At 29.4% G+C, this 52284-nt stretch overlaps 8 protein-coding genes across 8 annotated transcripts; 5 read left to right on the top strand and 3 right to left on the bottom strand.

Annotated features, from left to right (window-relative positions):
• Positions 1–2520: 2520 nt before the first annotated feature.
• Positions 2521–4374, top strand: LOC113385137 (equilibrative nucleoside transporter 1-like). Its single transcript, XM_026622948.1, has 7 exons — positions 2521–2613; positions 2698–2843; positions 2907–3052; positions 3292–3729; positions 3834–3919; positions 3994–4193; positions 4263–4374. Exons 1-7 carry the CDS (start codon positions 2569–2571, stop codon positions 4372–4374), a joined length of 1173 nt encoding a protein of 390 aa, XP_026478733.1. The 5' UTR covers positions 2521–2568.
• A 1701-nt stretch (positions 4375–6075) lies between these two features.
• LOC113385275 (kelch domain-containing protein 3-like) lies at positions 6076–10655 on the top strand. Its single transcript, XM_026623117.1, has 4 exons — positions 6076–7014; positions 8110–8305; positions 9828–10004; positions 10565–10655. The coding sequence occupies exons 1-4, from the start codon at positions 6297–6299 to the stop codon at positions 10626–10628; spliced, it is 1155 nt and encodes a 384-aa protein (XP_026478902.1). The 5' UTR covers positions 6076–6296; the 3' UTR covers positions 10629–10655.
• Positions 10656–10701: 46 nt separating this feature from the next.
• On the bottom strand, positions 10702–11726 carry LOC113385917 (tubulin-specific chaperone C-like). Its single transcript, XM_026623739.1, has one exon. It carries the CDS (start codon positions 11701–11703, stop codon positions 10702–10704), a length of 1002 nt encoding a protein of 333 aa, XP_026479524.1. The 5' UTR covers positions 11704–11726.
• On the bottom strand, positions 11708–12390 carry LOC113384658. Its single transcript, XM_026622408.1, has 2 exons — positions 12195–12390; positions 11708–12132 (listed from the first exon to the last, which is right to left on the bottom strand). The coding sequence occupies exon 2, from the start codon at positions 11977–11979 to the stop codon at positions 11737–11739; it is 243 nt and encodes an 80-aa protein (XP_026478193.1). The 5' UTR covers positions 11980–12132; positions 12195–12390; the 3' UTR covers positions 11708–11736.
• A 1287-nt stretch (positions 12391–13677) lies between these two features.
• LOC113385916 (cilia- and flagella-associated protein 44-like) lies at positions 13678–32112 on the top strand. The gene is made up of 38 exons (XM_026623738.1): positions 13678–13702; positions 14253–14324; positions 14454–14643; positions 14955–15117; positions 15509–15654; positions 15716–15834; positions 15906–16081; positions 16260–16410; positions 16472–16659; positions 16823–17068; positions 17577–17702; positions 17770–17964; positions 18075–18348; positions 19689–19905; positions 20150–20311; positions 20625–20733; positions 21103–21269; positions 21630–21848; positions 22143–22250; positions 22973–23159; positions 23416–23604; positions 23902–24099; positions 24221–24389; positions 24574–24682; positions 24866–25031; positions 25113–25365; positions 25513–25681; positions 26602–26740; positions 26814–27010; positions 27272–27497; positions 27773–28003; positions 28757–28905; positions 29793–29967; positions 30108–30209; positions 30270–30439; positions 30511–30703; positions 31499–31690; positions 31921–32112. The coding sequence occupies exons 1-38, from the start codon at positions 13678–13680 to the stop codon at positions 32110–32112; spliced, it is 6459 nt and encodes a 2152-aa protein (XP_026479523.1).
• A 2391-nt stretch (positions 32113–34503) lies between these two features.
• LOC113384730 (TATA-box-binding protein-like) lies at positions 34504–36350 on the top strand. The gene is made up of 4 exons (XM_026622493.1): positions 34504–34776; positions 35222–35361; positions 35452–35695; positions 35915–36350. Exons 1-4 carry the CDS (start codon positions 34504–34506, stop codon positions 36188–36190), a joined length of 933 nt encoding a protein of 310 aa, XP_026478278.1. The 3' UTR covers positions 36191–36350.
• A 711-nt stretch (positions 36351–37061) lies between these two features.
• LOC113385298 (eukaryotic translation initiation factor 3 subunit K-like) lies at positions 37062–38268 on the bottom strand. The gene is made up of 4 exons (XM_026623141.1): positions 38213–38268; positions 37920–38139; positions 37329–37548; positions 37062–37254 (listed from the first exon to the last, which is right to left on the bottom strand). Exons 1-4 carry the CDS (start codon positions 38263–38265, stop codon positions 37097–37099), a joined length of 651 nt encoding a protein of 216 aa, XP_026478926.1. The 5' UTR covers positions 38266–38268; the 3' UTR covers positions 37062–37096.
• An 8152-nt stretch (positions 38269–46420) lies between these two features.
• Positions 46421–48284, top strand: LOC113385915 (histidine-rich glycoprotein-like). Its single transcript, XM_026623737.1, has 3 exons — positions 46421–46484; positions 47238–47471; positions 47761–48284. Exons 2-3 carry the CDS (start codon positions 47246–47248, stop codon positions 48282–48284), a joined length of 750 nt encoding a protein of 249 aa, XP_026479522.1. The 5' UTR covers positions 46421–46484; positions 47238–47245.
• The last annotated feature ends 4000 nt before the right edge of the window (positions 48285–52284 follow it).

The raw sequence follows: 52284 nt of genomic DNA, 5'->3' as shown, positions 1-52284 counted from the left end.
AACCATTTTGAATAAGAATAAAACTGAAAGTCATTCACAGAATTTATTAAAATATTGTTCGACTGACGAAAGACAAACACATACTTTTTCCAATTTTGCTTTCAAAAGATTCAGAATGGCTTAAAATGTTGTGACGATAAAATTCGGATTTTCTGGCAACATCATTAACTCCTTCAAGAAATTAATAATTGCTATACATAACAAAATTTAAATAAAAATTCATAATATGTGTATATACAAAATAAAAAAGTACATCATAATTTTTTCCCCTTTGCAATAAAATTCTTGTCATTTTTATATCTATTATGTCTCAATTATTCAAGTAGTAGTAAAATTTTCCATTGTCGTAATGGAAATTAAAGAAGAAAACATAAAACTTGGCATTGAATTTAGAACAATGACCAAGACAAAATTATCATATTGTATTTTCGATTTCGGTATTTACGGAATTTGTTTTGATTTCGATGTAGATTACACCATCACACCATAAATACAATGTAGTTCAAAACTTTTACTTTCTAAATATAGTAAAATTTGAGCTCGGTTGATTTAAAAATATTAACTCAAAAGATACAAGTTTTTCTCGAACATATTCATAAATGAAGATAATCATTCTTAACAAATTATGATTTTGAGAAAAATATACCCGCATTGAAATAATGAAATCACATAATAATTCTAAAACGATGATGATCGTGGGGTAGTGACGTGATATACAAATAACATGAGTAATATAGGTTTATTTGACTTTATGAATATTCTTATTGTATGCATCAATTTATTAGTGCTATAGTATAATATTTATAATATTATTATCAGATATACTGCTATCAAAACTGTGTTTGTGCTTATGAAAACTATACTGATGATATTTTTTGACTAAGAGTCATATATAATAAAATATGTATATATTTGATATTTTCATATATATATATATATATATATATATATATATATATATATAATAAAAATCCGGTAAACACTTGAAATGACCTCTGTTCTAGATACTGTAATTATAATTTATTAAAATAATTTGTATAACGTAGAAGTAAAGGGTAAGAGTTTTGGCTTAAACTAGAGTGCAATATAGAAAACAATTGATGATAAATTTTTTGAGAATAATTAATTATTATTAAATAATAATTTATTATTGAATTACATGTCTATAACATGTGAAATACAAACTCCTTCAGAGAAGTGCAAAAGCTGTCTCGAAAATCATCCAAACTTGCTTGTCAGATAACTATGATTGTTACAGCTCTATGTGAACTAGGTTAAAAGAAATTTATTTTAGATTAATCTCTATCAATCCCAAAATCTCATATAATAATTAGAGGATTTTTATTTTCAAAGCCATAATTAATCCTGCAATTACACTGGTGCTTTTAGAGGTGTAAAAACTAATGTATAATAAACAAAATACGTTTTTATGCATTTTTTGCTTGTATATTTCTATTATATTATGTAGATATATGAATAAATATGTTTATATATGTATAAAATTAATCTAAATAATAATATATTCATTCCAATTTTTCAACTTCCCGAAAGAGAATTTTATGTTTTCTCGACGTTTCAAGCCATTCTGAATCGAATGAGAACAAATTTGGAAAAAGTATGTGCAAGGGTATGTGTGTGTGCGTGTATGTGAACAGATATTTTGCCGCAAATCGACGTTTTTTCAAAAACGTCTGGACCTATTTCATAAATTTAAAAGCCATTCGATGTATCTCGATAAGGACTATTGTTTGTCAGTTTTGTGCGACGATCTGTCAAACCGTTTCTTTGTAATTTGGACAAAAGTGTTAAACTTTTCGTCCGCGTTTAAGCTCATACCAGCGAATTCAAAAAAATCGAAATACCAAAAAAAATTAATAACAGTTCGAAAGATATTAGTTGGGAATGATACTGATTAGTTTTAGGTGAAATTCTATCGAGCCGTTTTCTTGCAATTAACTGTTGAAAAAAAAATTAAGACGAACTTTTTTGGCGATATATATCATGGTCTTATAGAACTTACTGAAATATTACGGCCATACGTAATATTTCAATTCTTAATTTTAAAAATTCATCGAATATAAATTAATTTATATTTTATGATTAATTTGATTACACCAACACCAACTAGTTTATTTATTTATTTGAATCAATGATTCATAGGCGGAAATCATCGACCGCAGTTTGTCCATCACTGAAGCGCGTAATGATAACACAAAGATAGAGATCAACAGATGGTGTTTGGCAGTGTTTACGAGCCCAGCCTAGCTGTCAAATTGACAGTCCTTTTGCTACCTAGAAGATGCAAGATGTATCTTAAGCATTTTTAAATTATTTATTATTATTTTTTTCTAATTTATAGTAATGGAAAGTGAAATAAATAGACGACCTTTATTAGAAGATAGTGATAGTGATTTTAACGAAAACGACAATGACATAGAACATGAACAAAATGAGGACCATATTATAGTCCAACCCCATAATAATAGAAAGACATTCTTAAAACTATTTTAAAAAATTTTACCCCCTGATAAATACAATGTATCGTATTTTATATTTTATTTACTTGGTATGACAACTTTATTACCATGGTGCTTTTATGTTACAGCAAATGAGGCTAGTATTAGATCATAATTATACCTATAACATACTTAATACATTATACTAATATTAAAAATATTTTATGGATTTTTATTATAGTATTGGATGTACAAATTTAGAGATGTATCACAAAATAATACTTTTAACCGGACAGCATTACAAGTGGGATTTACAGCATATTTGACTGTAGCTTCCTCCATTCCGAATACTGTATTTTTAGTAATAAATGCCATGGTTTGCCATAGGTAAAATATAATAAACATTTATCTGTACTATAATATAAAAATAATTATTACTTTTATTTCCAGAATATCATTACATTTACGAATGCATGGATCTTTAATAATTATGACAACATTATTTATTATTACGACTGCGTTAGTAAAAATTAACACTGATAGTTGGCAAGAGAATTTCTTTATTTTGACTATGCTGAGCGTAGTTTTTATGAATTGTAAGTTAAAATAAATTAAAAGTTTTTATAAACAAAAATAATTATGTAAACTCTTGAAAATAACTGATTAATTAAATAAACTAATGCATATAATAATATATGCGTACAATATGCATGGGTTGTTCATGTTCAAACAAATTAATTTAAAAAATGTGCTTTAAAATATTTTAGATGCTGCCATGATGCTTTAGTTATGTAATTTTAATAATTCAAAAAAATTCTACAATTTCATTTTTCAGGTGCCAGTGCTATAATGTCCGGTGGCCTTTTTGGCATAAGCGGCAGATTTCCAGCGCAATACATATCAGCTGTTGTGAGCGGGCAAGCACTAGGAGGAGTATTTGCAGCAGTGTGTGAAATTGTTTCATTATCATTAGGAGTTAATGCAACTCTTAGTGCACTTATTTATTTTATCATAGGAGTATTTGTACTAGCTCTCTCAAGTGTAGCTTATACGACTTTGACAAGAACAGCATTTTTCAAATACCATTTACTATGTGAGGACCAAGTTGAAGAAGACATTCCAAAACCACCCATTTCTATAAATAACATTATGAAAAGGATCTGGCCATATGCTTTTGCTGAAAGTTTTATTTTTGTTGCAACATTATCTGTTTATCCTGGAGTGACTGTCTTGGTAGATTCTGAATACAAAGGAAATGGTCAACCTTGGAATGGTAGCACAAATTTCAATGTTATATATTTTATATATATATATATATATATATATATATATATATATATGGTGAAGTTAATAACTTTATAAATTACATTATTGCAGATATATACTTTGTGCCTGTGGTTTGCTATTTTATATTTAGCACTGGGGATTATGTGGGAAGAATTATTGCTGGATATTTTTTATGGGTATAGCGATGACCTTTATAATACAGATATATATATTTTAAACATAAATAAAATCTATGTATTTACATTTTTAGCCGAAAAATAAGCCATACATTGTAGCAGGTTTAAGTCTCATTAGAGTAATTTTTGTACCAATTTTAATGATGTGTAATGCTCATCCTCGGCATTATTTACCCATACTTATAGAAGAAGATTATATTTATATATTAATAATAACAATTTTTGCTTTAAGCAATGGATACATTGCTAATATTGCTTTGATATATGCACCAAAGTAAGTGGAAATCTACCAGGTTCAAAATAATATCATACAAAATTTAAAATAATTATATTTCAATTTCAGATGTGTTGAACCACATGAGAAAGAAACAGCGTCATCAATTATGGCAGCTTTTCTAGGTATAGGACTTGCAATTGGCTCAAGTCTTAGTCTTATCATGGTTAATCTATTATAAAATTAATGTTAGAAAAAATAACATTTCTAATTATGAGTAAAAATTTTATTAGTTTTAGTATATGTTCAAAAATATGTGATATTATAATGATATTAAACTATTTTATTTAAATGTATGATTGTTTTATATTTTACTTCACCACTGCGACAGTACGACGCGTAACTAACTGAATTTTATATCTTATCTTATAATATTTATAATATTTTCCGTTATATTATTTATTTAAAAAAATTCAAATCTTAGATCGATAAGTAATAAATAATAATATGAAAATACAAAATGACGAATTCACACTTTGCAAAATAAATAGTGATTCATTTTCACCTACGAAAAATGCTTTTCTTTTGAAATTCTATAATAGCAAATGCAAAAAAAAGACCTTCAATAACCGTGGTAAATATAGTTACATCTATTTTTATAAAATGTTCAAACAATAGGCAATTTTTTTAGAGCGAGATGCATAAGTATATGATCTAAATTTAATTTTTTATGAAGGAATATTGTAACTCGCAATTTTACTAAAATTAATTAACGCAATATTTTAAACAATATTAAAAAAAAAATAGAATTATGCATTGATTCCCACATAGAAGCGGTGAATGTAACAATAACTCACGGGTCAAATGTTAATTACAAAGAAACGGTCAATCTTTACCAAAAAGTAAACAACTATTTTTAATTAAACTGTTAATTAGGATAAAACAAAATCACATGCAATTAATTACCACGAGTCATTGCCAAGCTTTATCAAAAATGCCGATTTTCAAAATTCAAAAGTCGCTTGGCTTATCGGCGAAACGAACAAATTTTCGTTAATATTTTTAAAAAACGATACAAAATGAACTGAAAATTAGGGAATCAAATCAAATTTGAAAACTTTACTCCTTCGGGTAGTTGAAACAAATATAAGTACTTAATAGATAAAATTTTATAGCTTTTCTGTGAGATAACTAAAACTGCATATGTATTTTTTTTTATTAATGTATGTATAAAAAATTTTAATGCCAATTTTTTAGAAAAGTTCGATAACATTGAAAATGTACAGTCATTAAGTTCCAGTAGAATTTCAATAAGATTGAAACTGAAAGTAATAAAATATGTGAATGCAAATATGCGAGTTGAACTATATTTTAATTAGCGAATATAGTATTTGTAATATCCCATTTCATTCAATTAATTCAAAATACCCAAAAACGATAATTTTTATCAATTCCATCCAATATTTTTAGAGTTTTTGAACTTTTGAAAATTCTGAAAAATATATTTTTAAATTTTTTAAATTTTTTGGAATATTATTTGTATATTTTGAATAATGCGATAAACTACTAAAAAATGTTTTATTTGTTGTATTTATAGATAACTTAATTAATAAAATAATTATAGAGAAATGAAATTTTTAAGTATATGCAAAACATATGTACTTAATTTATAAATTTCATATCGGAATTCTAAAATCTATTCAAATTCTAGTATGTTATGAAAAAGTCAACATTTCATTACTCGATGCGCAAAATAACAGACTTTAAATAGATATTGAAGCAAATTAAATAAACAAATATGATAATTCTCCGATCAGCCTATAAATTGTAAACAACAGTCGACTTGCGAGTCAGAATTTAACCTTCAGTGGGTAGATGGCGACTGAGAAAATATGTCGTAATAAGATCGCTGTGGCCTAATTTTTTATTTGGTTCCAAATGTCAGAATTAACAAAATTTCAATGCCGTGTGTCGTAATGGTAATGGTAATGGTTCTTCTCAGAAACTTTATCCACTTGCGAGCGTAGTTGCGCTCGCATCAAATCAGTAATAAACGAATTACCTTAGGTGTAACTTGTGATAAAAATGTTTGTTTTGTGCAATAAAAGTTGGTGTTGTTATTTAACTAAATGTGAATTATTGAATAAGTTTTAAGATTTGACAATGTATTGGACAGTTCACTTAGACGGGGGACCCCGGCGCGTGAATCACGCCGCTGTTTCGGTCGGGGAGCTCATTTATTCCTTCGGTGGTTATTGCATAGGATCTAGTTTTCAAGAGACTGAATTAATGGATGTTCATATTTTAAATTCAAACAATTATAGGTGGACTTTATTAACCCACGATAGTGAATTAAAATCTAACAACATACCTTTTCAAAGATACGGTCACACTGCAGTGGCTCATGGCCAAAATATTTACGTTTGGGGAGGTAGAAATAACATGCAAGCATGCAATATTTTATATTGCTTCGATACCACGAACAATCAATGGTCAGCGCCCCAAGTCAGAGGAATCGTCCCAGGAGCAAGGGATGGACATTCAGCGTGTGTTATAAATAATAAAATGTACATATTTGGTGGTTTTGTAGAACATATCCAAAAATTTTGTCAAGATGTTTACTATTTAGATTTGACCATAATGAAATGGAATTATGTGTGCACTACAGGGGAACCGCCTTCATATAGAGATTTTCATACGTCAACTCCTATAGGTAGAAGAATGTATATATTTGGAGGACGAGGAGACAGGAATAGCCCTTACCATTCTTCACAAGAATTGTATTGCAATGAAATGAAATATTTGGATACTGACAATGCTACCTGGTATGAATCACCAGTTGCGGGTGAAGTACCCATAGGAAGAAGAAGTCATTCTGCTTGTTAGTCTGGACTTATTTCATTGAGTACTTGCATAATTTGCTATAACTAAATCAGTGTCAATTTTGTAGAAAAATAATTACTGTTATAGAATGCATTCCTCGTCATATTTATAATTTAAGGGGGTATTCTAGTGTAGAAATTCAAAAAAATCGATTTTTTTTTAATTTCATATTTTCAAAGTTTAACTATCTAAGAATATGGGTACGAGAAGGTTTTTGAAAATTTGAATTATTTTCGGAGATATAGGCATTTTACTGACTCGGTCTCCATACTGGTTTGGCTTCACACAAAACTTTAAATGCGTTTTTCTCAGAACTTACTTTTTCAGTACTCTTGTCACGATTTCTGGAGTTCTACTCGACCAATTTATTTGAAATTTTTAGAGAGTCTTGCTTATAGATCTATCTACAGTCTGAACTAGAATCATCCCGAAATTCCAATTTTTACTATTTTTAAAAAATTCGAGAAACTCAAAAAAACAGTAAAAAAAGCCTTTTTTTTTCAAACAGTCGCCAATTTGTGAAAAAAAAAATTTTCACTCATCGCTAGTTTAGCCGATTGCGACATCATTGTAGATTAATAATCTTTTTATTTTTTGCATTTCCGATGGCTAGGAGGGCTGAAATCATGTCAAGACTGAGGTGCCATTTTTTTGAGACCACCCACTTCATCAGCTGCCAGTTTTTACAATTTTCAACTTTTTTATTTTTCAATTTTTGTTTTGTACTTTAATAATATAAATAAACAAGTGGTAAAAAATGGATAGTAAAAACATTCATTGCTTTCTTTTACGACACTTTAAAAATGACCTAAAATTCATCGCTCTACACTAGAATACCCCCTTAAATAATTGCATCTGATAGAATTCTTTATTTAATACTAAAACTCACGTTTGTATAAATTCCACAATAATTCTATGAAGTTGAACTTTACAAAACAACAGTATTGATTTGCTCATTTGACTGATTATTAGATTAAACCCAGATTTTAAAACAAATCTTTTCTGTAATTTTGAAAAATCTAACAAAATATATGCAAGTTCTCAATTTTGAAAGTGTGTCCAATGATTACCATAATAATTGATCTCTTTTTAGTTGTTTACAATAATATGATATATATCTTTGGTGGATATAATGCTCTAGAAGATGAACATTTTAATGACATATATTGTTTTTGCCCTAACACTAATGTATGGAATTCTGTAAAAACTTTTGGGCGATCTCCATGCCAAAGAAGGAGGCAGGCTTGCGTTTTAGTAGGAAACAAATTATATTTATTTGGAGGAACAAGGTGTGATATTTTTTAAAGAAATATTTAAATTTTATATATTCAGATTTATAAAAAAGAATACATTATTGCGAATAGTGAAAAATATGCTCGCAGCAAATGAACTAGTAGTAAATGTTGTGGTTAAAGAAAGAAAATATGAAACACATTGCAGCAATGTTATTTTTTCATAGCATTGGTTTTATTAATTGTATTGATTTTAAAATTCCCGATAAAGCAAAGCTCACATGGCTGTTTTTCAAACTTGTTTATATATTAAAGTATTTTACAGCCTTGATTGTGTTTCATAAAAAATAAAAATATAAGTAAAAAAATATATAACATCATTATAAAAAAAAAAATAAAAACTAAATAAAAATCTAATAGTAATATGATCGGATCTTATATTAATGATTACATGAATTCATAAGGTTTCTCAATATAAAATATTGGATTAATTTTGATAAAATATGAATTGTCAATGAAAACAATATGAATTACATTAAATAATTAATAAATGATAAGTAAAATTATTTTTTAACTAGCAAACGTTGATAATGTTAAGTTTATAATGGATAATGCTTGTTCTAAACAAAATAACGATAATTGCAATACAGCATACACTAAATTAGTGAGAAGTAATTTAGTGAACTTTAGTATGTAAACAAAGATGTGCTCAATATTTTTTCATTATTTAATCTTAAACATATTAAAGAATTCAATATATAGTTATTAAAGAAATAGTTATTTTTGCTAGAGATAGACTAGTTCAAAGCGTATTTATGAGAAAGATCACTTTTCAGTATTTTTTTGTATATATATATATACGAGGTGTGTTCAAAAAGTACCCGGAATTACTAATAATTAAATTTCGCGGGTCTGGAGTGTCTGATTGTCAAAATTTTTTTTTTATTGTGTTGGTATACATGCCCCTAAAGTATGATGAAATTTTCAGCTATATTCACTGTTTACTTTGTCTGTGGTAGTCGCTAAGGTTCGACGTGTTTTTCTGAGCTCGGCGATTTTTACAATGGAAGAATTGAAAAGTCAAAGAATTTGTATTAAATTTTGCGTAAAAAATGAAATAAAGTGTTGCAAAGTGCAAAAATTCACCAGATATGGCTCCGTGTGACTTTTTCCTATTCCCAAAGTTGAAGAGACCCATGAAAGGACGGCGGTTTTCCTCGATTGAAGAAAATCGCTGAGAGTGCTCAAGAACATATCAAAAAGTGAATATCAAGGGTGCTTCGAAAATTGGAAAAAACGCTGGCATAAGTGTATTATATCTGGGGGGGACTACTTTGAAGGGGACCACATTAATGTAGACGAATAAATAAATATTTTTTTGAAAAAAACGAAAATTCCGGGTACTTTTTGAACAGACCTCGTATATATGTATGGTGTCGGAACCGTGTGGGCTAGGTATATGATATTGTCTAAAAAAAAAAAGCTCACGCAGGGTGTCTAAAAATAAAAAAAAATGAGCCCACCTATATTATTGAAATATGTATATTTGAAATTGAAATTGATTATTATATTGTTATAGTCCAAAGACGACGGCAAGGTTTCATACACAAAGACATTTGGATGATATTGACAGCCATGCATTGATTAATCATGGTGATTTACATGTACTAGATTTTATGCCTTCTTTACAAACATTGTGCATAAATATTGTGATCGAACATAGGCTAGACCAAAGACATTTACCGCCAATGGTTCAGTAAGTTATAAACTCATTTTACCAACCTTGTAAATTATGTATCAAGAATATAAAATCAAAAATATACCATAGATTGATCTTAAAAAAGGAATTTTCTACACTCTAAATTCATTGTTGATAAGGAAGATTCTCATTGGATATAGATTGGAATATCCAATTAGAATCATTCACAGCTGATGAAAATTAATGTATTGACATCAGATTTTACCAATCTTGTAAATTATTTATCAAGAGTATATTATCAAAAATATAATATAGATTGATCTTAAAAAGAAATTTTCCATACTCTAAATTCATTGTTGATAAATATGATTCTCATTGGATATTGATTAGAATATCGAATTAGAATCATTCACAGCTGCTAAAAATTAATGTATTGACATCAGCAGCAGCATTAAGTAATGATTTTAATAGTAACCTTTCATGATGGTATTTGAATTAATACTTTTTTGGTATACATTCTTTTACTATATATATATATTAGATTTCTTATACATGAAGTTCTTTATGTAATTTTATTTCGAAAAAACAATTTAAAGAACTATTTTTTTCTTTTTCAGATGGGATATTAAAGCTATGACAACACAAAATAGTATAAGCCGACCTAAACATAGTGCTGGATAAATAAGAAACATAGGTTAAGAACAAAGAATTTATTTTGCATTAAAATTATAATATCTTGTAATAAAAAAAGCTATTATAAAACATTCCATTGTTTAATTCTTGCATTTTCTTCCATTATGGACCAATTTGGAGAGGGCTCATTGGAGAGCCAATTAAAATCCCCTACATCACTCCAATTATTTACATCTCTTTGTAAAGCAGCACATTGAAAGTCAGAATCAATTCCAGCATAAATGTAATTATATGGAGCAAATCTTATATTGGTACTATCTTCTAAAATTGCCCTGCTTGTAACATGCAAATATACGTCTACGTTTTTAGAAGAATGTAGTCTCAATTGCTGGCAAGCAATGACTAACTTACTATTAATGCATTTATCAGCAAATATTGATGTAGTTACAGGACCACAAATCACAGTGCTGTCTTGAATGTTTGACATGTGAAGAGTATTAGGATAGCCAGTAATTATTACAGTGCATTTATATATGCTACTTAACGTAATATCCTTTTTATTAACCTGTTCAGCATAAAGATATAAAATTTCATTCTCCTTTAAATGAAATCCACATTGTGATAAATTCCAATCATTACACTTATTGAGACATAAATCTGTCATATCTTTACTTTTTGTATCCAAGTCCTTCCCAATAATTTTATCATTTAATAAGAGCTTTTTATTTTTGAACCCAAATTTCCGCTTTGGAATATACTTGATTTCTTGATCACATAAAACATTCTGTAGAGATGAAATAATTTCTTGACAATTACGAATTTTGAATTCTGTTAAAAATAGTGTGGAATCGGTTACATATTGTTGTACTTCTTGCAAAAGCTTCCTAATGACATTAAAATGAACAGGTAACTCATTTATAGGCTTAGAGGAAGTTTCCTCTAGCAATTGATTTATTTCTTGCTTTTTTTGTGAAAACACATTACAGAAATAATCCAATCCCTCACTTTTCACAAATTCCTCTTCTCGTTGCTTATGTGTCTCTTCCATGTGTTTCTGACGTAATTGTTCTCGCTTTGACAGGCGCGAGTGCATAATTTCTCTGTTCTTTTCTATGATATTCATGTTTAAGCTACAAAATACTACAAATTTAAAAATTTAATTCCCTGGTGTGAATCTTCCTCTTGCTTTCCTGTACAATGGCTCATCAGTTTCTGCAGCTGTTTGCAATGCTTCCAAAAAAGCAGCACGTTTATTTTTCCGTTCCTCTAATTCTTTTGGATGACCTTTAGGAACATGTGGTGCTAAATATGAATCATCTGGAGTACAAAGGACAAACAAAGAGTAACCTAAACCACCACAACCAACCAACCACAAAACAGACTTTAAAATTCTAGCCATATGGGCTAAAATTTGTTTATTTGATGTTTTGTTCCCGGGACCAAAATTCCAAATCTAGTTGACGGGCACTGTTTTCTTTAGAGAAGTATTCACCTAATGAATAATATTTATCAAGTACCCACGGATGATTTTGATGTAAGTAAAATCTGAAATCTAGAGAATACTATTATCAGAAATGGTCGATCAAATTCTAGAATATTCGAAGTATGCCGTACCTCTGTTTGAATTCACACGATGATAGAATAAATAGGAGAGACCAAATGCTGCAACTTCGAAAAATGTGATAGCAATAACACCTTTTTTAATCAAGCGCACCGCATTTCTCTTCGGAGATTTATGCAACATCACGTAATTTACACCGAAAAATTAATATAAAATATCATACCGTAAATTTTGGCCGTGTCGGAACTGGGATTTTACTTAATGAGTCAAAGTGTCAAAGATATGTCATTATGATCGAAATCACGAATACCAACTCGATAATGACATATAACATATGATACCAACCTTAACAAAGCGGAACTTCTACTGATAATTGTTTAACTTGTATATAACAATTATTAAAATATATTTTTCAATTCCTTTCTGCTATTTGATGTTTCGACCATGTACTTGATGTACAAGTTGCTTATTGTTATTCTCCTGTTTACACGTCATGTTTTTCTAAAACAACTTCAGCTCTAGTAAAATGATTATCAAATATAGCTATTCGTTACTTAGTGGTATTTTGCCCGAAGAAACATGTGAATAAAGGACTTTATCAATCAGAATTTAAATAAAATTTATTTAAATAAAATTTTTAACTGCTTTCGTTAGTTAGATTTCCAGTTGATATCTTAAAAAAAACTTTTGATCATAATTATGTTAATTAAATTCATTTATTTAACACATTCATTTTACTTCGTAAATGAAAATTATTTATTTATTTATTTAAGTATTTTATTTAAGTATGGACGTTAAAGATGTAACCGATGTACATATATAACTATACAGCGTATGTGGAAATTATTCTTAACTTTGAATTTTTATAGTTAAACATTTTTTTGTATGCCCATATATCTAGTTTGTTCATATAGACCACTACAACAATAATTATGAAAAATGGCTCAGCTGATCTTCACCAAAAACTAATCAGCACAATTCCCAGCTGATATCTTTCCACTGGTTTTTAAATTGTTAAAATCGATTTAGGATTTGTTTAAACTTTCGGAATTTTTACTCTTCATGTTTTTGTCAGAAAATTAGCGATTAGTGAATCGGATTTTCTGACAAAAACATGAACTTTCCTTTCGGGAATCTAAATGTATTCTTTTAATTGATATGAATAAATAGTTAATTACCTATTATAAACATTTAGGTTTTTGGACTTATTAATTAGTTATATGACAATAATGAAACAATATTTTACTATTCCTTCATAATTATATTCACGGTATAGAAACGTATTAGAATTTCAAGCTTCAACCTGAGAAATATATAGATCGATGTAACTTATTTTTATCAAATTTCATAATTTTAAGAAGAATTTATAAATGTTATAGAAATATTTATAAAAATTCTTAAAAAATCTACATATATGCGTTCAAAATATGCATATAATTTTGCAATCAATATTGTCACTATGGTGATAAAAAACTGTTTACTTGTTTTCATTATAAGCATATGAAAAGTATTTAAGTAAATTTATAATTTAGAAAAATGTCAGATACTAATCCGAAAAAAGGTATATAAAATGTTTACTATAATTTTATAAAAAACTAATTAAAATTTCTAATTACTTCATGCACAGGTGAAGATTCATTAAATTTTCAAGTTCACAGTTCCGACGTAACTTGATTAAAACCAATATATTATTGGCGCATGAAAATGCCCGGTTTTTATAAATTTTTTTGCTAATTATGTTTACAGGTATCAGTTCGCTTTATTATTTTGTTATTCAATAATTATTTTTCATGTCGTTGATGATGAACTAGTTAGTTTCAAAAGACTAATTCATCCAGAAACCATGAAGACGGGTGGAATTAAATACGAAATGGTTTTATTATATTAAGATGAATGCTTCACTACAATCAATCAATGATAATCAGAAATATTTCAAGCGCATCTAGATCGAATTTAGTTTTAAATTATTTTATAGCGCCTAACACACAAAAGGGTTAAAAATCAATAACTGATTAAGTTTTGATGTCTTATAATAATGCATGCTCATGATATCTTAAGATATCATTATCAAATAATTAATTATGATGTTTACGTTGTGTATTTTTTATAAGCAGAAGATGGAACTGATGATGAAGGTGAAGATCTTCCTTTGGATAATGATAATTACACTTCAACTATTGAAGGTAAACATAGATTAATAATACGCAGAATTGAAAATGCTGCATAATTTATTTTTAATTTTAAAATTATTGAAAGTTGCATAAGCAGATTTTTTTGTAATTTAATAAAACTATATCTAAGATTTGTTCTAGCTGAAGAGAGATCTGAATCGACTTCTTACAGAGGAACAATTGATGATAGCGGAAATGAAAATGTAGAAGAGGAAGGTATTGAAGATGAGTCCATGATAGAAGAAGAATACATTATAGATCAAGAAAAATATATTTCCCATCCATCGTTAAGTCCAAATGGAACGCTTCCACTAGAAATATTGGAATTCCAGTATCCTTTTCACAAGAAACCACGGCCATATTTAGCGTTTCAATAGGGCATTTCCTTCACTATTATTGACATGATACGATCATGTTGAGTGTATAGTTTATTGTTTAATTTTCATTTAAGTTTGCACCTATTTAATTTGAAATTCTCTTACGTCACATATTTTTCTACATTCTACTTCTAAATGAATACAGTTAACCTTATGTAAAAGTATCGATTCTGAAAAAGGCGTTTTTAAATTTGATTAAGGTAATAATTTATATAGAAGTTCTTCATATCTCTGAGCCATACTTGTTTCCTTAACTAGTATTTAGAAATTCGTTTGGTTATGACTCTGGTCGGTATTTCAATTTATGCGTAATAGAAGAAGATATATTACTCTTCGCAAATGGAAATTATTTGAATATTTACTATACAAAAACTAAAACGACAGACTATATAAGAAGTCCTTTAGGATGTGGTTTTGGGCATATTGTGGTAAGTTGAAACAGGCGCGTATTTATTATTTAATTACATGACTTAATTTTTTTAAATTTGCACGATAAATATATAGAATATGATATGAAATGGAGTTGTTGCATTTCAAACTTATAATTTTTATTTAATTATTATAATATTTGGCAAATGTTGATAAAAAATTGTTTAAGTACTTTTACCGCGCAAAATATTTATATAAACCACTGACTAAATAAATAAATAAATTATATATATATATATATATATATATATATATAATATTTATATATATATATATATATATCTACCAGGTATGAAATGCAACTACGGATTTAAGAAATTTAATTCATATAACAATAAGTTTTGAAGTCTGATGATAAACTGCGTCATTTAGAAACATTTTTACTTTAAGAAAAATCCTAATCCTGATTATCATCATGTGGCTATCGGCATAAATGGACGGGATCCGCCGATACTGATTTATGATTGGCCAACAATGGAAATAATTCACGTTCTTAAAGAAGGGACAAAAAATTCGTTCTCCCACCTCAATTATAGGTAACAAGCAAACTTTACGAAAATAAATATATGGGACGCAAATTATAATTTTCAATTTTAGCCCCGATGGAATGCTTTTATGCTCCCAGGGAGGTGATCCTGATTACAACATCACAGTTTGGAATTGGCCCAAAAGCAGCATCCTGCTACGCACCAAATGCTTTATCAATGATGTAATAGGTAGATACAGTAAAAGAGCTTTTCACATTTTTATATTTTAGAGCAAAATGTTAAACTTTCTGTAATTATAGGATTGATGTTTTCGCCATATTGCGAGGGGCAACTGACTACTTGCGGTTTGGGTCACATAAAATTCTGGAAAATGGCACGCACATTTACAGGTTTGAAGTTGCAGGGAGAAATTGGAAGATTTGGTAAAACTGAAATATCTGATATCATAGGCATTTATCCTATGCCTGATGAAAAGGTATAATTCTGTTATATATGTATATTACTTAAGAGAACATACATAGAAACATTGAAAGAATATTACTATATATTAAAATTATATAGTAATAGCAATATTTTAGGATATAGTCAATATCGTTTAAATTTATTTTTTTTGATTTTTAAGAAAAAATATTATAAGTACTTATTTTTAATAGGTTCTATCGGGATGTGATTGGGGCAATATCCTAGTATGGGACGAGACTCTTATTAAATTTGAAGTTTGCAGAAAAAATAGAGAACGTTGCCATAATGGACCCATAACTCAATTTGAATATAATGTGGAAAGCAATGAAATTATGACAATAAGTATATTTTTCATAAAATATTATATCTGTTAATGATTGTTTTGCAATTAGATTATTTTCAGGTCTAGATGGATGGGTTCGGATATGGTATTGGGAAACAGTTGAATTAGCTGATCCTCCTGAAAACGATCGTTTTGTAGAAATTGATCCGATATATGAATTTGATATTGGCAGTGAATATCGATCCGTGTCTATTATGTCAATGCTGAAACAAAGTCCCGATCCTACTGATACTTTTTGGTATGCACAGGTAATTTAAAAATAATAATCACAATTCATACACTAAAAAAGAATTAAAATAATAATAACAATTCATGAACTAAGAATGGGCATATTTCTAGTAATAATTTTTTGGTGGAAAGGTGACTATTAATTCATCCACAATAAGTATTTCAATCAAATCTTATTATTAGGACGCGCATGGTGGTATATGGTTAGCAAATCTTACAACAGAAGTTATTCCTGCTCCAGATGCAGTCCAGGTGTTGAAAAGCCATTGTGGACCTGTTGTGAATATAGCAACTGCACCCGCCAGTAATTACATAGCAAGTTTAAGCTCTCGAGGCAGAATTCAAATACACAATTATATTTCGAAGAGATTAATATTAGAACATCAATTCATTGCCGCTGCTGGCGACTTCACTTGGTTACCCATAGAGGCAAGCTATACATTCAGATATTCAATTTTACTATTTGTTCATGTTATTTAATGAAGTTTTGAATGCTTAAGTTTCAATTTTTGTAAATAATTTGAATTTGAATTGGTTATTATAAATAGAACAAATATTCATAGAAATGAAAACAATCAAGTAATAAATTCTTGCTAAATGATTTTAAATAAAAATCAGTAAATCTATGCATGTCAAATGTTCAAATGTAGTTACTAAACTTTTAATTTTCGCCACATTACTTAAATAACTTTCTCAATGATAAAAATTTTAATTGTGTCATAATTCGGAAATATATATAACAAGAGTGATAATTGATCGATCGATCGATTTTAAGTCTTGTATAGATATGATCAAACTGCTAATGTTATTCTGATGGATTAATTTTAGTGCTTCGCAGGACATATAGCAGTGTGGTATCCATTAAAACAAGTTTAATTTAATTGAATATTTACGCATTAGCTCTTCATTACATTCAATAATAAATTTTATCCAACAGACAGATCCAACAAGTTCTCTATTAGCAGTAGGCCTAGCGGATGGTGTACTTAGGCTTGCTTATATATCGATAGTGCGCGAAAGTGACAAATCTTTCGGAAACGATGGCAGCTTGATTTTAATACAGGTGCGAAACACATAGTCTTGCTGAGTTGACAATATTAGTTTACACTAATATAATTATATTATTTTAGGCAATAAAACCCCATTCAATGCCAATAACGAAAGTTTCATGCAATCCTCGAGGTACAATACTTGTGACAGGATCTGAAGACTGCACGGTTTTCTTGTTTCAATTTGTTAATGATGAACAATTAGTTAAATTGGAACCGATTGGATTCATTCAGTTAGAATCGGCCGTATCGTATATAACTTGGAAACCAAATTATGTAAGCCAAAGTAAAAATATAAATAAATTATTTGTGACATATTATATATAAAGCTATCTCAAGAGTTCTTTATCCACTTACTAACTATAAGTGAACAAAATATTCTATAGGCTGCTACGATCTTTGTCGGATGTAAACTTGGACATTTTGCGGAAGCAGATCTCCCGGAGCAAAAAAGACTTTATACAAATATATCGTTTCTATTAAAACATATTGATTTGCGTACTGGCAGATTTACAAGTTGCAAAGCAGAAATCAGACGTGAATTAAAAATTCAGGAAATTGCCAAACGTAAAGCTGATAAAGTGGAAAGAAAACGTCAAGAATTAGAACAACTGAAAAAGGATAACCCAGCTGCCGTATACGATGAAGAGATGTATTTGGGTAAGATATTAATAGTGCAGTAAACGGAGAGGAAAGAAGGGTAAAACCTCTGAATTTTTTTACAGTGCTCCGAATTGAATAAAATTTTGGAATTAGGTTCATCTTACCCTCAAGTTCAAAAGTGAAAACAATTCGGGTTGCGCCATCACCCCCCGGGGGGATGACACCCCTTCTCAATTGTGTAATTACATGTTTCATTCATTCATTATAGGCATTCATTATAGACATCTTCATGGATTATAGCACATTCACTGCTTTAGTACAAACTATTTTCAGAAAACTCACGATTTTATAAAAACTTTTTTTTCCAATTTTTTTAAAAATCGAAATTATTTTCATTATATCTCAAAAAGAATAAAAGATACGTATAAAAGCATATAAATCAAAATCAACGGAATCTTTCTGGCTTATTATTGTTTTTTATTATTTTTCTTTCACACAAAAATTGAAAGAGTTATGAATATTTAAAGACTGCGCGGCCGCGCAAATTGAAAAAAACCGTGAGTTTTCTGAAAATAGTTTGTACTAAAATAGCGAATCTGCTAGAATCCATCAAGAGGTCTATATTGAAGTGAATTCTAGATGGAATGTGAATTACTTTAATTCTGGTGGAAACGGCGCTCATTAAACCACATGATTTAAAGCTCACTCATTTTACACGCAAAAAACTTGTAACAGCACTCATTTTAAAGCTTATGTTGAGCACTATAAAACCAAATTTCACCGAAATGCATAAAACGTAAAACCTCGCCACTAGATGGCTTTAAATACAACAATTAAATCTTGAACGAAATAAAAAACGACTTTGCTCTTTCAAATCTTGTTTAATATTTTTCCTAGAACACGTTATTTAATGCCGATTTATTAAGATTTTTATTGACATCATTTTGGTCATTACATGATTTTCGTTAGAATGTATATTTTAGGAGATATTTGCAAAAAAACGAAGAAAAACGCGAAAAATATATGAATCTTTAGGCCAGTAACTTGAAAAATATTAGTTTTTTTGAAAAACTATAAAAGACATTTTTTTCTTACAATTAGTTCTTCTATCAATTTCCGACGCTATTTTGAAAAAATGTAATTACACAATTGAGAAGGGGTGTCATCCCCCGGGGGGTGATGGCGCAACTCGAATTGTTTTCACTTTTGAACTTGAGGGTAAGATGAACCTAATTCCAAAATTTCATTCAATTCGGAGCACAGTAAAAAAATTCAGACCCTAAACGCACCGTTTACTGCACTATAAGGAAAGTTAAATGTTTTCATATCTGAATTAGCTGTTAGTGAATGTCCAATTAAAATTTAGAACACAATCAAATATTTATATTATTTTCAAGCCGACTCGGAAAGCACAGAAACTTTGGAAGAAATATATATTCCGCCACCGAACTCCATATTTTGGGCAGAATACACTTCAGATAAAACTGTATGGTTGAATATGAGTGGATATGACGCCGGATACATATATGAATATAATATAAATACCGGTAAATGTTTTGGTGCCACTATGATTTATGAAGGAGATGATAAGGAAATTCGGACTCGTTGTTACTAGTAAGCGCAATTTCTTATATAACTAATTAGAACAACGAACTTTAAAAAATATATAATAAAATCGGACAAGAACTCATATGAGAAGAATATGGATAGATCATAATGCATATCCTAACGTATACAAATTATTCGTTTTGAAAGTTTATAGCGATTTTTGCTTTTACTATATATTAATAACCAACAATAAAAATACCTCAAGTTATTCTTAAATCGAAATAGGATTTTTATTAATGTCTATTTTTAGCCACAACAGAAAGTATTTAGTGTTTGGTATGCCTGATGGAGCTATACGAGTAAATCGAGTGAATGAAGAAAATTTTCGAGATCTCACAGATTTTTGGATATTTCCTATGCATGAAAACTTAAATGGAGCAATTAATGGAATACAATTTAGTTATGACGGAAGGTAAAACCATTACAAAAATAGTGCTGTTTTTTTGACTAATGATATGAGTAATCCTTTACTGTTTACAAATACATATTGTAAAAAATAATATCAGTTTAAGTTCTTAAAAAAAATTGAAAGATTTCATATTTGGACATAGAGAGCAAAAGAATTAATTCACGATTGATGCCTTGTGATATATTCTTGTTAGACTTTATTAATCTTTCATTCGATTCGCTTGTATGATAAACGTTATAACTTTAACGCTTTATTAAAAGCATTAGAAAAATTTATTGTAAACAATAAAAAAAATATGTTATATATTTTCAAATAGATACATGTTCAGTTGCGGCAACGATGGAAATATATTCTGTTACCGTGTTTTTCCCGAAGATGACGATTATGTTGAAATTCTACCAGTGAAGAGGACGTATCTGGGAAAGGTACATACTACATAATGATTGATACAAAAAGTTATGCGATAATTGATATTCCATAAATTCTGTAATATTTTGTGAAGCTTAAAGCTTTTCTATTATATAATTGTTATATTCAAAAAGTCAATGAAATATATTCTTAATTATTGATCTGGAAAAGAATGCTGATTATTGAAAAACGGTTGCCAGGATTTGAATTTTATTTGATGATATTCAAACTAATCTATTGAATGTATTGTCAGTATAATACTGTCAATATTATTCCAATCCCTTGAAGTTATTTTTATAAATAACAATTATATAGTATATCTTTGTATAAGTAAATTAATTAATAAATTGTTTAATAAAACTTTGAATCTAAAATATAAATATTAGCCTCCAGCTCAAGTACCAGATATAGACGACTCCGATCAATTATCTTTGGAAGGAGTTAAAAATAAAGCCGAATATGACGAAAAAATGAGAGTGGCGAATGAAAGAAAAAGCAAAGTTTTGGCTACACTTGCTTCTTATAGAAATGCACTTAGAAAATTATTTAAAAGGTAATTTATATTTATTACCAATACCGTGCTAGAAAATTTTTAATGTATCCTTATATACAACTTGTAATAGATTACTAATAATTGTATTGATAAAATTATTAAACGAATTACTACTACTGCTACTTAAATTTGCAAAACATATAAAAATAGTAACAAAAATTTAAAATTCGATAATTATTCGATAAACAACCCCATTTCAAAGACTCCACAAGATCTTCACACAAATTATTTGACATTTTCTGTATTTTAAAGAATTTACTTATTTAACTCCCTTTATCACATTTTGTTGCAATATTTAATATATTTTGCAATTGCACAACTCATCAATTCAAACTTCTTAGTAATCTTTGTATATTACAGAAATCGAACTTTGCTGCCATCCCAAGTAATACCAATAGAAGACTTTGAAATAGATGACCGAGTGACGTGGGATTTGGATGAATCTTTAGAAATGGAAATGGAATTAGTGGAGAGAAAGATGGCCTTCGACTTGGCAAAATCTACAAGGGCATTAGAAAAAGCAAGAGAGTTCTTTATAGATCCAATACGAAATTTACAGATAGAACTGCGAGCAATCAAGTAATAATATATGTTTTAGCAATGAATATCCAGTTTTAGAAAGAAAGTTCTTGATATAAGATCATAAACTTCATTTGTGTTATGTAGTAGAATGTCTACATCGATTGGTAATTTTTAAGACATTTAAAAACCTTAGAAAACTTTATTATTACTTATTTTTACGTTTCCGATAAAATCGATAAAAACACTATACAAATCAAAAACCAATTACATAAAATTAGTGTAAAATGTTAAGTATAATATATAATACTAATAAATAATACCATAAATATATCGATGAATTTACTTTTGCAGAAGTAACCACTCTGTGAAAACATTCCGTGTACGAAAGCTAGATTCACATTTCTTTGATGCAAAATTCGAAATAATGTCTAAATTACAAGGACCTCGTGATACAGGCAGGTATAAAAACCAATAGATATTAATACTAATATTTGATTTATAAATTAATAATAACATTTTCTAAATTCATGAACATAGAAATTAATAAAAAGGAAGAAACTTCTGAGTGAGTACTGAGATAAATTTCAAGTAATCTGAAAATGCATGGTTTTTATATTTATTTTAAACTGGGTGCACTTTCTTCCACTTGTAGTTCATTTAGTATTCTACAATATTCTTAATAGAGTTTACATCTTTTTCTCATGTTTTTGTCTATTATAGATGCACGTCTATTTTCAGTATTTAGTAATTGCTTCTTTTTATTCAAAATCAAAACGCAAATTTTAAAACGTTGTCTTTGGCATTTGTTTTTAATGCACAATCAAGGATGATTACCATAGCACAACATGATACCTTTGTCTAATTTCACTTGTAGATTTTAAAGCAGCAATCCAGGCAACTCAAATGAATTCCTAAGTTTTGTGAGGCAATTGAAGCAGATTGATTGCAGCCAATAGTAAAGTTATTAAATAATAAAATTTCATTATTTGGCAAATGCATTCATATCGAACTGATGTCCTCACACATCTTTTTGAATTCAACAGTTGAGTAAGATTATGCCCAAATACGGATTCTTAATGAATTCATAATGCTAGTCAAATGCAATATTGAGTTGTAAACTAAATATCAAAGTTCAAATCAATATGAAGATTTTATAGTATTTACCAAATATTGGTCCACAGAATAACAGAAGAAAAACAAGCATTTAATATACTGGATCGTGAGATTACACATCGTGTGGGCAAAATTGAATCATTTTTAGTCGGACTATCAAGTTCTACAATTGAATTTGGCCTGGGCACAGAGATCAATCGAGTTCTTAAAAAGTACCGTGACAGAAGAGTTAAAAAGGCAAATAGGCAATTGCAGGTAATCATTTTCAGTAATTATATATACTAATAAATATTAAAAAAAATTCTAAATCTTTATGAAATTATATCATTAATACATTTTATAAGAGTAGTGTTTGCATTAATGTAAATATGAGAATATTCTAATAAATGCTCGTCTACAAAAGGAACCAAGACATATGGAAAATTCTGCTCACAAAGATGTATTTATGCATACGACGTTTTCTTTCGAATTTTGAACTATTCTGATAAACTATTTATTTTACCTATTGTAGTGGGATGAATTGAACGCTGTAAAACCAGATCCAAATAAACATCATCCTGATGACTTAGCAGCTTTGGAGCAAGCCAGAAAAACTATTGGTGATTACAAATTGAAAACTGATGATGACTATAAAGTTCCTGAAGAAGAAAAGCATACAACCTTGACTAAGTATCAGCAGCTAATAAACATACGAGAAGAAGTGAGATAATTTTAAATATCAATAGTTTTAATAATCATTCAGTTTATCAGTGAAATGACTGAACCGACTTTATCCATACTTCTGTAACGTATATTTGCCAAAATAAAACTGGTTAATTAATAATGGTAATGGTACACCTACACTTATTTACCCGTATTTGTAAGAAAAATATAAAACTTCAAATTCCGGTTTCATACATAATTATACACTCTTTGAGCCTTTACTTCTAAAATTATCTATAAAAATGTAATAATATAATATAAATCGATCGTGACCGAAAATTATGCCCTTAAATAGATGTTCAAGCTGCAGAATAATTTCAATGAGCAAGTATTTGAACTGAGAGAGAGCAAACTGATATTGACGTCCAAAATTGTTGCACAGAAGGCAGAGTTACAAGAAATTCAAGAAGAACTTTTGCCAGAATTTGTCAAACCATTACCAATTCCACCAGAAATAGATGTAGATACAGAATTTCCAGAAAGGGCTTTAAAGGTATTCGATTTTGTAACATTGTGTTTAAATTCAATTTTTCAAGAATATCCTATTTATACTTGTTTTATGAAATTATGAAATTTATGAAAGCATATTTAATGTACTTAGTTATTAAATTTAGGTTCGAATTATTACAACGGATCCAGCTACTGGTAGAAAACGACGAGCTTCCACAATTTATGACCGTGTAAAACCAGTCGTTCGTGGTAAAGATCTAGAAAAAGAAGTCCTCGGTGTACATGGCTTTGAGACTGAAAAAATTATTGCTCTAATGGAAAAGAATGAACCAAGTATTATTTTTTGTAAACATACTAAAATAAAAATGCAGTAGTTTTATAGTGAAGTAATTTCCTAAAACTGTTTGATCAATCATCAGTTGAATTTTATCAATTGATAGCAGCTCAATGTAAAGTATTACTTTAAATCAACTAATTAGAAAATTATTCAAATCAGGGTTTATTGTTTTTTTTATAGAAACTGTTGATATTCCCTCCTTAACTTTGGACTCATTGATATCAATGGCTCAAACTGATGAGTCGGAAACTCCGTGGGAATTAGAGCTCAAAAGACTTCGCCAGAATAGGTATTATATATTTGTAAACAGTTCAATTTATTAAATTAGTCCTTAAAATAATATGAAATAAAATAAACTTTAAAGTTTAAAAATCTATTGCAAAATAGGTATTTTTTTAATTTTGTTTAATAAAAGTAAAAATTTAAATATCTTGAAAATAAATTTCTTACTATTTTTTATTTTCAATATTAGGAAAAACTATGAACAAACTCGGATTCTAAACGACATCGAGGAAAGTATCAGAATGTTTGACGAAAATGTTGCCTATTACGCTGAGCTGAGAATTACTTTAGATGTTCATGTAAAATACCTTGAATTATTTCTACTTACATTACATCAAGAATTAATGATTTTAAAAGTATGTATTACATTTTTATATAATTAAGCTGGCACTTTGTAGTATATTTTTTATTTAATACATTTTAAATTCCGAACTCAGGAGTTTGAAGCAAATGAAGTACTAATGCTCGCCAAAGTTCAAGACAAAATAAATGAAAAAAATGCTGTTGTAAAAAAACAAAATGAATTAAAGTTTAACATAGAAGCAAGGCAAAGATTAATGTTGCAAAATGTGGAGGTACAGAAAAATTTGCAAATCAATTTCATGGCTGCTGTGGCCGATAATAAATTCGTAGATTATTTAAAAGGCATATTCAAGAAAAAATATAAACCACCCAAAGACGTGAATGACGGTACATGCATATTATATATTAGCAGTATTTAGACAATTTGAATAAAACTGAAATTAAAAGTATAATTCATCATTAAATACAATTTGTTACAATTTTCACTTTTTTCATAAAAAGATTCTACACACTTTTATGTTTTTATGTTTTTAGAATCCGATGAAGAATCTTCTGAATCGAGTGAAGAGTCATCAGAAGAAGATTTAGATGCTGCGAGTTTATCATCAGGTGATATCGGATTAATAAAGTTAGATGAGTCCGTTTGTCCTGAAGGATGTGATGTTAATCTTTATAATTTGGCGTTTGAATTGCGTGCTCAGAGGTGACACATATTTCTTTTGAAAATTATTCATAGACCATAATCTTTCCAAGCGATTTAATTCAACGATGTTATTACTTATTTAGGTACACATTTTTTTTCCTACGAATTGCATTTAATTTAATCAAACTTTTTTAAGGAGTATGATATAAATTGAATATGCTATATATTAAATTATTTGTGAGAACTAATATGCTCAGCATTTTATTATAGTATGAGCTATTAAATCATTCTTATCTTTGCCTCTGTGACGAAATAGTATTTTATAAAAAGATACGGAAAAATTAACAGGCTGTTATTCACTTTTATTGATTTTATTAAAAGTGCTTTATTATTTTGAACAAACTACTTGCACTCACTTATTAGCGATCTGTTGCACTTAATTTTTGAGTGATTTATCTATAATATAAAAATGAATCGCAAAATTTGTTGGTAAGTGCATAACTCAACAACGCCTGGACCAATTTGGCCAATTCTTTTTTTAAAATGTTTGTTGAAGTTCAAGGATGGTTCTTACGGCGAGAAAAAATTAAATAATTGCTGGGAAAACCCTAAAAACAGCCCTTTTTTTCACATACAAACGTTAGTATTTTCATATTGTTGCCATCGGATACGGAATATTTACTCAAGTCAATGTAGCGTTTTGGGTCTGAATTTTTTTACTGTGCTTCAATTTGTACGAAATTTTGAAATTAGGTTTATCTCACTCTCAAGTTCAAAAGTGAAAATAATTTAGACTCTTTTGCCATTTCCCAGGGGGATATATGTATGTACATTGCGGTATAGACTGTAGTGTAAAGAAACATAATAATTTTTAACTAATTGGATTATTAAGAAAATTGGAACTTTTGAATTGTAAACATAAGTACAGAACAATGTCTGTCGGGTCATCTAGTTTTAAATAAAGTTTATAAATTTTCAAGACATGAACTGGAAATGAAAGAAAAAGAAGAACAGCGCCAAATAGATCTAACAAATAAAGAAGTCAATGTTATGGACAAACAAATTCGGGTTATAGAAGAAGCATTAAGAGTAAGGCGCGAAGAATTAGCAGCATATCAAGTAAAAAAAATATTACATAAAACATAAAATAAAAATGATAAGTGATTTATAATAGTTATAATAATAATTATAGCGACTAAAACAACAAAAATTGAATGATGTGCAAACAACTGTTGTACTGCGACTTCACCAAATACAAAATTTATCATCTGATGGTTCCTTAGATTCTTTTGAGGATAGTTTGGTTTTTAGCAGAGGCGCTATTGGCAGTTTATTCACCAGAGTAGGAGAATTAAAACATGAAACTGAATTACAAAAAGAAAAACACAAGTAGGTCATAGATAGATAGTTACACATGTGCTATAAGTTTCAAGAAGAAACAATACTCTTGAAAATATTATTTTAATAATATGTGTTGCTATATGGATAAGATAAAAATCGTTAAAGATTGTTTTTCAAGCTATTCTTCAAAATCTTGAAAGTTTAGTTTTTAAAATAAAACAATATTTGTTGAATTCCGATTCCCAAGTTATTTTCATTATATATACAAAAACTGAATAGCTTAATTATTCAATTATTTAAAATTCAAAGGAAAAACCAACGTCATTTATGGCGTATGAATCAAGATTGTTTAGTTATGGAGGAAAGAATTCGTAAACTACGTGAAAGTATTGCAGAAGTAATGTATAGAAAATTCAATCAAATTATAGATTTAGATCAATTAGAAGAAGCAATTTTGAAGAAGTTAGTACACGATCTAAGATTTCGTATGGCTGATGTGCAAAAATCATATGATAAAGAAATTGCTAAATGGAAGGTGAGAGTTTGATGTAGAAACAACTATTTAAAATAAATAAAATGCTTATTATAACAATATAATTTACAAAAATTAATTATATCACAAAAATAATTCTATCGGTTTTATGGGGCGATTGTTAGCAATTCAATCTTTTACTAATTGTTATGTTTCGATAATGATTTGGCTATTTCTTCAAATTTATTTAATAATTTTCCTTTTTCCATTTGGGCATTGTTGTGACTATTAGTTATTTCACTTATTCAAGCAAAACTTTAAACAATAATATATTTTAGCAAACATTATGCACAAAGCAACTAGAAATGTCGAGTTCATTAGAACAAAACACGGAAAAATTAGAAGTTTTGACAGTCTTGCAAGAAGAATCTCTGAAACTATCAAAAATATTGAAGCATCAAGCAGCTAGCAAGGAAGTCATATCAAAGGCTGATGAGATTGAAAAAATATATAAGAGTGATATGAAAGAATTGAAAAGTATAGAAAAAAGACAAGAAGAACAATTGATGGTAATTAGACAAATACAATATAACATTTCAATTTTTGATTTGTTAATTTGGATTAAATAGTTGATTTTTTGTTATTATTTATTATAAGTGTTTAAAGATAAATCGATTCTACACCAGTTTTGTTCCCTATTCTCGCTTACAATTTACTTACAATCCACTTTCCAACCTTCTTCAATTTTTTCATGTGATTCATCGGAGCATTGAAATATCTATTTTCAGTCATTTTTGTTTTTAAATTATTCCTTTGAATAACGAGTCACTTTTTTAACGATATGAATGAAACTACAGTCTAATTCCTTTTCTTTTTCGTTTCATAATTTCATTTTCTAGGGATGTTTTTAACCAAATGTGAAACACATAGTCCAGTCATTTAAGCTTAAATTAGGTAAGAATCTCTAAATTCGAGATACCAAGCTGTAAGTCTGTAAATACTTATATATTGATACCCTAAAGTTGTCTCAAAACTCTACCATATGTAGGTTTTGGGACAACTTTAAGATGTCAATATACAAGAATTTACAGACTCACAGCTGGGTATCTCGAATTCCGAGGTGAACTTACTATAATGACTGGACTATTATTATTTGTGTGACTTTGTAAATCCAATTCATCTCTATACAGGTATCGCCAACCTTTCTTACTCTGATGTACATAATGGAATGATAAAAATGTGGTATCTCGATAATTATCGAATGTAGTAAAATATAATAAACGTAGAATATAAATGCTAATATTTTTATTGGTAATTCATAGAAATTACGCCAAGAGATACGCCGTTTGAAACTTAAATCTGAGCCACTGCCACCAATTACGACGCGACCAAAAACATCAGTGAAAGTAGCTTCTGAAGACTCATTTTCGTACTTTTCATTTAGCGATTATCCACCACCACCCAAAAAAGAGTAAGTATTCTAATTCATTTTAATTTCTTAGTCATGGTTTTCTTAAATACTATTATTGTGATGTTCTACATATGGAACAGTATAAATAAACGACAGTAAATTCCAATTCAATTCAATCCTCCAAGAACTCAAAAAAGAAATCATCAATTTTACATTATGTAAAAAGCTAGTACTATTTTGAAAATTTCAAATTCGCAGTTTAACAAATAGTCTAAAAAAACTTGAGGCAATTGAATCAATTTTGACAGTGGTCCGAGAAATTTTCTTTACGGTTGCGGTTTCAATGTTGAAATAAACAAAATAACAAAAATTAATCACCATATCTGAAAAATGGTCAAAGTTGGACTAAAGCTCTAGGTTGCACTTAAAAGCTAATAATTTTGTACACTGTAAGGAATAAATTTATTTTCAATTTTTTCATGACAGTTACTATAACCTTCTGCTGGATTGACGTTGAGTTCTGGGACACCTTGTATAATATCAATATAAATTATACATTATCTAAGCATAAGCATAAAGAAAAAAGAGTGCGATGAAAAAGAAAACAAACATATTATGTTCAAAAAGTATTTAAGTAAAATTTTAAGCAATTTATACCTACTTTTCAGGTCTCATTTACATGTACTAGTAATTCTCAGATATATCTGAAATGTTCTTTCTTTCAAATTTGTAAAAATTAAGGAATATTAATAGTTTAGAAATTTAATGGATTCATTTTGATATTGATATAAATACCCACCTATGAATTTATTTTTTTATTGCTTATTTTTTAACTTTGTACACAAGTACATTTAAATTTAATTGTTTGTTTGCTGCTTATTGTTATATTGAATTCTGAAATTTGCTAATAAACACTTGAACTATAATACTGATTTAACTTTTTTTAGGCCAAGATACAAAGCAATGTATAGTGCTTTCCACATTTTCTACAACTTAATAGACCGTGTAGGTGGACAAATAGGTTCGAGCATGTTGGTTTCAAGAAAAATTGTGAAGGAACTAATGAATTCGGTTGATGGGGCCGAATTAGCACATTCTACCATCGAAGATATTTTATTTCAGGTATAAAACTATAATATTATATAGTAACATTATGAAAAATTAATAACCATTTTATTTTTTTTTATTCAACGACAACATTGATTTTTCCCTCTATAAAATAGTTTATTAAATCCATTACTAAAAAATCTTTTATATCCCAGGTAAATAATGAGCTTGAAAGCATTGAAAATTACAACTCCATCAAAGAAGTGCTCCAAGAAGTTCTAGACAGAACGATGGAAGGTCCTTCTATAACTATACCGGTAATTAAAATAATATTTAAAATATTGAGAAATATTTTTGAATGAAAATATTCTTAACAGATTATAGACGATATACTAGTAAAAGTTATAGAACAAACACCAGAATTTATAATGGTAAAGAACCTGGTGGATCAGCTTCTTTCCCGAGTAGATATAGAAGCACATAAGGAAAGATTTGATTTAGTAAAAGATATTTTAAAAATCATATTGGATCATTTTCCTACAGACAAGTAAGCCAAATACTTCAACCATTAGCGCGATTTCTAAATTTTAATATACCATTTTTATATTATTTATCTAGAAAAACTATTGAAGATTTAGAAGAGTCGGTTACAAGTATGGTAGAACCTATGAAAAAAGCTATACCTTCAAAAGTCGTTGAAATGACTCCACAAGAAGAGCTTGAGAAACAAATTCGTAGATTGATTTATAATATTCTAGAACAGATTGAAATCATTCAACGTGAAACTGAAGTAGAAGTCGCTCAAATAATGGTGTGTACCAATAAATCATTCTTATGGAAATATATAGAATGCAAAAATTAGCGTATAAAATAAGTGGATTAAATCGTGCAGAGTGCTTTCGTACAATCCTACCCCGAAGCATACACCTTTGTAATACTTTGAAATAAATTCATAGTCCAAGTTTAAATTAGTTAAGAACCTCGGAATTCGAGATACCCAGCTGTAAGTCTGTACATACTTGTATATTGACACCCTAAAGTTGTCTCAAAACCTACGTATGGTAGGGTGTCAATACCATATGTAAGTTTTGAGACAACTTTAGGGTGTCAATATACAAGTATTCACAGACATACAGCTGGGTATCTCGAATTCCGAGATGAACTACATCTGGTAGGGTGTCAATACCATATGTAGGTTTTGAGACAACTTTTGAGTGTCAATATCTCGTATTCCGAGGTGAACTTACTATAATGGCTGGACTATCACTATTTAAATGTTTTAATAAATTTAGTCGCCGCATATAAGACTGTTGAGGATGCATCTTCAAAACTTCTGTTGACGTTCTTCTTTTAGTATAAAATATTAATGAATTCTTATGATATTGAGGTATCATTGTGCTTCAACCATTTCTAACCATTAGTACATTGGTAACATGCGTATTGTTTTGTTCATTTTTATATCATCTATCATAAATATACAAAAGTACTAATATGAAATATTTTCAAAAGAAAGCCATATAAAATTAGTACGATGCTCATGATATCAAGGTTAAAAAAAATAAACGTCAATACGAACTATATTTCACATTATAATATTTATTTCCAGTTCCCTACAGAAGCCCCGCCGAATTTTGAAGAGATGATAAGCCAAGATATAATAGATGAAGTAATTAACAGAGTCATGGATAATTTCTCACTAACAGAGTCTGCTATGCAAATAGCCATCGAAAATGCAATAAAGGAAATGATTAAGAAAATTCCAGAAAAATTAATAAGAATTCGCTATAATTTATTCCAGGTATACATTTTAAATTAAACATATCATACGTCAGCTTCTACTTCTTAGCACCACATTTGCTATTAGAATTGTGAAAAATTTAAATGGGTTCAATTTTTAGTATTAGGGAGATCTCTTAGAAATATGTTAATAGACCAGACTTATCATTTCTCTGAAATAGTTTTAACAAGATGTCCATAAGTCTAATTTGTTTGAAATAATAGGTATGTATTATCAAACATTCTTTACAGGTTGCACGAGAAATGGTAAGGCGAATGTCCATAACATCTATGGAAATAATGCGCGTCAAAGGTGATATTATTGTCGATAATTTAACAGATTTTATCGAGCGCGAAGGACCTGAAAATCTTACTCGTAGTAAAATTGAGCAAATTGTTGGTAACATTATAACGTACATAAAAGAAGAAGCCTTGGGAGAATAGATTCTACTCAGTTATTTCTGAGTAGAATAACTTAATGACTGCAAATTTACTCTAAGGAACGGAACAAACTTTGCCAAAACATTGTCTTTGCATTTATAAATCATTGCCATAAATAAATGAAGAAACATTTCTTAATAAAATATTCTTTCGCACCTGTATAAGAATGTAAAAATGAGAGATTTAAAAATAAAAACTAGCTGTAAGTGGAATTCTGTCTTGAGGCATTTATGGCATCGTGCCTTAAGGCAAATTGCTGGAACTTCCCGTACCGAAATGTTCGAGGAATACTGAATGTTTTCAAATAGATTATTATAAATATTGTAACATTGTCTAATATTTATGAGAATTATATAAACTGAATTGCAGAGTTGAAAATATTTGTAAAGTATATTAGAACTATAGCCAGAATTAAAAATAAAATCTGAAATATTTTTGATAAAACTAAAAAAAAAAAAAAAAAAAAAAAAAAAAAAATTGAACAAAATTTTTTTTTCCAAAATCAATTATTTTGTTAAGACAAGCAGAAAGTTCTTTGAATCATTTAAATCGGACGCTTAGTTCTCTCAAAAACTGCCATTTTTTACATATTTAGCTCCATATCTTCGAAATGGCTGGGCCTGCCTTTGCCAAAAACTAATAAGCACTTCTCCCAATCATTACTAATTGAATGCTTTTTAGATCATTCAAATCAGATACTCCGTTCTCTCAAAAATTCGATTTCTATTTTCTGCACTCTTTGCTCCGTATCTCCGAAACGGCTGGACCTGCCTTTGCCAAAAACTAATCAGCTCTTTTCCCTATCAATAGGAATCGAATGTTTTTTGAACCATTCAAATCGGTTGATCCGTGCGCCCTAAAACGTGACTGGAAATTTGTATCCATACATACATACACACACACACACACACACACACACACACACACACACATCCATTTTTTCTGAGGTATGCCAAAACGTTCAAAAACCTTCAAAACGTCGAGAAATGTTAAAATTTTCAATTCCGATTTTCGGCCCATTACAATAACTTACCCTACGGGAAGTTAATAAAATAAAATAAATTGGAATGATATGTAGTTTGTTATATTTATATTATTATATTTATTTTCAACAAAATTGTTGAAATAAAAAACAATAAATATTTTAAATTATATGAATGTATGTATTTGAATCATAGACCTTATAAAACATATGGTCTGCTAGTGACACTTTTTTACGTGGAAAGCATTATGAGGACTAGCAGTCCATATGCATTATAAGGTCTATGATTTTAATTAAATTTTATGAATGCACGATTTATGATTTTAAATTCAGGGGTAGCCCACGCCCTACATTAATTATTACTTAATGTTTTAATTTAATAGCTAAACATAATATAACGTTTTAATTGAGCTTGCAACGAATATTAGGTTACTATATGCATTGACCCTATTCGGCTGCTTTTATTATATTCAACCGAATACCGATTACAATTATTAATATTGTTATAGGGAGATAATTAATGATATGATATAATTCGATTCGTTGCGTATATATTCATATTTTTATTTCACTTATAATCATTTAACTAGTCAAATCCAATTACTCAGTAATTCTAACTTCTAGGACTTACATGCATTGCTCCCTTTTTTTCGTAAGCCATCCCAGCTACAGAGAAAAGCTCAACACCACCATGTTTTAGATTGCATTCTTGTTCAATAATATGCATATTGGGCCATGGGCTGTAAAACTTATACAACTGATACACTTATAGAAACTTTTAATAATTTGCAGTATATTTCTAGAATTACATTGTCAGAAAAGTAAAGAAATCTTGGTATGTTGCACACACTTTTAATTATAAAAACTGTTGGGTCACACACGTCTGTACACGTTTTGGCGCTAAAATCCGGCTGAATAGTTTTCCTAATATTCGGCTATTCGGTCATGACAGTCTTCGATACACTGCTGAATAACTGTTCATAGCAAGTCTGGTTTTAATGCAGTGTCAAATTTGTGTTTGTATTTGTATCAAATACAAATTCAAAATAAAACTTCTAGATTCCGAATATCTGCAGTCTTAAATTTCAAATTTTAGTTTTGTTTATGTTTTTTCAACTATGAAGTTGTGTTAAGTTAAAGCAGGATGCCAACTCAAGCTAAATCTGACAGTTGTATCAGTAGTACCAACAGTTGTACTGCGCAAGGCAAATAAAATTTGCATCGAATAATTTATCGTTTGCTGTTATTGAGATAAAAATTAAATTATTGCTGTTGATGCTTGCATCTCAATATGTGATCGTTTATCTGTGAAATATTGTATCTGTTTAATTGTGCTAAATATATATTGACGAAGTGCAGATCTCAATAAAGGAATATTTTTGTTATCCTAACCTCTAACAAATCTTTTCACAATGGATCAAATGCTACCCAGCCCAGGGTTTTCAATTCCAAGCATTGGAACACCGCTCCATCAGCCTGAAGAGGATCAGCAAATACTTCCAAATGCTTTACAACAACAAATGCCACCTTTGGCGCCGATGGGGAGCTCCGGAATGTCGAGTTTCTCCAATATGAACATGTCAACAGGCTTAACTCCGACACAAATGATGAGCACCCCACAGAAAACGATGCACACATATTTACCTTTCCAAACTCCACAAAGTCTAATGCAACCACAAACTCCAGTAAGTTTGAGTGATTATAAGATTAGGGGTAGGCTACTAGTATTGTTGCACAACGATAGCCTAATATTAAATACAATTTCAGTGTGTGATTTAAATGACGATTAATTATGTTTTTTTGCAATGTCAGAAATTATATATAAAACAACTAAAGCCTGACAAATATTATACAAATATATACTCATTATTGTAGATTTAATAATGAGTATATAAAATAATAATAATAATATTTTATTTTTATGTTTATAAATAGTTCCTGTGCATCTTTCACTGCATTGTGGAAATCATACTTCAATTGAATGATATTTATAATTATGTACTATATCTTATTTTTTGACGTTACGTAGATTAATAGTTTATACAATTTATTTAACTTTGTATGAGCTATTAGACGTGATTAAATTGAATTGAAGAATAGTAAATATTACAACTGTCTTACCTTCCATAGCAAAATATGATGTCGCCAATGGTTCCAACATTAAGTGGGCCAGCTAGTGTGCAACCACATTCACAAACAATGGGTCCAGCAACTCCTATGACACCCATGACTCCTCAGTCTGCCGATCCTGGAATAATTCCACAACTACAGTAAGTAATATGAAATGATGATTAAAAATTATAACTTGTAGGATTGGTGACATTGTATAATTAAATATAATAATATGTTTTATCTTACAGAAATATAGTTTCAACAGTGAATTTAAATTGCAAATTAGATTTAAAAAAGATTGCGCTGCATGCCAGAAATGCTGAATACAATCCAAAACGTTTTGCTGCCGTTATAATGAGAATAAGAGAACCAAGGACAACTGCTTTGATATTCTCATCAGGTAAAATGGTTTGTACGGGAGCAAAGAGTGAGGATGATTCTAGGTTGGCAGCCAGGAAATATGCTCGAATCATTCAAAAACTTGGTTTTAGTGTAAGTGTATTAAAAATATCAGTTTGCTACATGAAATGCTTTATCTATTCTAAATCACTTTTTTACTATTAAAGCTAAATTAGATTTAATTCATTGAGGAAAAGGCTATTTTTATTGCATATATATTTTGAAAAATTTGGCTTTACAAAATATATAAAAATAATTATTTTAATTATATATATTTGAGTAGCTATATTTTAATTATAAAAATATTTTCAGGCCAAATTTATGGATTTTAAAATACAAAATATGGTTGGAAGTTGTGATGTTAAATTTCCAATACGATTGGAAGGTTTAGTGCTTACACATGGTTCCTTCAGTTCATATGAGCCTGAACTATTTCCTGGTCTTATTTACAGAATGGTCAAGCCTAGAATTGTACTGTTAATATTCGTGTCAGGAAAGGTGGTATTGACTGGAGCTAAAGTGAGAGGTGAAATAATGCAGGCTTTTGATAATATTTACCCAATTTTAAAGAGTTTTAAGAAACAATAGTACTTAAGTATATAATTTTAGTTCAAAGAATTTGAAATAATTTATGACTTGGAGGGTCCAAATGTAAATAAAGTGTATAGTGTAACTAAGCCTGTGACTGACTAATATTTATTAATAATATTATTAAAATATGAGATATTACACAATATATTTAAACTTCATTTTCATATTGAATGATGCAGTTTTGGAAGTGTTATAAAGAAAATCATATGATGGTTTAATTTTCTTTAACACAATTTTTAATATTTAATATAAGATAAAAGATAACAGTGTTATTTAGTAACTTAATAAATCTACCTATTTTATATTAATGATTCATGTAAAATATACATGTAGTATAATGGTGTATGGGGCATTTCACTCAATGTCAGAACTACACACTTTTGAACGATGATGCACTCATTGTTGAGTTATTTTAAATAAATTAATAAAATATGCTTAATTTGTTTCACTTTTCATAATACTTCATTACAGAAGGCCATTACTCATATTTTATAATATCATAAAGATTAGATGAGAACACAACAAACCATCATGAATAAGTGATGTCTAATTATTCATTAGTTTGTATATACAATTTTGGTATAATTTTAAAACATTAGTCACAAAATTCTAAATACTCAAGTTCACATTGATTATTTCTGTCCCATGAATGGGGGCACTGATTTACTTGAAAAGGTTGAAAAAAGAAAATTATCAGAATGAATATGGTTAAATTTAATTCATACTACAAATTCACTTGTCACTCACCAACACAACACCACCTAAGCCTTTTCCAAATATTTTAATTAATAGGTAAATCAAACCTATGCTTTTTCCAAGATAAGTACATAGAAAGAACAAGTCAATTTCTTATTTTATTGTAATTTGTAGAAATACAATTTTTGATAAAAAATTTAAATTAAATTATAAGCAAGCAGCCATAAGAGGAGCTAAATTTTCAAAATCAATAGTTTCAGTAATATTTTTAGTTTTGATATTTTCATCTTGATTAGCAATGAATATTAAGTTGTTTTCTACTTTCTTCCAGCCATACTTCTTGATCCACATGTTCAACGTTGCATCTAAAAGTATTGGTACATTAAAAAGAGTTTTATATATGCTATTTCGGTTCATCAATTCATTTCATTACACTTACTATCAACACCACCAAGCAAATTAGCAAGATTGGTTTGATCGATTGTTTGGAAAGTAATTCCTACAACATGACAAACGAATTTCCGGATGGAATCATTAAATCCCTGAATGCGAGAACATAATTCAGGCATTGCATGTACACGAGCCCAAAATGTTGCAAAATCACATTGTTCTAAAATATCTCCTAGATACATAATTTGTGAGATTGTCTCTTGTTGAGTCTAAAAAATTGAAATAAAGGATGTAACACAAATAGAATTGCAGGATTATTTTATTAACAAATCTACTTGATTTTGATTAAAATAAAACAATTTTGTATGATTTTATACAACTTGATAAAAAATATATTTTGTCATATGGCCATTTCTAAACTTTGCTTAAGGAATGTGCATTTAGCATAATAACAATTCAACTCAAAATTCCAACTATATAATGATCTATTTTAGGGAGGGCAAAGAATCTTTAACAGGATCGATATAAATATATGTATCATATTTTTAAAAGATAAGACTATAAAAAATTAACAATTAAATGATTTGATAAAATAAGGAAAAGAAGTTAAATATACACATATATCTATAAATAAATATACCTGTGATTCCAATAGTAAACATTTGCATAAAATGAAGTCGGAATGTGGAAAGTTTGTCAAAGCTTTAAGCAATATTTGGCAAGTAATTTCCAAGTTAAACTTTGAGGGATTGAATTGGTACATTTTAAGTACAGCAAGATTTGCTTCTAAATCATACACGTTATCCCTTGATTGTATCTCCACATATTGCTCCAAGGTAGGTAAATTTTCTGGGTTGTACCTTTTGGGGGATGAAAGCATAATATTAGGTTATGACACATGGCGTTTCTGATTCCAATGTGAGAAATATTTACCTTTCAATTCCTTTGAGCATAGAAGCTACTACTTGTTTCATAGTCTCGCCCATTTTTCAAATATGAACTTTTGTATTATTTATTTACTTCTCTAAAAGTTTTGTATATGATATTTTACCGCACCTTCACTGACAACCACTAAATAAAGAAAGAGAAATGCCTGCGTCTAACTTCGCACTGATGTTTACGTCAAGTTTTTATATGAGATGACGCTACTGTATTCATTTAAACTTAGATAATAAAATTATTATTTATTACAAATATTAAATAAAACAGCATAACAGCTATTTTCGAGATGAATATAAATTTTACTACATTCCATCAAATGTATTATTCTATTTTGTCTATAATTTCAAATTTGTATCAATTCAAATCATTACATTTAACTCTCTTCTCAGACTCAAATATATTTAGTTTTGAGGCAATATTTATTAAATTCCCAAAAGACAAGTTTAAATTTTACCAAAAAATCTGCTATCCTAATTTCAAATATTCTCGACGTTTCAAGCAATTTGGAATCGTTTAACAAAGTATGTGTGCGTAACCCTATGTCTGTGCATATGTCTATGTGAGCCAAATTTTGACCGTTAGTAAACCTTTTCTCAAAAACAACTGCTCTGATTAAAAAAATATATATTAGAGAAAATTCAAATTTTAAATTATCGAAAAATCTTCAATTTTTGCTCACATACATATGCACATAAGCTTCACACCTTGGAATTAATTAATAGTTGTTTAACCCTTCCCACTCGCGAATTGCGAAATTCATATGAATTTTACCGCCGGAGCGGCGGCATCCGAGTCGAAGGGTTTAAACTCGATAAAAACTCACAACCATTTCTTCCTAATTGCTGAACTTTTTTGACGATTTCGATGAAATTCTGTATGATGATAGAGTTAATGGTCTAAGCAAGCATCCAAAAACATAATTGTCCTTTGAATAGTGGTTTAAGTAACTATAAAATAGACCATGGAGACATATAAAACGCATAATGCATTGATTATCATTTAGTTATAAACAAACACTTAACAATTTTAAATATATTTATTTATTTATTTATTTATTTATATATTTATACGCCAATCGGCTTTATACAGTTTTATAATGTTGTTTGATAATTCATAACTTTTATATTTATATCTATATACATATACACACACATAAATATACACAAATATATACATACATATACACATACATACACATCTACCTACATACATATATACTCATATAATATGCATACATATACATACATTCGCATATATGCACATTCACATATAAGTACATAAATACATACACATACATACACGTAGACTTTATAAAAAAATTATGTTAAAAAAATTATCGTAACAGTATCAAAATTGCTAAATCTCAAAGGTATTGATAAAGTCGACTTTTCACACATATCGGAACTCTGGCCTTAAGGGAAGGTAAAACATCATCTAGTTTTTAAATTCAATAAATAAAAAAGGCTGTAATGTGATAGACTAGTACATTGAAACTTCTCTCATGCCAAAAACTAGTGAAACTAATTTAAACTCACATTTCAAAAACAAAATTATTTCCATAACAAGCCACTCATTCGAATCGTTATTTCCGAGAACCATAGAATGTAAATTGCTATCTTTTGATGATAGGAAAAACTTTATAATAAACAGAATATCGAAGCGTTATGTTTTCCAGTTCATCAACATTTTAATTCGCTGAAAAAAAAATTATTATCTCGAGCAATTGCATATTCGTCGGGTGGTGGTATAGTAGTATGATTTCAGTAAGATAAAATATTTGGGGCAATGTTCATATGCTTATTATGGGATAATCCATATCAAATATCTATTCTGTTATGGAACATCTACAAATCTTTGGTATTTCTTAGAATGTCTAAATCGAATGCTAATGCAGTGATCCACACCCCCAGGACGGTTGTGACAGTGATAAAAATAGGTTGAAAAACAATAGGAATGAGCACGAAAATGGTTTATAAAGACTTTTATTGTCAGAAATATGGAACACAGCACAACATAATCATTTACATGTTTAATTTATACAAAGTGATCTCTCTGTATACAAGAAACAGTTATTATTAAAAAAATCGAACAAAAAATATTTTTTAGACTCTTTGTAAGCAATGCGTTGTACAAATCATGTTAATGTAGGGCGCAAACTGAATGAAATAGTGGGAATATATTCAAACGAACATACTACATCTTTCTCCCTTTGGACTCTGTATCAAAATCAGTATAGTTTACCTGTTATAGCGATTGTCACTACCTTACCCTGTCACAACCGTAACCAGTAGCCTCTACATATGGAAGATGTGCGCCGCTAAAATAATGCCATCAACGAAAATCTCGAATTTTCCTATTATGGAATTGAATTAACCTATGAAATGTTAGACCGAGATATTTTTCTAGATTGCAAATTTGAATTTCTTTTCTTGTAACGTAAGTTTGCATAACCGTAATACATTTTGCAAGAGCGTATCGGTTCGGTAATGAGTTTTCGGACGTGACCGCTCGCAGCAGGGCAGCAGTACTAGATTTTTTCTTGCTGCCACGAATATGTATCGAACACTTTTTTATCGTGTAAATCAGGGGTCGGCAAGCTTTTAACTGTAGTGTGCCAAGCCACTCTACCAATATGATTTAGAGTGCCACCTTAATTTTGAAATATATAGTTAGGTTCTAGGGGGGAAGAATAATAACCAAATTTATCTATTAATATTAATATATTTAATACTAATAATATTAATATATTTATTAACAAATAACATAAATTTCTAATATAAACAGTGCTGGATTACCCCATAGGCCCGTTAGGCCTAGGCCTATGGCGGCATAATTTAGGGGACGGCAAGTTTTTCAAAATGTAAAAATTTTGAACTCGATGAAATGACACGACAATTCATTTTAAGGATAGATCCTGAATTTTTTAACTTCCCGTAGGGTAAGTTATTGTAATGGGCCGAAAATCGGAATTGAAAATTTTTACATTTCTCGACGTTTTGAAGGTTTCTAAAAGTTTTGGCATACCTCAGAAAAAATGGATGTGTGTGTGTGTGAGTGTGTGTATGTATGTATGGATACAAATTTCCAGTCACGTTTTAGGGCGCACGGATCAACCGATTTGAATGGTTCAAAAAACATTCGATTCCTATTGATAGGAAAAAGAGCTGATTAGTTTTTGGCAAAGGCAGGTCCAGCCGTTTCGGAGATACGGAGCAAAGAGTGCAGAAAATAAAAATCGAATTTTTGAGAGAACGGATTATCCGATTTGAATGATCTAAAAAACATTCAATTAATAATGATTGGGAGAAGTGTTTATTAGTTTTTGGCAAAGGCAGGTTCAGCCATTTCGAAGATACGAAGCTAAATATGTAAAAAATGGCTGTTTTTGAGAGAACTAAGCGTCCGATTTAAATGATTCAAAAAACTTTCTGCTCGTCTTAACAAAATAATTGATTTCGGAAAAAAAAATGTTTTTTTTAGTTTTATGTATATCGAAAATATTTCAGATTTTATTTTTAATTCTGGCTATAGTTCTAATATACTTTACAAATAATTTTAACTCTGCAATTCAGTTTATATAATTCTTATAAATATTAGACAATGTTACAATATTTAATCTATTTGAAAACATTCAGTATTCCTCGAACATTTCGTTACGGTACGGGAAGTTCCAGCAATTTGCCTTAAGGCACGATGCCATAATTGCCTCAAGACAGAATTCCACTTACAGCTAGTTTTTGTAAATTTAGAGATCATTTTCGATGAAATAGAACGTAATGCGTTTTCTAATCAAATTTATTATTTGTGGGTGCCGCATTGACATTTTCTTGATGTATCATATTTAATATAATAATTATCAAACTGATAAGATTTTTTGAAGAAATATTGAAAATCTGTTCGTTTTTTGTAATTTTGTTCAGGTGAATCTTATAATTAAAACGCTTTAAATTCTGTTCGATTGTTTCTAGTTTTATTTTCGGTATTAAATCAAACAATGGCGAATTAACATAATATATTCATTGTTGTTAATTAATTTATGTCATTTTTTTGTATGTGAAAATATATTTTTTTAAATATGCCTGTAGGATAAAATTAAATCTTAAACTAAAATATCTGACAATTTGGTATGCTTCCTCCAATTGGCTTTTTTTCAACTTCGGGAAGGCTAAGTTATAATAATCCTAAAAAATCGTAAATAAAATTGTTTATATATCTCTACGCTTCAAGTTCTCCTGAACATTTTGACATGCCTTAGAAAAAATGGATGTATGCATGTGTTTATGCGGTTACAATTTTTTGCCAATTGGCATTCGGGAAGACGTGCTGATTAGTTTTTTGCAAAGACAGTTCCATCCATTTCGGAATAGGGAACAAAGAGTGAAAAAAATGCTAATTCAATTTTTCAAAAACGCAGCGTCCTATTTGAACAATTCAAGACACTTTTTACTTGTATGACGAAATAAGAACTATCGAAAATTTTGCGAGAGCATGGTCAGCGTTTTTGGTGATTCAAAAAGGTGTCATTTGGTGATTAAAAATGATCATTGACATCAAATTAATAAATTTTTTATAAAAAAATTATTAATTATTACAAATTTTGTCTTCATTATTTTGAATCATTCCGTACCAAGATTTTTAATTTTCAAAGTTTACTTCTTAGATAGTTTATATGTCCTTTGCAAGGATCAATCGCCATGAATGATTAAAAAATATTCACTTGGCTTTGACTGAGAGGCGTACTTTGACAAAGGCAGGTATAGCATTTTTGGAGATACAGCGCGCAGAAGGTGCAAAAGTGGTCATGAAGGTTTTGAGAGTACAGATCATCCGATTGGAATGACTCAAAAAATATTTTGTTCGTGGTATTTTAGTGATATGAAGAAATGATTAGTTTTCCGAAAAGGCAAGTCCACTGGTTTCAAAATTTTGAGAAAATTAAAATGTCTAAAATTTTCAAATAATCGAATTACTTTAGAATTTAAAAAAAACTCGAAATTTTTTATTATCTCGGTTCTATTTATCGAGTTTAGTCCAATGTCTTTTTAATTTGTGAAATCAGTTCAGGCGTTTAGATTTATCACATCACAAAAGCGCCTTTTAACACAAATTTTGACTATGAAGTTTTATCAAACTTTGATGAATTTTTAAAAATGTCAATTATTTTGACTCCTAATTGATATCTTTCAGAAATCTTTTTTCAATTTTAAAAATCGATTTCTGGTTTTATTCCAAAAACGTAATATTTTTGCTTTTTTATGCTAATTTCAAACAACTGGCTCGGCCGATCGTCCCGCAAACCTAATCAGTCCGGCAGGTTTTTACCAAAAACTAATGAATACGATTTCCAATCAAGATTTTTCGAATGGTTTTTGAATTTTTAAAATCGACTTAAAATTGTGGGCTAAAACTTTGACGAATTTTTTCTCTTTTTGTTCACAGAAATTTGTGGAAAAAATTTGTTCACAGAGATATGTGGAACCAAAAGCTGAAAGGAGAGCGCATACAATTTTCTTTAAACAATTAAATCTTTTCCGGCAATGTCATTCAACAATTTAATATGGCTGTCGATTTTTCCATAGAGTCATCTTTCAGATTTTTTGTAATTCCTTCAATTTTGTTTTCCATAATTCTGAAGATATTAGTTCGATAATTTCCATTTCAAAATTATCAACATTAATCCATTCGAAAATCAACAAATCAAACGGTATTATTGATGGATCTATTAAATCTGGTTTTATGAGGAAGGAAAATATAGGCACTTAAGCTTCAAAGTCTTTGCATCTTCTGGAAAATTCATCTTTAAGTACTTCAACGTAGGTTGAATTACATTAGCGAGCTACGTTAGAAAAATAATTATAATTAAACATTTTCTCTTATTTAAAAATCACTCGATATTTCCGATTTTCCTCATTAATTTATAGAGTGCCATTCCAAACCCCATCGCGTGCCAAGTCTGGCACGCGTGCCGTAGGTTGCCGATGCCTGGTGTAAATTATGCGAAACGATTGCGATAGTTCGTGCGCGACGGACGGAAACATTTCACCTGCACTTAATACTTAACCGCCCGAGCATTATTTGTCATGAACTATGCACGTTTGGCAAGTATGAATGACTCAGTTTTATTTGCGAAATATGTCATTTTATCGAAATTTATTGGAACAAAAACAAGTACTTAATCATAATCATAACAATAGACTGTGCATTATTCTTGTAACCCATGCAACGAGATACAACGCACCTAAACTTTGCCTTCACAGATAATTTATTTTGAGTGTACTTATTCCGCTAATACCAAATTTATTTCAATATATCTTCTTTTGTTAGATTAGTAACTGATCATATTCACTGTCTATTCATTGATCTCATAGTACCACAATAATCCTTTAAGATTGAATTTACTTCTAGTAAATTCGCTAGGATTTTTGATGCACTAGATAATATATGAACCATGTTAATTAATCGAATGAATTATAAATGGTTTAAAAAATAATATTAACATACATTCACATGCCCAGCATACGATCATGATCAACAGATCATATTAAGTATTATTAAATATAAATGAAAAAATATTCAACTACTAAAATAGAGTTGATTACTTTTTCTCAATTTGCGTAGAACATATTTTACTTATGTTCAAACTTGTTTGTATCGTAGACCCATCTTAAGATGGTTTATACCTACTTTCATTTCGCAAAGCCCGACTTTTTTCGTTGATATGGACCTCTTAATCCATACATTACGAAACTTTAACCTATTAACTGTGGCGCCCTCATTGAATTGTGCGCACAGTTTTGTCTCATTAGAATCGAGTAAAATGTTGTTTTTGTAGTATAATTCCACTTACAACTATTTATTTTTTATTGAAACATTGCAATCCAAATAACCACTTGTCAAAGCTTTATACGTATGACAAATATACTTGTCAATACACAAAATTCTGCCACTGCTCCATGACGAGTATATTCTTCAATCTGGTTAAAAATTGTCATGGATCCGTGGGTGTCAATATGAACCTCGTTGGGAATTACGGGTTTGATATGTAGTATCTTAAATTGGCAATATATCAATCAAGTTCAGACCAATTTTCGGATTTATTCTCAATGCGCATGGTCACTGTTCGGACGTATTTTCGTTTTATTATATTGGCCATGAAGGTAACAATCTTCATGGCATTGAACTTTTGCCCGGGATGGTTGCTACCGCTGATAGAGGGGGTAGGGCCGAGTTTTAATAGGATTAATTGTACACTCCTAAAAGTAAAGTCCACTTAACAACATGTATAATAAATAATAAATAAATATATCTTCTTTCATTATAACTTAGTGACAAATCAGTGATTAATACAGTCCGCAGCTACAAGGGTTAACATATAACCCAACAACCTCAGTTATCGAAGGAGAGTTCTAATAAATAGGTATGGAACTCACATGGCGGTATACAGTCACATTAGCAATAAAGTTTATCAATTTATTAAATCTTAAATTACAATGGATAACTAAAAAATATCATTCTAGTTTATCTTTTATAATCGCTGAAAGATGCGTTTAAAATTTCCCAGTTTCATAGCACTTTTCCACATATACACAAATAATTAGTAAAACGCGTTTTGAGAAGAATAATAAGAAATATTGGCTTAAAAAAAAGCTTGTGAGATGTAAGAAAAAAAAATTGTAAATTGCCGATATATTCATCATAACTAATTAAATAAATATTGTTACTGGTTTGTAGTAATTTTCATAAAATAGATGAAATAATTTATTACTATTCTATTGCAAACTTGAATATATACCCAGATACAGAAAAATAGATCCATATCAAATTTTCAAGAACGAAGTTTGTAAATCTACATGTAGCTGATATTGCTTAAGATTTGAAGAAAAGCTATCAAATTTGTGACAACACAAACTCATGATAAAATAAAAGCAACATTACACCACCGAAACAAAGCGATTGGAAATATAAATCGCTAAAATGTCCCTTAAATGTCCCGTCGTTACAGATTTTGCGTTTGTGTTAGACAACACTTTGATATGATTTCACTGTTTCGGAACTATTGAAGCGGAAACTAGTAGTGAAATTATATCAGAGACAAAAAGTTTACTAAAACGAAACAATACGATACAATCGGTGTCTGTTACCACATCGACCCATTATTATAGTAAATGGAAGAATTCCGTAGTATAAATATCGACGAATTGGCAAAGGTAAATCAGTACACTGTGACTCGACAACCGAGCACTGATTGAAAAGTCACAAAGAAGTAAGTCTATATTTGTGTGCATGAAAGAAACAGTGATCTATAATTATATTTACACTTCGAAATATTTGCTTGTGCCAAGAAAATATTCTAAGTTTTGAGTGCCATGGAATACATAAATATCTTGTGATGAGACTCATCCAATAAATTAAGTAGTTTCTCAAGTGATACCAAACTGATCACAGCTGGATTATTTATTCAATAAATAAACCAATTCACATTTATGGATGTTTTAACAGTTATTGTAGCAACAAAATAACGTGTTTAATAGTTATGAGTTGTCATAGTTTTCGACATGTGATATAAATTAAAATAAAATAAAACATTGTGTCAAAATATGAAGCATACATCAAACTTACACCCACTCCTTAATATTTAAAAATTTGATAAACCTTTGAACTTATTTTGATCTAATAAAATAATTTGAATTTGTTGATTAAAAAAACTTAATATAGATCATCATCGAATTGTAAATCAAACTTTTGGTTTCATAGTATAAGATTTATTTGAATATTAAATTTTTATTAATATTTAGATAAACTAAATCTATTTAATAAAAACAAAAAACCCGTTATTTCCAAAACATTACAACAAAAATTTTACAACACATTTGCAACTAAAACTTATTGATTCTACCAAAATTCAATTAATATTTATTGCTTCTATAAAAATTCAATTAAAATTTATTGCTACTATCAAATTTATTTATTTTTTATAATTATTATTAACTGTTTATTATTGTTCGTTGTCTCCCAGGCTTGAAAATGAGGGGCATACATATGTGGCAATTGGTGGCAGCCACATGCCTTTTGGCGGCCTGTCTGGCTTGGGAGTTTTCGCGCGAATCTGGCGATTTGGTGGTTTCCGCTTCTCATCATAAGTCTAGCCATCATGAGTCTGGTGGTGGCCATGAAGAACATGGTGATCATCACTCATCAGGTGGTGAAAAGGGCGATAAGGGGTACAAGAGTGATCACCATTTTGATAAAGGTAACATTTCAGTAAGAAACATTATTGTCGGCATATAATTTTTTTATTGATTGGTAACAATATTCAGATTGCACTACCAAATTCTGTAATTTTAATAGAGTTGACATTACTGTATTGCCAAATCTTAAATGAAATTAATCCAGTAAGTAATTGAAATTTTTCACTTGCATATATGTGCAGTTAAACTTATTATTTATCAGTAGGTCAAAAACAGAATTTATTGTTAATAAAATATAGGTCTTCAATATGATATCGATCTACAAATATTAAATAAAGTATATTATTTCAGGTGAGCATGGCAAACATGGTAAGGAGCACGACTCTGGCTACTATAGCGACCATAAAGGCCATGAACATAAACATCACGATGACGAAGATCATTACGGTGAGCATCACGAAGCCGCCAAGGGTCACAAAGGAGGTAAATTCGGTGAAAAGAAAGGTCACAAAAAAGGACAGAAGACCACAGGATATCACCACAAGTCCCACAAGGATGAATATCATAAGGAACATAAATTCTACGACGATGCCCACAAAGGTGGACACCACAGCAAACACGGCGATTTCCACTCACATCACTCCAAGAAAGGTGGCGACCACAAAAAGGGTGACCATCATGAGTCCGCTTTCAAACAGGACAAACATGGAAAGAAAGGCCATCATGACAAAGGACATCACGACGAAGATCACAAAGGATACAAAGGCCAACACGGACACGAGTCCCACTATGCCCATCATGAAGACCATGGTAAAAAGGGTGGCGGCTCCGGAGGAAAGGAATACGGTTTCCATGAAGGTGGAAAGAAGCATTAGTGCACTCAATGTTCAAGTTTCGATTTGTTATTTTTTATTTTATGTTTTCGTGCTTAGGCAAATAAAACCCTGTTGAAACAATATTATGCTTTTAATTTATTCGTATGGTTATCGAACATACCAAAATTTATAAAATTAAGAACTAACTACATATTAATTAGCAGAAACGTTGTAAACATATACAATTTAATATGAGGTTACAATATGATAATATATAAAATAGTGCATTTTATAAAAAACAAGAAGTTTTGGTAGAGCTAATGAAGTCGCCAGCTGAACACTGAATAAACTTAAAGCTTGAAGGTAAAACAAAATCAAAATAATTAAGTTAAACAAAGTAATAACACTAAAAACTCAGTTTTTTGTAAAAATATATAGTTTAAAGAATTTTATTTAAAACAATTTTGAGTTCAGGTTAACATTACTTTGAAGAAGATTTTAAAAAATCTTCAAAGTTTACTTTTTCGGTATATTTGTTCATACTGTTAATAAAACTGAGATATTTTCTAATTTCCCACATTTCTTATCGTGAACAAAACCGTATAGAAGATAATATTGGCATTCCTCTACCCAATGCACTTACTAAATTGAATTTTAATCAACTTTCATATTTTTGCATATAGGACAAAAAATCTGTTTCATAATTGTCTTTATTAGATTATTTTTATTTATAAAATATCTTTTAGATGGTTTGAGAAAAGAATGACTACGGTTTGAAAAATCTAGAAAAATCTGTTTATAATACGAATAATGTCCGTGTTCAGCAAGGCATATTACAAGACATTCAATTAGCAAACATCTTTCCCGGTATTGTGTTTTGTGCCGAGAAAAAACACCTACGCGGCAGTAAAGTCAAAAGCACAAAAACCCTCTCAAAATATCAACGAGAGGTGTAATCATCTTTCATCTGCAGACAACACTCCATCAAGTCACTTCATTAAATGTGCTTTTCTCGGGCGCCAGTGTCCCTTTATGTGCTTTCGCCTTCGCACAATGGAAATTATAATATAAATGGCTCGCTTTTGCGCTTGATACGGACCCAACGCTTGCTGCGATAAAGCCGAGATAGAAGAAATAAACTCACGATATAGAAGGCGAGGGGTGGCCACAGTGGAAATGTTTGGACGACACGTAAAAGCCAGGATTGAAAAACCAGAAGAAAATCTATTAATAATTATTTTTAAATGATTTATGTGCCGACCGATTTTGTTAAGTTAAGAAGACATAATGTAGTTGCATGGGGTTTTCTTTTTGTAAAATGTAATTAATTAACTTCCCGTATGGCAAGTTATAGTAATCGCAAAAAAATCGAAAATGAAAATTTTTATATATCTTCACGTTTCAAAACCTTCTGAACATTTTGGCATACCTTAGAAAAAATGGATGTGTGTGTGTGTGCGGATACAAATTTTCGTCGACGATTTCGGGAAAACGGATGAAGCGATTTGAATAATTCAAAAAACATTCGATTCAAATTGATAAGGAGACGTGCTGATTAGTTTTTGACGAAGGCAGGTCTAGCCATTTCAAAGATACGGGGTAAAAAGTGCCAAAAATAGTAACTCGGTTTTTAAGAGAGCGGAGCGTCCGATTTTAATAATTCAAAAAGCATTTTACTTGTATTGACAAGATGAAGAATTGATCAAATTTTCATGAAGGCAGGTCTAGCGGTTTCGGAGATCTAGTGAAAAAAGTAAAAAAAATGTCATTTGGCGGCCAAAAATGATCATTAGACATATGCACATCAAATTATCAGATATTTTACAGAGATTTTAATAATAAGTATAAATTTTGTTTACATTCTTCTGGGTTCCGTACCAATGTTTATCCGTTAGACGGCGACGGGGCGCTTATGCGCTTTGACTTTTCGTCTCTATGCAGTTAAAGCAGTACGATTGCTTTGAAAAAAAGTTCAGAATTTCCAAAATATGTCAAAATAAAGAAAAATTTTTTTAAAAAAAAAGTAATTTTTTGTCAAATTTATAGTTTCTCAAAAATCTAATTTGTTCGAAGTAATTTTTTTTCAACAATGTTAATCTTTTTAAAAAAATAATAATTTTTGGTACGGGAAGTTCCAGCAATTTGCCTTAAGGCACGATGCCATGCGCCCCACTAGTTAAAAATTATTTTCTTTACGATGAAGTTGGTTACATTAAATAATTAACATTTTTATCAGCTTGTCAGCTTTTTGATATAAAGGAACAACTGAACTTTTTGAGAATGTTATTTTTGTTATTAAATTAACAGCAGTTAGAACTTAAAGTGACATATGAGCCATTGTAATGATTTCTTAATGTCGTGGCTTTATAGATGGCAACTCAACCGTTCAGCAATCCGGGTAATATGCCATTTGCTCTTGAAAATATATTGCCATCTATATTTTCAAGTAAAAAAAACAAATATCACTATTGCTCTACAGGCATTCCAAAGCAGATATCCAATCTGAAACCTTTGAATGCAAGCCCATAGCCCTAACCATTAAAACATGGCAATGCCGCTTGCAAATATGTATGAGAAATATATTCTACAGGACAAGTATAAACTTTCCATTAATGAGCATTTGAATGCAACAACAAATAGATCAAGCAGGACTAAAAGTAAAAGGGCAAAAAAGAATGCATCTTGAGCAAAATAAAAAATATAGGGAATTGAAAGTGCAGGACTCGTAAGCACACAAACAAAACTTTGGAAAGCTGACTAGGAACATATATCGTGAACAAAACTTATACTCATTGAAAATGTTTTTTTTTAACATCTCTACCATGGTATTCTATCCCTGCCTAGTTTTCTAGTGGAAGCAGAGGAAGCGCTAAAGTTGGGGTGTGTGGTGTCGATGTCAAACACTTGACTATAGATAGGAAGGCTGATATAGAAATCAATCCACTAAAGCTATTACTATGTTCCCACGAATCAGGATATAGATTCAATAAGAATTTAAATGATAAATGCTTGATTTTCCAATTAAAAAGCCCCAGTTTATATCAAATAGTATTGAATATTTCTCGCACATTATGTTGGTAAATAATATACTGAATTACATTTTTTATTGGTTTACTTCGAAGACTAGAAAGAGCAAAAATTATCTATTATAAAACTTTATAATATTATAATTTGTGATTAAATAAAATATTTTAACAATTTCTTAACTTCCCGAAGAGAAAGTTCATGTTTTCACGAACAAGTCGCCTTGTGTATTTTAAAATAAATTAAATTACGAATTAATCCATAGAATTGAATAATTTGCAATAGTTTTTTACTTTAATGCTCTACTATACTACTATACAGTAACTGGGAATACATATAAATCGTACAATCATAATCGGTTCAGAATTTTATTTGATTTAAATGTTAATTTTAAAACTATTCAAAGTGGATGATAATCATTTTAAAGATTAATATTTTCAAATAACATGATTATATATACTTAACACGAATGTATTAAAAATATTAGAATTTAAATTTTAATTACAATTATAATTTTTAACCATAAGTTGTAATTCAGTATCGAAGTATCATACCCATAGCAAATAATAACCCATAATCCTCTTAAAGGTTTTAACGACTTTTTCATAATACGATTACAAATTTGAACGAGTAATGAATATCGACAAAAAAGAAACAAGTATCGGTTATAAGTGTTTCCTCAGAAATGCATTTTTTAATTGTTTAACATGATTTGAATTACTTTAAATTATTTTTTTTTGCTTTCTCTTGGCTTCTTAAATGGGATGCATTAAGATCAATAGCTAGAGGTGAATATCTGCCTAAGACTTTTGAAAACGGATTAACATAATACTTATATTAGAGTATCCTGATTAAAGCTAAGTAATAGCCAAGAAGGTAAACCTTAAGAATTTTGAAGGCATTTGAAAAAAGATTTATAATTTTTGGAGTGCGCTATTTAGTTAAATGATAAAAATGCACGATGAAGCACACGAACTATTTAAAGAAGTAGTGCCGGTCATTAGAAAATTCATGTAACGAATGCAGAGGATATCTA

This window comes from Ctenocephalides felis, unplaced genomic scaffold (genome assembly GCF_003426905.1).
Source record: "Ctenocephalides felis isolate EL2017-DRISC unplaced genomic scaffold, ASM342690v1 CF-g0.4_SCAFFOLD_03571, whole genome shotgun sequence".
Classification (NCBI taxonomy): domain Eukaryota; kingdom Metazoa; phylum Arthropoda; class Insecta; order Siphonaptera; family Pulicidae; genus Ctenocephalides; species Ctenocephalides felis.
The sequence above is the reverse complement of the archived record's forward strand: the minus strand, read 5'-3'. Positions and strand labels throughout refer to the sequence as shown.

Bases quoted from the DNA above. Each gene is read 5' to 3' on its own strand.
- LOC113385917 (XM_026623739.1), bottom strand. From the start codon at position 11,703: ATGAATATCATAGAAAAGAACAGAGAAATTATGCACTCGCGCCTGTCA.
- LOC113385298 (XM_026623141.1), bottom strand. From the start codon at position 38,265: ATGGGCGAGACTATGAAACAAGTAGTAGCTTCTATGCTCAAAGGAATT. The intron at 38,140-38,212 runs GTAAATATTTCT...ATCCCCCAAAAG, and splicing joins ATGCTCAAAGGAATTGAAAG to GTACAACCCAGAAAATTTAC. The intron at 37,549-37,919 runs GTATATTTATTT...TCAATTTTTTAG, and splicing joins GTTTACTATTGGAATCACAG to ACTCAACAAGAGACAATCTC.
- LOC113385275 (XM_026623117.1), top strand. From the start codon at position 6,297: ATGTATTGGACAGTTCACTTAGACGGGGGACCCCGGCGCGTGAATCAC. The intron at 7,015-8,109 runs GTTAGTCTGGAC...ATCTCTTTTTAG, and splicing joins AAGAAGAAGTCATTCTGCTT to TTGTTTACAATAATATGATA. The intron at 8,306-9,827 runs GTGTGATATTTT...ATATTGTTATAG, and splicing joins TATTTATTTGGAGGAACAAG to TCCAAAGACGACGGCAAGGT.
- LOC113385915 (XM_026623737.1), top strand. From the start codon at position 47,246: ATGAGGGGCATACATATGTGGCAATTGGTGGCAGCCACATGCCTTTTG. The intron at 47,472-47,760 runs GTAACATTTCAG...ATATTATTTCAG, and splicing joins TGATCACCATTTTGATAAAG to GTGAGCATGGCAAACATGGT.
- LOC113384658 (XM_026622408.1), bottom strand. From the start codon at position 11,979: ATGGCTAGAATTTTAAAGTCTGTTTTGTGGTTGGTTGGTTGTGGTGGT.
- LOC113384730 (XM_026622493.1), top strand. From the start codon at position 34,504: ATGGATCAAATGCTACCCAGCCCAGGGTTTTCAATTCCAAGCATTGGA. The intron at 35,362-35,451 runs GTAAGTAATATG...TTTATCTTACAG, and splicing joins GGAATAATTCCACAACTACA to AAATATAGTTTCAACAGTGA. The intron at 35,696-35,914 runs GTAAGTGTATTA...AAATATTTTCAG, and splicing joins TTCAAAAACTTGGTTTTAGT to GCCAAATTTATGGATTTTAA.
- LOC113385137 (XM_026622948.1), top strand. From the start codon at position 2,569: ATGACAACTTTATTACCATGGTGCTTTTATGTTACAGCAAATGAG. The intron at 2,614-2,697 runs GCTAGTATTAGA...TTTTTATTATAG, and splicing joins TTTATGTTACAGCAAATGAG to TATTGGATGTACAAATTTAG. The intron at 2,844-2,906 runs GTAAAATATAAT...TTTTATTTCCAG, and splicing joins AATGCCATGGTTTGCCATAG to AATATCATTACATTTACGAA.
- LOC113385916 (XM_026623738.1), top strand. From the start codon at position 13,678: ATGTCAGATACTAATCCGAAAAAAG. The intron at 14,325-14,453 runs GTAAACATAGAT...GATTTGTTCTAG, and splicing joins TTACACTTCAACTATTGAAG to CTGAAGAGAGATCTGAATCG. The intron at 28,906-29,792 runs GTAAGTATTCTA...AACTTTTTTTAG, and splicing joins CCACCACCACCCAAAAAAGA to GCCAAGATACAAAGCAATGT.